This window comes from Telopea speciosissima, chromosome 7, assembly GCF_018873765.1.
Source record: "Telopea speciosissima isolate NSW1024214 ecotype Mountain lineage chromosome 7, Tspe_v1, whole genome shotgun sequence".
NCBI lineage: Eukaryota > Viridiplantae > Streptophyta > Magnoliopsida > Proteales > Proteaceae > Telopea > Telopea speciosissima.
Genome location: NC_057922.1, coordinates 39,295,218 through 39,367,306, shown reverse-complemented (window position 1 = coordinate 39,367,306; position 72,089 = coordinate 39,295,218). Strand labels below are relative to the sequence as shown.

Genomic DNA, 72,089 nt, shown 5'->3' with positions numbered 1-72,089 from the left:
AGAAATATCCTCCCTGCACTTGAGTGTCTATAGAAGGAGTGGTCACCACCACACCTAGATAGACCAAACTCCAAGACCACCTTAGTAAAACGACCAAACCATGCACGAGGGGACTGTTTCAGCCCATACAAAGACTTTCTTAATCAACAAACCATATCAGACTCCCCCTGAGCAACAAACCCGAGAGGTTGCTCCATATACACCTCTTCTTGCTACGTACCATGCAAAAAGGCATTCTTGACATCTAGTTGAAACAAAGGCCAATGATGGGAGGCAGCAAGAGATATCAAAATACGAACAGAAGCAAGCTTGGCAACAGGAGAGAAAGTGTCTAAATAATCAACACCACACACCTGAGCATAACCCTTGGCCACAAGCCTCGCTTTCAAACGAGCAAGAGAACCATCAGGATTAACTTTCACTGCATACACCCATCTACAACCAATAACCGTCTTACCCTACGGCCGTGGAACTAGTTCCCAAGTGTGATTCACATCTAAAGCCGATAATTCTTCCTCCATAGCTATCCTCCAGCCAGGACTAGATAATGCCTCCGCCACAGACTTGGGAAGGGGATGATACTCAACAGTAGATAAAAAGGAATAATATGGAGAAGACAACCCAGAGTAAGAAACAAAGTTAGAAATAGAATGTTGGGTACAGCTACGAGTACCTTTTCGTTGAGCAATGGGAAGATCAAGATCAGAAAACATAGGTACAACTGGAGAAGGACTATCATTAGGATCTGCAGTTGGAGGAGTTATGGCAGTGTCCGTGAGTACAGGGGGGCAGCAGCTACCTTCGGGTGTCGACTATAAACATTGATGACAGGAGGACGACGAACAGGAGCAGCTGGAGCAGAACCCTGAGGCAAAGAAGATTGAACAATATAGATAGGAAAACCATCATCCAACTCAGAAGCATTAACTGGTTCAACATGATAAGGGGTGGACTCAAAAAAAGACACATCACTCGTAACAAAATATTTACGCAAAACAGGGGAATAGCATCAATATCCACTCTGAGTACGAGAATAACCAAGAAAAACACATTTTATGGCTTTGGGATTCAGCTTGGATAAACCTAGCCGATGGTCACGAATATAACACATATACCCAAAAATACGAGGTAGTGAAAACAATGGCTCTGTAGGAAATAGCAAGGAATGAGGAATCCCCCCTTTCAAGATGGAGGAGGGCATACGATTGATAAGATAATTGGCAATCATAATAGCATCAGCCTAAAAGGTTTTAGGACCTTGCATCTCAAATAACATAGAACGAGTAACTTCCAACAAATGACGATTTTTCCTTTCTGCCACACCATTTTGTTGAGGTGTATTAGAACAGGCGGATTGATGAATCATACCCTACTGAACCATAGATGTAGAAAAGGGGGTAGAAAAATATTCTTTAGCATTGTCACTACGCAAAACTTTCACACACACACACCAAATTGAGTACGAATTTCAGAGACAAAAGCACAGAAAATAGAAAACAACTCAGAATGATTTTTCATTAAATATAACCAAGTGACCCTTGAATGGTCATCAACAAAAGTTACAAAATATTTGAATCCCAAGTTGGAAGTAACAGGACACGGACCCCATACATCAAAATGAACCAAAGAAAAAGGCAAAGCTGAACGCTTATGGACTCTAGGCGATAACTCACACAATGAAGTTTCCCAAACTGACACGACTCACATCCAAGACTAGAAAGAGAAACAAAACGAGGATATAATCTTTTAAGACTCTCCAATAAGGGATGGCCAAGCCGACAATGAATTTGATGATGGGAAGCAGTACCGGAGCAAGCAAGCAACCGAACCAGAACCAACTGAACCAGAACCTTCAAGTAAGTACAACCCCTGTCTCCTGTCCTCTACCAATCGTCCTCTTCGTAGCAAGATCTTGAAAGAGACAAGATTCAGGGTAAAATGTCACGGAACAATTTAAAGCTTTAGTCAATTTGCTAACAGACATAAGATTAAACGGAAAATTGGGAAGGTAAAGAACAGAAGGCAAGGATAGAGATGAACTAGGAACAACAGTACCAGTGCCTTTGATCTTGGCTAAAGATCCATCGGCTAAAGTAACACTGGAAGACGAAGGAGACAGAGAAGAAAAGATACCTGACATGCCAGAAATGTGATCAGATGCCCCTGAATTAATAATCCAGGGACGAGATATAGCTAAGAGACACGCGGTGGCATTACCTGTCTGAACCATAGTAGCAGTGGAAGAAGTGGGATGTGATATCTGGAACTGATTGTACCGGGCAAACTCCTCATCTGTCATGACAACTACCTTACCCTCAGATGGTTGAGACTGAGGGGCTGATTCCATAGTAGTAACTGAGTTAGCAAACTACTGCTTCTGGGTTGGTTTCACATGGAGTTTTCAACAAAATCTTTGAATATGTCCGGGTTGACCACAATAATGACAGGTCCGTACATTACCATCAGATGTAGTACAAGGCTGGCCAAAACCTTGCTGGTTTTGACCTCTTCCTGTGCCACGGCTACCTCCACGGCTACCTCCACGACTTCCACCTTCTCCACGACCAATACTACCAGCCCCTATTTGTGAGACCAGGGCTGAACACTCAACAACAATGGCAGCATCATGAGAGCTATCTCGAGATACCCTACGCAACCGAGAAAAAGTATCAGTGAGGAATGCAATAGTCTCACCCCCAAGAATTTGTGATCAAACCGAATCATATTCATGTCCAAGGCCTCCCAAAAAAGCCCATAACTGCCAATTGTTCCCTTTGGGTCTGCATCTGTTTCACATCAGAGGAGATAAGAAGGAGAGAATTCAACTCCTCATACATTCTCTTAAAATCAGCAAAGTACTGTGTAATAGATCTCCCCTTCCTCTCTGTCCAATAGAAGTCTTAAGAGAGCTCATAAATTCGAGACAGGTTATTCTGACCAGATACTCCCAAAGTTCCTTCACAATGTCGATGTAAGTAACCAAATCAACTATGTGGTTCTCCATCGAATTCAACATCTGGCCAAGGATTCGAGCATCAACAGTCTCCCAAGTTGTATCATCAGCAGGTTTAGTTCCTGTCAGATGTGCCTGCTGATCCCAACCTGTCAATACAAGGGTCACAATTTTCCTCCAATGTTGAAAATTTGTGACCCCTTCCAATTTCTTCTCCGTGATTCGATTGGAGGACAAGGAAACAACTTCTGCATCCATATTCTTCTTATTTTCATCAGCCATAGTTCCCCTTCTTAAAATTTCCACCAAAAACTCCAAAGAAAACTTCACAGGTTATCAAACACCTAATATGCAACTTGCTGCTACTCAACTTGATTCAAGAAAACAAGACTTACCAATCGAATCACCACACAATGATCACAACAATACTCTAAACTTCAAAAAACAGCAAGCAGATCTAACCATAAAAGTAAACTAATACCTTGCTGCAAGCACCACTACACACAGAATTGCAGAACCAGCAAGCTTCATTCAATCGAACTCCACAGAAAAAGGTTCAAGTCACTCGAACATCGCAGAAGAATAGCAGCCCAGAGTCCCCATTAAATCCTTCAAGACACCACCAAACATATCCTTCCAAAGTCTGCTTTGTTAATATGTAAAAGCAGATTTAATCCCATAATAGCAATTCCCAACACCGCAACCAACAAACCAGCAAAGAGAAGGGGTGAAAACACCCCTGTTCTTAGAATCGCAAACCTCTAGTTGGGAGAACCAGAATTTGCAGAAAAGTGAAAGGATAAAGGAGAAGAAAAGAAGAGAAAAGGAGAAGTTCACACGGCTGTACCAGTCCTAATAGACCTTCTCTGATACCATGATAATAATGAAGAAGAGGAGAATGGAAAAGAAGAGAAGAGAAGAGAATAAGAGACTGGAACAGCAGCCATAATATTTACTTATCTCTGAAAAGAATGAGATGCAAAGTATATACTAGCGATAGGAGCAAATAAGGAAAGAACCAAAAAGTAAATAGGGGCTCTTGGGATTAGCGCCTGACCCACTAATGGGACCCACACGATACTTCCAACAATATGCCTGCGCAGAATAAAACAGGGAGCATAAAGGAAAGTTCTATAGGACTGTTGTACGATCGACTATTATGGGCAGTTACGAAGTGCTATATTGAGAAGCTAAGTGTAGCAGAGATGAGGATGTTAAGATAGATGTGCAGAAAAACTAGGAAGGATAAAATAAGAAATTAGCGGATTAGAACTGACTTGGAGTTGCCCCGATCAATGACAAGCTCCAAGAGGGTCGTTTGAGGTAGTATGGTCATGTTCAACAAAGACCTAGGGACACCCCAGTAAGGAGTGATATGATCCTGATTGAAGGAGCTAAAAGAATGAGGGGCAGGCCTAAAATGACCATAGTAGGAGTTGTGAGGAAGAACACGCATAGTCTAGGTCTTGCACCAAGTATGACCTCGGATAGAGCCTATTGGAGGGCAAGGATCCATGTAATAGAACCCATTTAGCTGAGATTCTCTTGACTAGCTGGGCTATGCCTCTTTCCCATTACTTTTCTTTTTAGTTTCCATATTTCACTTGTCATTTTCCATTTTACATTCCTCATCTCATTTCCAACCCTTCTTTTCCTCATCCCCTCATTACCCCTTTTTTCGGTTTAGTCTTCCTTTTTCTTGTTTGTTTTGGATCCATGTAGCCGACCCCATTAAGTTGGGATTAGGCTGTGTTTGTTGTTGTTGTATTTCTGGGACAGAGAAGCTTCAAATTGGAGCTTCTTTTTTTCTATTTCTCAGCAACTTTTTTGTCCCAGTTCAGTCCCAGGAACAAAAAAATGAACCGGCAGTAACAACTAACAAACAGATTTCTATTCTTTTTTTGTTCCCAGGGGCAAAAAAAACAGAGAAATAGAGAAACAGGAGTGTAATCATGCAGGCCGAGTTTCTATTCACAGATAGACACCTAGAGTGATACCCCAGTCCACTGACGCACTCCTAGGAAACCATACCAGTATGATCTAACAATGCACTGATCTGATCGCAGATCAGGTCAGGTCTGTCATTCACTTAAAAAGTGATTGGGAACTTAAGCCTTTTAATACGGCCAGTGACTACTGTTCTTCGGACACCCAAAATGATTTTGGGAGTAGTGGCGAGAAGAGACATGGAGTAGGGTTGACCACAAATATGGCTCTGAATAGATTTGACTGGCTGTGTGGCTGATCCTATTTAGTTGGTATAAAGCTTAATTGAGTTTAGTTGAGTTGTACTACCACTCCTTGGACAAATAAATAAGAAGCGAAAAGGCGGCCTCACATCGAACGAAGTTATCATCTGATATGGAAGGCAGTACCTCTACCAAAATCTTACCAGCACTGGAATACGTTGATTGGCCGAGAATCTTTTACATCTTCTGCTACATCTTTCTTCAGAAGTAGAATGACAAAGGTAATACTATGAGTCTATGACTCACAGCTCAAGTACCTCATATAATTTCAAAAATAGTTACCAGGTTCTCCCTCATCAGTTATCAGCCTTCTAACATTTGCCCTGAAAAGGTTATCAAGAAACCCTCAAAGCCAGGAGCCTTGTCCCCATGCATAACACGATGTCAGTTTGATCTGTTTGAAGTTGCTTTCTTGGGTACACCCGTCCCCCATGGGACTCTTCTTTGTCAGTTTGTTGTATATTTTACTCTGGCATGAGACTGTCAATGAAACTGTTGTAATATGGGTATAAGGGTAGAATTGTCCTAGGGGCAGTACTGTACTTGTACATATTCTATTCTATTATAAATAAAGCCTAGGCCTCTGTCAATTGACAAGCCATCATTCTGCCAATCACAACATGGTATCAGAACTAGGATCCACCTTGGGATCTAAACCCTAATACAAAATCTGTGCAACTCCTAGCATCGGCCTCTCTCCCTCTCTCCCTCCGTCCCATTGAACTGAGAGAGAGATCCATCCCTCGGTGGTAGAGTTTCTTCCCACCCAGGGTCCTGTCCTTTGTGTATCCCTCCTACCTTTCTTACATATGGTTTGAGGGATCCTCTCTTTGATCATTTGTTCTTTATGGAGAATCTTTGATGCTGCAGTACTTTTTTCAGGCCATCCAAAGTTTGTTCAGTTTCTGCTCTCATTGTAGTATGCGTTGGAAGTTCTTCTCCTTCAAAGTTTTGATTGATTAGAGATCAGCAGCCATGTCTGATATTACAACCGCATCTATTGGAACTGATGGAATGGGTCGTAGTGACTTTCCTTCATTCCATGCTAGCTCTATCAAGTTGGATGGGAGCAATTACTTGATGTGGTCTCGATCCTGCTTCTTGTTTATCGACTCCCGTGGTTTTTCTGGGTATTTAACAGGTGAATCTAAGAAGTTTACTACTGCTGGTCCTTCTTTGAAAAAGTGGAGTTCTGATAATTCTCTGGTAATGTCATTCCTTGTCAATTCAATGCAACCTAATATTGCATGGGGTTACCTATTATAGGATACCAATGCAAAGATTTGGAAGGCTACTAAGGCCACATACTCTCAATTTGGGAACGATGCCCAGGTTTATGAACTAAGGAAGAAATACATGAAACCAAACAAAAAGAGATGTCATTATCCCAATACTACTCCGAGTTATGCGGTATATGGCAGGAGTTGGATTTCTGTGAAGACTTTCAAGCCACTTGTTCTGCAGATGCTACTAGTTCCAAGAAGTGCAAAGACAAACTTCACGTTTATGATTTGTTGGAAGGCCTCAATGTGGAGTACAATCAGATACGTGCTCATGTCCTCAGCCATGATCCTTTTCAGTCATTGGAGCAATCATATGCTATGGTTCAGTTAGAAGACAGCTGTGATACTGCCATGTTTGAACCCAAATCCCAGGAACGATCAGCTCTATTTTCAGGCTCTGGATCACCGTATCGAGGTGGTTTCACACGTTTTAGGGGTCTTTCTTCCACTAACAAGGAAGCTATGAAGTGTGCTTATTATGGTAAAGAGCGCCATACCAGGGAACATTGCTGGAAACTCCATGGTCATCCCACTAATTCTTCCCGTGGTCGTGGTAGGGGTCGATCCAACCAGTCCCATTCAAACCATACTGAGACATCTGATGCTGCCCCTGTGGGTGCCTCTTTATCACAGGACGAGTTGCAGCTTCTCAGGCGTTTGATGACCAAGTTAGAGCCCTCTTCCTCACCGTCACCATCTACTGCCATTGCTATTACTGTGCCAGACACATTCGACTCCAATTTTGCTCACTCAGGTATTTCTTCTAGTGGTCATTGTGCCTCAGTTGTATCCGTCCCTTGGATTATTGACTCAGGGGCCATTGATCGTATGATTGGATCTTCCAATCAATTTTCTTCCTACTCTCTGGGTTCAGGTAAAGACAGAGTTAGGGTTGCTGATGGTACTCCCTCCATTGTCTCTGGAAAGGGCTCCATCTAGTGCTCTTCTCTGTTATCCTTATCTTTTGTGTTTCATGTTCCCAATTTCTCTACTAATCTTCTTTCATTACTAGTATTACTTGTGATTTGAATTGTAAGGTAACATTTTCTCCTTCACAATGTGTCTTTCAGGACTTGAAGACGAGGAAAACGATTGGCAGTGGTAAAGTGCATGGTGGCTAATACTTGCTCGACAATGGTACTCCTTCCACTTCTATCATCAGCACACAGGATCATCAATCTGATTCCTCCTCCTCTGCTCTATTCGAGTTATATCTTTGGCATAGGCATCTTGGCCATCCTCCTCTTAGTACTTTAGTTAAAGTTTTCCCCAGTTTAGTTCAACGTTGTAATCAAAATAGTTTCATTAGTGATACTTGTGTTTTTGTCAAGCAAACTCGTCATGTTTACCCTATTCTGATAATAAAAGTTCTACTCCTTTTCATTTAATACATTCAGATGTGTAGGGCCCTGCCCCTTGTGTTTCTATCTTTGGTTATCGTTGGTTTGCCACTTTTATTAACTTTGTTAGATTATATGGACCAAAATACCGTGGGGGTATTCTGGACTTTTTCTCCTTTTTTATTATGTCTTGTATGTGTGGTTTAGTCCCACATTGCTTATGTAATTATCTACCATACCTCATTATGAATATAATAGATGTGCTTGGGATGATAATTAATCATCCAGGCATTTAGCCTAATTCTGATCTCTTAACATGGTATCAAAGCAGATCTCAAATTAGGGACCCCCCCTTCTCTTCCATTCTCGATTTCAGTTCCTTCTTTCCTTTTTTTCATTTTCGGTTTCTTCCTTCTCTTCTCTTGCTCTTCATTCTCCCACTAGGGCAGCACTAATGAGGTGATCTACAAGATCTAGTTGCTGGCCTCCATTACCTCTTTTCCATGGTGCAATTTTCTGCTCGATAGAGACACCACCACCTGTCTGCGATATTTGGAATCTTCAGTTTTTTGGGGGCTGCTTCCATCTCTGCTACAAGGGACCACTCGTCCTATTTGAAGACCAAGAACTGCAGCAGGCCATCTTCTTTACATCTGTTCCTATCTTCAGATCTGTTCAAGACCCCTAAGATCGATTTTTCACCAAAAAACAGGGTTTTTTCCAAAACCCTGACAACAATCGATCTAGGGGCTGGTGACTTCTATTGGTTCTGATTTTTTTAAGGCTGGCTCTCTACTTATAAAGGCACACTCGACCTTGATTGGGGTTGCAACACTTCAGTTTTTGGGCATCCTCTATCCTTCATCGATTTCAGCAATTCAGGGTTTTTTTCAAAACCCTGATCAATATCGATCTAGGGGTTGCATGTTTCTGTTGTGGCTGATATTTGGCAGGGTGATTCAGCATTACTAGAGGACCATTCGATCCTATTTTCAGCTCCATCTGCAGTGTTTTTGCTCTCCTTCTTCCCTACATCGATTTCAGCAATTTCAGGTTTTTTTTCAAAACCCTATAAAAATCGATCTCAGGGATTTCCTTGGCTGCTGTTGATGATTTTTGGAGACCATTATTCTACCATTACCAGAGGGCTCTCATCCAATTTTCAGCCCTTAACTTGAAGGATCTCTTAGGTTTCTCTTCACAACAGCCTCTCTCTGTGATTTGGGCTTCTTTACTGTTCTAATGGGTGACTCAATGGATTTGACTGCTACTTCTGTCGGTGATGGACACAGTAAAACAGATTATCATACCTTTCCTCCTAATCCAATCAAGTTGGGTGGCACTAATTACTTGCTTTGGTCTAGGTCTGCTTCCTTTGCCATTGCTGGCCGTGGCCTTACTGGTCATGTTACTGGCACCAGTGTTATGCCAACTGAGATTGGGGCTGCTCATGACAAGTCGCTGGCCAACAATGGAGTTCTCATGTCCTACCTCATTGGCTCTATGACTTCCAATCTGCCGCATAATTTTCTTCTCCTTGACACAGCCTCAGAGATTTGGGCTGCTTGCAAGGAGACCTACGGGCAGCTTGGCAATGATGCCCAGGTATATGAACTCAGGAAGAAGGTCCTTCACACTACTCAGGGAGATTTGACAATCTCCAAATATTATGCTACTTTGCGTAACCTTTGGCAGCAACTGGATCACTTTTCTGACTTTCACCCAAGTACAGTTGCTGATATTACCTCATACAAGAAACATGTGGACAAGATCAGGGTTTATGATTTTTTGGCTGGGTTGAATGTGGAGTATGATCAGATTCGGGTTCAAGTGTTGGGACACAAGCCTTTTCCCACACTTGAACAGTCCTATGCCCTAGTCTCCTCTGAAGAAAACCGTAGGGCTGCCATGTTGCACTCTCCTATTACTGACAGATCAGCTCTCAAGGCTGCTGCCCCGGCCCCTCCTGCACCTAGTGGCACTGCTTCTCTTGGTGATTCTACTACAAGGACTGTTGTTTGTGAACACTGTCACAAACCCTACCACACCAAAGAGAAGTGTTGGAAACTTCATGGGAAACCGGCTGATTTTGAAGCTAAAAGGGCTGCCAAGACAATGATAAAGACAAAGACCAAGGCCCATCAGACTGAGACTATTACTGCAGCCCCTGCTACTGACATTGGTCTATCCCAAGATGATCTACAGGCACTCCTACGTATGCTGAGGTCTTCCGCTGCTGCTGCCTCTACTACATCAGCTACTGCCAATTCTTCTGCTCCTTTAGGTTCACAGTTTGCCTAGTCAGGTATCCCTTTTGGAGGTCATTGTGCTTCTGTAGCTTCCCATCCTTGGATCATAGATTCTGGAGCTACAGATCACATGACCGGTTCCTCTAGTCTATTTCATAGATATTTTCCCACTTCTGGGAAAGACAAGATCAGAGTGGCTGATGGTTCCCTTTCTTCCATATCTGGAAAAGGAATCATCAACTGCACTTCATCTCTTCCCTTGTCTTCTGTTTTGCATATTCCTAATTTTACTACTAACCTTCTTTCCATTAGTAGTATCACTCGTGATCTTAACTGCAAAGTCACTTTTTTTCCTTCTCATTGTGTGTTTCAGGATTTGGAATCTAGGAAGACGATTGGATTGGGTAAAGTGCACGGTGGGCTGTACCTGCTTGATGACGGTCGCTTCTCTCCACCACCATTACCTTCTCCGCTACACCAGAGCTCTGTGGTCTCTTCTGAACTCTATCAGTGGCATTCTCGGTTAGGTCACCACTCTTTAGGAATTTTAGCTCATTTATTTCCTAGTTTGGTCACCCTACGTACTAAAGATGACTTTTTTTGTGAGGCTTATGTTCTGGCCAAACAGACACGTTCAACTTATCCACTTGCAAATAAAAGGAGTTCTTCTTGTTTTCAATTGGTGCATTCTGATGTTTGGGGTCCTAGTCGTAGTACTTCTCTTTCTGGTCATCGTTGGTTTGTATCTTTCATTGATTGTCATTCTAGGAACACCTGGGTGTATCTTTTGCGCACAAAAAATCAAGTTTTTTCATGTTTTTAGCATTTTCATAAAATGATCCAAACTCAGTTTCAGGCTACTCTCAAAATATTGAGAAGTGATAATGGAACCGAGTATATTGAATCCCAATTTCAAAAATATTTGGTTGATCATGGAATTATTCACCAAACTAGTTGTGTTGATACCCCTGCCCAGAATGGTGTGGCAGAAAGGAAAAATCGCCACTTATTGGAAATGGCCAGGGCTTTGATGTTTGCGCGGAATGTCCCATCTCAATATTGGGGGGATGCGATTCTAACTGCAGCCTATCTCATCAATAGGTTACCTTCTCGGGTTCTTAACTCCCGTAGCCCCTCTGATGTTTTACTGGGTCATTCCTCCTTTATTGTGCCTCCCAAAGTATTTGGGTGTGTGTGTTATGCTAGAGATACCAGATCTCCAGGCAAACTTGAACCTAGGGGGCTCTGCTATATTTTCTTGGGTTATTCTCCAGCCCAGAAAGATTATAAGTGTTACCATCCCCCTTCCCGTCGTACCTTGGTTAGTATGGATGTTGTTTTCCATGAGACCCTTTCTTATTATTCTTCACTACTTCTTCAGGGGGAGAGTTCTAGTGAAGATGTGTCTCTTGAGATTCCTCCACTAGAGGTTCCTCTGGCTGCTGCCCAACCTCTTTCACCATCACCCACGGCTACTGCCCAGCCTCCTTTGACTGCTGCCCAGCCACCTTTGGATGCTGCCCATCCTACTTTAATCAATGCCCAACCTCCTCTGGCTGTTCCTCCCTCACCTAACGGGAATCCTTTACAAGGGGAGACCATAGAAAATAGTGTAGTTAATGTTCCTATTCAGGGGGAGCTGACTCCAGTCCAGAAAACTATTGGTGAATTTAAGAAGAGAATTGACAACTCCAACATACTCACCTATAGAAGGGGCAGAACCAACAGAGGGCAGCTGCAATCCACTTTAGCACCAATACCCATCCATTGCCGGATCCAGATCCAGATTCTCCATCTCCTGGTAATCCCTCTTCTTCCGACCTACCTATTGCTCATCGCAAAGGTACTAGGACTTGCACTTTACATCCCATATCTCGTGTTGTTTCTTATAGTTCTCTTTCTCCCTCTTTTCGTGTTTTTGTATCTTCTCTTTCTTCTATTTCGATTCCTAAAAATTGGCAGGAAGCATCTACAGATGGAAAGTGGAAGGCAGCAATGTTGGAAGAAATGAGAGCACTACATAAAAATAATACATGGGATCTTGTGGCTCTTCCTCCAGGGAAAAAACCAGTTGGATGTAAATGGGTATTTATGGTCAAACAGAAGGCTGATGGTTCTGTGGATCGATATAAGGCATGTCTGGTTGCAAAGGGGTTCACTCAAACTTATGGAGTTGATTATCAGGAGACCTTTGCACCGTTGGCAAAGCTCAACACTGTCAGGGTGTTATTATCTTGTGTTGTAAATCTTGGGTGGGATCTTCAGCAGTTAGATGTAAAGAATGCCTTCCTCCATGGGAAGCTTGAGGAGGAGGTATATATGGACATTCCACCAAGCTTCTCTAATGACAAGACCAAGGGCAGGGTCTATAAATTGAAGCGTGCACTTTATGGGTTGAAGCAGTCACCTAGGGCCTGGTTTGGCAAATTTTACAAGGCTATGATTTCAGCAGGTTACAAGCAGAGCAATGCTGATCACACTTTGTTTATCAGACGAGTTGATGACAAGGTAACTCTTCTCATAGTCTATGTGGATGATATTGTAATCACTGGTAATGATGGTGATGCTATTAAGAATTTAAAGCTCTTCCTTGGCCGTGAGTTTGAAGCAAAAGATCTTGGCCCTCTAAAATATTTTCTAGGGATAGACGTTGCTCGATCTTCGAAGGGCGTCTTTCTTTCTCAAAGAAAATATATCCTTGATCTATTGACTGAGACTGGGCTGCTAGGTTGTCATCCTTCAGATACTCCTATGGAAACTACTACAAAACTTAAGGAGAAAGAAGGTAAACCTGTTGACAAGGGTTGTTATCAGCGATTAGTGGGCAAACTAATCTACCTCTCTCACACACGACCTGACATAGCTGTTGTTGCAAGTTTGGTGAGCCAGTTTATGCATGACCCCTATTCCTCACATATGGATGCAGTCCGTCGTATTTTGCGGTATTTAAAGTCTGCTTCAGGAAAGGGAATTCTTCTCAATGGTCACCTGAAGATTGAAACTTATGCTGATGCCGATTGGGCTGGTTCTACTGACAGAAAATCTATCTTTGGCTATTGTTCCTTTGTGGGTGGGAACCTTGTCACATGGCGTAGCAAAAAGCAGAATGTTGTGGCTAGGTCCAGTGCTGAAGCCGAGTTTCGTGCTATGGCCCAAGGAATTTGTGAACTTCTATGGCTTAGAGGATTATTGCAGGATATCGGTGTTGCTGTCCATCTTCCCATGTTGCCATTAGCATTGCTCATAACCCTGTCCAGCATGATCGTACTAAGCACGTGGAGGTTGACCGACATTTAATCAAGGAGAAGCTTGAAGCCGGACTTATTTGTGTTCCTTTTGTGAAGTCTACTGACCAACTGGCTAATGTGTTCACTAAGGGACTAAGTGGCAAGCTGTTTCTTCCTATCTTAGTCAAGTTGGGCATGCATGATATCTATGCTCCAACTTGAGGGGGAGTGTTAGATTATATGGGCCAGAATACCGTGGGGGTATTTTGGACTTTTTCTCCTTTTTTATTATGTCTTGTATGTGTGGTTTAGTCCCACATTGCTTATGTAATTATTTTCCATACCTCATTATGAATATAAATAGATGTGCTTGGGATGATAATTAATCATCCAAGCATTCAGCCAATTTTGATCTCTTAACAAACTTCCACACTCACACTCCTTGGGTCTATTTATTACACCATAAAAATGAAGTTTTTACTGTTTTCAGTTGTTTCATCGCATGGTTCAAATCCAATTTATTGCAAAGATTAAAATCCTTTGCACTGATAACGGCAAGGAATTTATGGAAGGTTCCTTCCAATCGTACCTTGCTGATCAGGGTATCCTTCATCAAACTAGCTTTGTTGATACCCCTATTTAGAATGGTATTGCCGACCACAAAAAACGACACTTGTTAGAAGTGGCTAGGTCCCTTATGTTTGTTATGAATGTACTTGCCCATTTTTGGACTGAAGAGGTTCTCACTGATACAGTGATGCCTATCTTATTAATAGGATGCCTACCCGCATTTTAGATTTTTGCTGTCCTCTTGATGTGCTTTTAGGCTCCTCCTCCTTCATTGTTCCTCCAAGAACCTTTGATTGTGTTTGTTTTGCCCGTAATCATCACCTTCATGGGAAACTTGATCCCCATGGTCTCCAGTGTGTTTTCATTGGCTATTCAGCTACACAGAAAGCTTATAAGTGTTACCATCCTGTCGTATTTTAGTATCCATGGATGTTGTTTTTCATGAGTTTGAAGCCTATTACTCTTTATCGGCACCTCTTCAGGGGGAGAGTGTTCTCTATGGGGAAGATGTGCCGCTTGTTGCTCCTCTTGATATTCCAATATTTCAGGCTGATGATATTGCTGCTGCTGAAAAAGATATTGTGGTTGAGAAGGAGGTCTTCCTGTTTAGGGGGAGACTAGACCTGTATGGGTGTATGTTCGTACACCTAGGAAGCAATTAGATACCACCACCATTATGTCATGCTAACTGGTCAACCTCTGTCCTAGGTTTTACTCCACCTTCTGGTAATCTCTTTTCTCCTAGTGATAGCGATTCTTCTCTTGATTTACCTATTGTTGTTCAAAAAGGAATCAGGTCTTGCACTCAACAACCTATTTCTAATGTTGTTTCATATAAATCTCTTCCGCCTTCCTATTATGCTTTTTTTTCTTCCTTGTCTTATGTTTCCCTTCCTCAGAATTGGCCAGAGGCATTAGCAGATTCTCGTTGGAAAAATGCTATGCTTGAAGAGATGAGGGCACTTGGGAGCTGGTTTCTCTTCCTCCAACAAAGAAACCTGTGGGGTGCAAGAGGGTATTTACAGTTAAGCAGAAAGTGGAAGGAACAGTGGGCAGATACAAAGCCAGACTGGTTGCCAAAGGCTTTACCCAAACTTATGGGATAGATTACCAGGAAACTTTTGCTCCTATTGCGAAGATGAATACTATCAGAGTTATCCTCTCTTGTGCAGTCAACTTTGAATGGGAACTGCAACAATTAGATGCGAAGAGGAGGAAGTCTATATGGAGATTCCTCCTGGTTTTTCTTCCAATGATACACAAGGAAAAGTTTGCAAATTGAAACGGACATTGTATGGACTGAAGCAATCTCCTAGGGCTTGGTTTGGTCGTTTCCACAAGGCTATGATTTCAGTTGGATACAGGCAAATTAATGATGATCATACTCTGTTCATAAAAAAAATCAAGTGACCATATTACTATTCTTATTGTATATGTTGATGATATTGTTGTCACTGGAAGTGATCCCACCGAAATATCTCATTTGAAGGCCTATTAGGGAAAGGAATTTGAGATTAAAGATCTGGGAAAACTTCGATATTTCCTTGGAATTGATGTTGCTTGCTCTACTCGCGATATCTTCTTGTCTCAAAAGAAGTATACCCTCGATCTTTTATCAGAGACTTGGATGTTAGATTGCAAACCTACAGATACACCTCTTGAGGCTAATGCTCATCTCAAGAGTAAAGATTGTGAGCCAATTGATAAAGGACGATATCAGAGATTGGTTGGCAGATTGATCTTTCCCATACTCGGCCAGACATTGCTTATGCTGTAAGCTTGGTCAGCCAATATATGCATAATCCCTATTCTACACATTTAGAAGCTGTGTTTCAGATCCTTCGTTATCTAAAGTCAGCTCCAGGGAAAGGTGTGCTTTTTTCTTCCCATGGTCACATGAGTGTAGAAGCTTTTACTAATGCTGATTGGGCTGGTTCTCCTGATGATCGATGGTCCACATCCGGTTACTGTACCTTTGTTGGTGGTAACCTTGTTACCTGGCGTAGCAAGAAGCAAGTTGTAGTTGCTCGATCTAGTGCTGAAGCAAAGTTTCGTGCCATAGCCCACGGTACTTGTGAGTTGCTGTGACTTCAGAGTCTTCTCTAGGATCTCGATGTTGTAGTTCACCTCCTATGATGTTATATTTGTGATAGCAAATCAAACATCAGTATAGCTCATAACCTTGTTCAACATGATCAGATGAAGCATGTAGAGATTGATCGTCATTTCATCAAAGAAAAGTTAGAGCCAGGTGCGTTATTTGCGTTCCTTTTGTTAAGTCTGGTGATCAGTTAGCCGATGTTTTTACTAAGGGTCTTAGTAGTAAGGTTTTTTCATCCAACTGTATGCAAGTTGGACATGTTTGGTATCTATGCACCAACTTGAGGGGGAGTATTGTAATACGGGTATAAGGGTAGAATTGTCATTGCTTTACACTTTACAGTCATATTTACAATTTTACATCTACATATTCAAAAGCACTAACAAGTTATATATGCCATTACCAACATAGTACCTCAATACCAAATATCAGTACAAGCATAATCTTGGACTTGAATCAGAACTACTAGTAGCAGTTGAAAATGTCATTGGGAAGTCGGAGCCAAATCCAACGATATAGGTTGACGCAAATAATGAGGTGAGAGTGTGAGACTTGGTAGTAAGAAAAGGAATGTATTTAGTAGTTACTTTATTGTACCATGTACTAATTACTAAATAGTAAATACTAATTCAAGGCATGTTTGAACTTTGAAATGAAAACAGATCCAATACTTCAGAGATGCTGCCTTGAGTTTCAGTCAAAAAGCTGTAGTGGAAGGTAGACAAAAGTCAGACCCCGATAGGTCCACTACTACCTACTGGCATTACATTTAAAAATTATAATTTTTTTCATATACCTATAAATATTCCTAATATTCTATATTAGTATTGCAGCAGACTGGTGGTTGCTATATGGCTCAAGTGCACCTAACCTGAGAAAAATAGCAATCAGGATGCTCTCACAGCCTTGTTCATCCTCCGGATGCAAGCACAACTGGAGTACATTTTCACTGATACACACAAAGAGGAGGAACCGATTAGGTCACAAACAACTAGAACAGCTGGTGTATCTGCACTATATTATGAGACTAAGGATGAAGCACATATGTGAAGAAATGGAAGAGAATTCTAAAGAACCAATCGAGCTTGCAAACATTTTCCAAGAGGACTCAGATGATGAAGAGGATCCCCTGTACCAATGGGTGAGGGATCGATGTGAACCAGAATTAGATCAGGCTGGGGGTAGGCCCGACCCAAACATAGCATGTTCGATGGGTACCGATGTGGATGACTATATGTCGGAAGAGGGGCATGTGCACGCAGAGTTGCCTCAACCTTTTCAGAATCCGGCTGGCCAGGTTGATGAGGACACGAGTCAGATGGGTTGCCATTTGATGATCGTGGTGGTAGTGATGGTGGTGGTGGTGGCATTGTAAATGGTGATTATTATGATGATCGTCATGAGGGGATGCGTAAGCAATACCCGTACGAGCTGGAGATAGAGCTGGAGCTGGTGCGTTTCACAGGTGAGTCAGTTTACTCATGCTACACAGAACCAGGACCATGGAGCCCCCGCTACATATAAGAGACGCCCACGTTGCACACAATGACAAGCACAGGATGAGGTCGAGGAGTTAAGGTCGATGAACATGACTATGAAGACCATGCTTGAAAGTTTCAGAAGCTTGAGTATAGATACTACTAGTGAGCGTGAGCCATGGCATGCATCTCAGCCTCAGTATGACTATGATTATGGCCACAAGAGCACTGGTTCCGAATATAGTAGCTATGGTCAGTTTCGGTAGCCGCAGTCGCAGTCGCAGTCGCAGTTGCAATTTGGTTATCCATCATCAGTAAACTCTACATCTCAGCTCTAATCTACCAAGGTTCTTCGACTTCAATATGGCCCTAATCAAATTCTCTGTTGCAGCCTAATTTCTAACCCCCAAAACTGCTGGCGGTACTCTGTTTTTGGGCTTTTGGCAGCATCGATTCTGCTCTTGAGTGGAGATTACTTCATCAGATTTTTCCTGCACTTTTGGGGTTTTCTTACCCTCCATTGAAGGTCCTTTGACCACAAGATTGGGTCCTTCTGACGATCACTTACACATGACATGGTTATACCTTCTGAAGGATCATTCTGAATTTGTGTCGGCCTTCAAACAATTTTATAATGAAATAAAAGTTCAATTTGGTATTTGTTTGAAAGTTTTACGCAATGATAATGCTCTTGAGCTTACCCAAAATGCCATTTCATCTTTTTGTTCTGACAATGGCATTATTCACTAGACCAGCTATTCTTATACACCTCAACAAAATGCAGTGGCCAAACGTAAAATCGTCATTTGTTAGACATTGCTAGGTCTTTAATGTTTCATATGAATCTACCAAAAATTTATTGGGGGGATGCTGTCTTAACCCCTTGTTATTTGATTAACCAGATGCCGTCTTCTATCCTTCATAATCAAATTCCCTTTTCTGTTGTTTCTCCCAACCGTCCCTTGTTTAGTTTACCTCATCGCATTTTTGGTTGTCAATATTTTGTTCATAATCTTCGTCTTGGCCTTGATAAACTATCTAATCGGGTTACTAAGTGTATTTTTTTAGGGTACTCTAGCACTCAAAAGGGCTGCCGGTGTTTTTACCGAATTACTAGTCAACAGTTTGTTAGTGGCTAGTGCCAATGTACCTTTTTTGAGAACATATCCTATTTTGGTGTTTCGATTTCTGATTTAGGTCCTGTTCCCCTAGTCCACCTCTTCCTCAACCTATTCCTCTTCAATTTTCTGAACCCACCACCTCAAGCCCCTCCTACCCAACCTCCAGGGGTGCCTTTACAGGTATACAAGCACCACCCAAAGCACCAAACGTTTGCTCCTGCCGTTCCTTCGCTCCCACCATCTGAATCTTTGCTTGGGGATCCTTCCAATGCCACCAATCATCCTTTTTCCCTTCGAAAAGGTACTTGTTCTTGTACTCAGAACTCCTTAATTGCCTATCCGATTGCTAATTATGATTTTACTCTCATCTCCATGCTTCTCTTCGTAATTTTGCTCTATCTCTCACATCTCACTCCATTCCTACTCATTACAAAACTGCTTTGTCTAATCCTGGGTGGAAAATTGCAATGGATGTGGAATTGATGCCTAACAATCTCTCAAGACTTGCACATTGGTTGACCTACCTCCCAATAAGGACCTTGTGCAGTGTCATTCGGTGTATACTATTAAGTATAATCCTGATGGTTCTGTAGGCGCTTGAAAGTTTGACTGGTGGCTAAGGGCTACACTCAAACCTATGGGGTTGACTACTTTGAGACTTTTTCCCCAGTAGCATGGTTAAATTCGGTGTGCATCCTAATTTCTTTGGCTGTTAGTCTTGTTGGCCACTCTATTAGTTGGACAACAAGAATGCCTTTTTGTATGGAGGCTTGCAGGAGGAAAATTTATATGGAGCAACCTCCTGGGTATGTTTTTTTTTTTTTTTTTAATCCCGAATAATATCTGGGACCCGGGCTGGCCCCTGGCAATTTATTAATAATCCAAAATTAAATTATCACGAATTACAAGGGCCACCTTACCCCAACCCGAGGATACAAAAGAATCTCACTCTCTCATTAAATAAAGAATCTGCACACTAAAAACCCTGTACCCACAAAAGAATACTATGTACGAATTACAGGTAAACCCATGGCGTCTTCCCAAGTAATTTTCCTTAGCTCTGGCAGAATATCCGCCCAAGCATTGAAAGTAGTGTTGGACACCGAATCACAAGCATAGTTGGCCAACCAGTCAGCTGCTCTATTTCCCTCTCTAAAGGTGAAAGTAACCATCGGCCGAAGGGCTTAAGTCAAAGTCAGGCTCTCATGGAACCAGTACCACCCCTTCCAAATGTTGCATCTCTTTGTGGAGACGCAATGCACAACTAAAGTTGAATCAAAATTTACAGAAAGTCTAAAAAGCCCATCTCTGCACAGAGCTTCAGACCATCCCTTTAGGCCCTGAATTCTGCAATTGAGTTGGTGCATGCTCTATAATATTTAGCGAAGGCAGACAGGACTTTTCCTTGTCAACCTCCTGGGTATGTTGCTTAGGGGAGGACACTAAGAAAGTTAGCAGACTGCAAAAGCCATTTATGGGTTGAAACAGTCCCCACAAACATGGTTTGATAAGTTTAACAAAGTATTTGCTGCATTTGGTTTTTCTCAGTGTTGTTCGACATCAAGACTCCAAAGTTATTATGCTGGTTGGTTATGTTGATGACATCATTGTTTCTAGTAATGACATATTTGGGATTGCACAGGTTGAGACCTACTTACAGCAACATTTTCAAATGAAGGATTTAGGTCCTCTCTGCTATTTTTTGGTATTGAGGTTGTTCGTAGCAAAAAGGGACTTAGTTTATCTCAAAAAGAATGTATGTTCTTGACCTTCTGAGTGAGACGGGAATGTAAAATTGTGGCCTATAGATACCCCTATGGATTTTCATGTCAAGTTTGAAGCGTCTGATGATAAGGAATTTGAAGATAAGCATCAGTATCAGCGACTTGTCGGTAAACTTATATATCTTACTATTACCCGACCTGACATTTCATTTGTTGTTGGTGTGGTTAGTCAGTTCATGCAAACACCTAAGAAAGTTCATTGGGAAGCAGTATGTCATATATTGAGATATCTTAAAGGTGCTCTAGGGAAGGACTTATTTATCGACGTTATGTCACACTAGTATTGTTGGTTATTCTAATGCTGATTGGGCTGGAGTTGATGGTGATCGACGATCAACTATAGAATATTGTACCTTCTTTGGAGGTAATCTTGTTACATGGAGGAGTAAGAAACAGACTAATTGTTGGAATAGGCTGCTTACACGATTGGGGTAAGCAGTCCTAGTTTGATTAGGATTAGTGCTACTAGTCCTAGCTGATTAGGATTAGTCCTAGTCATGTTAGGAGTAGTGCTAGTCAGATTAGATTCTTTTCTTTTATTTTATTTTTATTGTTTTACACTCAGCCGAGTCCTATTCTGGCATTCCTAGTTGTATTAGGAATTCCTAGTAGGACTAGGACTGAGGTGTTATTATTCCTATTTGTACTTTGATCAGATGTACTTCAAGTTAATATAAATAAAGGGGCTTGGGTGATCGATTCTAATCACTCAAGCATTCATTCCAAGGCTGTTAACATGGTATCAGAGCAGAATCTGATCTAAGAACAGATTTCTCGATTTCTGGTTCTCCCCTTCTCAGTTTTCTCTCTTTTTTTTTTTTTTTTTTTTTCTTTCTTTCATCCGATCTTCTTCACTTTTTTTTGGTTTCTTCTTCTGAATTAGGGCAGATCTAATGAGGTGATCTGTTGTTTAGATGCTGCCCTAATTAATCACCTCATCCCTTGATGCTTTAAGAAGCCTTTTTTGGATCGATAGCTGCTGCACCTTCCTCTGCGATTTTGATTGGAGTTCTCCCCACCTGCAGATCAGTCTCCTCTATCAATTTGAAACTGGTTTGATTATTGGGATCCATTCCTGCAGTTTCTATTGGACAGCTGCTATCACATCTACTTCATCAACAATCAGTACCATCAATGCAGATTTTTTCTCAGCCTTTGAAGACCTTATATCTGCAGATTTTTTTCTCAGCACTTGAAGACCCCTAAAACCAGATCGATTACCTTTCTTAGGGTTTTTTTTCTTAAACCCTGCTTCTCGGTTTTGGTTTAAGGGCAGTTGGTTACTGTATTCCAGCCTTTGTTTTTGTTACCACAGGGCAGCTCTGATTTTTTTTGCCTGGATGAATCATTGGTGACTCAGAGATGACTACTGCTACTTCTGGAGGAGATCAAACTAGGTCTGATTTTCTCCCTTATGCTGCTGCCATCAAGCTTGATGGTACAAACTACTTAATTTGGGCCAGATCATTATCCCTAACAGTGGCTGGAAGCGGACTCACTGGCCATCTTACTGGCACCACCAAATAACCTATTGAAGAAGGGGCTACTCGTACTAAATGGGCTGCCAATGATGCAATGGTAATGTCCTTTATTCTCAACTCTATGACCACTGACCTCTCTAGTCAGTATCTTCTCCTTGACACTGCTACACAGATATGGACAGCTGTCAAGGGCACTTATGGTCGTTCAAGTAGTGGTGCTCAGGTTTATGAAATCAGGAAGACACTCCAAACCACTACCCAGAAGGAGATGACTGTCACCAAATACTATGCTGCCCTCAAGTGTTTATGGCAGCAATTGGATCACTATGCTCCGTTCCAGCCGACTACTACTACTGATATTACTGCCTACCACACCTATGTAGACCAATTCCATGTCGATGATTTTCTGGTTGGCCTCAATGATGACTATGACCCTATTCGGGTGCAAGTCCTTGGACGGGTTCCTTTCCCTACACTAGAGGAGACTTTTTCTTATGTTCACAGTGAAGAGACACGAAGGGCTGCCATGATGATTACTCCCAAAGTTGAGAGATCAGCCTTACAGACTACTGGTTCCACTCCTGTTGCTTCTGCTGACAGTGTTGCTACTTCTACTACCAAAGAGCCTGTTAAGTGTGAGCATTGTCACAAACCATATCACACTAAGGCTCAGTGTTGGAAATTACATGGAAAGCCAGCTGATTTTGAGACCAAACGTGGTCGTGCTAAGTCTAAAAACAAAGCCAATCATACTGAAAGTGTAGCTCCAACTCGCACTGCTGACATTCGTTTCCCCCAGGAAGAACTCCAGGCTTTGCGTCGTATGTTGAACACATCAACTGCCTTTACTACGTCTGCTGCCAATTCAGGTTCCTTCTTTGCCCGTACAAGTATTTCTTTTGCTGGCCATTGTGTATCAGTAGTATCCACTCCATGGATCATAAACTCCGGTGCTACTGATCACATGACAGGTTCTTCTAGCCTTTTTAATACATATTCTCCTGCCTCTGGTAAGGATAAAGTCAAAATTGCTGATGGTTCCCTCTCCTCCATCTCAGGGAAAGGATCCATTGGTTGTTCTCCTTCCCTTACACTGTCATCTGTGTTGCATATTCCCAAATTTACAACTAACCTTCTTTCCATTAGCAGTATCACTAAATCCCTAAATTGTAAAGTGACCTTTTTTCCCACTCACTGTGTTTTTCAGGAACTGGACTCGGGGAAGACGAGTGGATCGGGTAAAGTGCATGGCGGATTGTACCTGCTTGATGGCGATCCTTCTCAGGCTTTACCTTCGGCATCTTTCTCTTCTGATTTACATAAATGGCACTCTAGACTAGGCCATCCCCCCTTAGGTACTTTACCAAATTTATTTCCAGTATTAGTTAAAGATTGTAATAAGGAAGAATTTTTTTGTGAGCCTTATGTGTTGGCTAAACAGACACGTTCAACTTATCCTATTTCTAATAAAAGATCCTCCTCCTTATTTCATATTGTTCATACTGATGTGTGGGGGCCTAGTAGGAAAGCTTCCCTAACTGGCCATCGGTGGTATGTCACTTTCATTGACTACTATTCTAGGTTCACCTGAGTATACCTTATGCACACAAAAAGTGAAGTTTTTTTATGTTTTCAACACTTTCATCACATGATTAAGACCCAGTTTAATGCCACTCGTCAAATTTTGAGGAGTGACAATGGGAAAGAGTATATGGAAGGTCAGTTCCACAAATACCTTGCTTCACATGAAATCCTCCATCAGACCAGCTGTGTCGTCACTCCAGCCCAAAATGGTGTGGCTGAGAGAAAAAACCGCCACCTCTTGGAGGTGGCTAGGGCCCTTATGTTTGCTCGAAATGTCCCTACCCTTTATTGGGGGGATGTTGTCCTTACTGCAGCCTATTTAATTAATAGGCTGCCTAGTCGGGTTCATATTTCAAAAGCCCCTATTGAGCTATTACTTGGCTCTCTTTCCTTTATAGTCCCACCTAAAGTGTTTGGCTACGTTTGTTATGCTAGGGATACTAGGTCCCCTGGTAAACTTGACCCACGTAGCCTCCGCTGCATTTTCTTGGGTTACTTTGCTACCCAAAAGGGGTACAAATGCTACTACCCTCCATCCCGCAGGACTTTTGTCAGCATGGATGTTATCTTTCATGAAAATATTTCCATATTTTGTGTCCCCACCTCTTCAGGGGGAGAGTGTTAGTGAAGATGTGCTAACTATTGACTCTCCACCTCCACTTCAGTCTGTTTACCATGAGTCTGAACCAGTTCAGCCTGCCCCTAGTACTCCCCCTGAGTCAGGGGGAGAGGTTCCTATACAGGGGGAGACCATTTCTATTCAGGGGGAGCAATCTACCCCGGTCCAGACTCCTATCCAGAGGACTATTAGTGAATTTCAGAGGAGGATTGATGCCAGTAATGTGAAGACCTATGCAAGGAAACATAAGCAGGTTCAATCAACTGTTGCTCCAGTACCCATCCAATTGCCGGACCCAAATCTAGAACCTGCCTCTCTACCTGGTAATGATCCTGACTTACCTATTGCTCTTCGCAAAGGTGTCAGAACTTGCACTCAACATCCCATATCTCATGTTGTTTCTTATGATTCCCTTTCCCCATCCTTTCGTGCCTTTGTTTCCTCTCTTTCTTCTGTTTGTATTCCTAACAATTGGCTAAAAGCTTTATCAGACGGAAAGTGGAAGGCAGCTATGATGGAAGAAATGGACGCCTTGAAGAAAAATAACACATGGGAGCTTGTGGTTCTTCCACCTGGGAAGAAAACCGTTGGATGTAAATGGGTGTTTGTGGTGAAACAGAAGGTGGATGGCACTGTTGATAGGTATAAGGCACGACTCGTGGCCAAGGGGTTCACTTAGACATACAGCAATGATTACCAAGAAACTTTTGCACCTGTTGCAAAGTTAAATACTGTTTGTGTGTTATTATCTTGTGCAATCAACCTTGGATGGGATTTGCAGCAGCTAGATGTAAAAAATGCCTTCCTAAATGGAACACTGGATGAGGAGGTGTATATGGACATTCCACCAGGGTTCTCTTATGACAGAAACCAAGGAAAAGTATGTAGACTGAAACGTGCAGTTTATGGGCTGAAGCAGTCACCTCGAGCATGGTTTAGCCAGTTCCACAAGGCCATGATTTCTGTGGGCTATAAGCAGAGTAATGCTGATCACACACTCTTTATAAAGAAGGTTGGTGAAAAACTCACTGTTCTTATAGTTTACGTTGATGATATAGTAGTTACTGGCAATGATGGTGATGAGATCAGACGGTTGAAGACCTTCCTTGGACAAGCATTTGAGATTAAAGATCTACGGAAACTACGATACTTTCTTGGGATTGAAGTAGCTAGATCTTCTAAAGGCATTTTTCTCTCCTAAAGGAAGTATGTCCTAGACTTATTGACTGAGACCAGTTGCTAGGCTGTCATCCTTCAAATACTCCTATGGACCCTACTGTTCAACTCAAGGAGAAAGAGGGTGAGCCTGTTGATAAAGGCCGGTACCAAAGACTTGTAGGGAAGTTGATTTATCTTTCACACACGCGTCCTGACATTACTGTCGCCGTGAGTACTGTGAGCCAGTTTATGCATGATCCCTACTCTTCTCATATGGAGGTTGTTCTTCGTATCTTACACTATTTGAAGTCAGCTCCTGGAAAAGGAATTCTTTTGTCTACGCATGGTCATCTACAGATAGAAGCATACACTGATGCTGATTGGGCTGGTTCTGCAGATCGGAAGTCTATTTCTGGGTATTGCTCCTTAATAGGTGGAAATCTTGTCACATGGCGTAGCAAGAAGCAAAATGTGGTTGCTCGTTCTAGTGCCGAAGCTGAGTTTCGAGCTATGGCACAAGGTATTTGTGAGTTACTATGGCTTAAAGGTTTGCTACAAGATCTTGGTGTTCCTATTCGTCTTCCTATGATGTCTTTCTTTGCGACAATAAGGTCGCCATCAAGATAGCACACAACCCAAGATCAGATGATCGTACCAAGCATGTTGAGGTAGATAGGCATCAAAGAGAAGTTAAAAGCTGGGTTGATTTGTATTCCCTTTGTGACATCTGCGGATCAACTTGCTAATATCTTCACCAAGGGATTGTCTGGAAAATTGTTCCATCCCAATCTAGTCAAGTTGGGCATGATCGACATCTCTGCTCCAACTTTAGGGGGAGTGTTGGAATAGGCTGCTTACAGGATTGGGGTAAGCAGTCCTAGTTTGATTAGGATTAGTGCTACTAGTCCTAGCTGATTAGGATTAGTCCTAGTCATGTTAGGAGTAGTGCTAGTCAGATTAGATTCTTTTATTTTATTTTATTTTTATTGTTTTACACTCAGCCGAGTCCTATTCTGGCATTCCTAGTTGTATTAGAAATTCCTAGTAGGACTAGGACTGAGGTGTTATTATTCCTATTTGTACTTTGATCAGATGTACTTCAAGTTAATATAAATAAAGGGGCTTGGGTGATCGATTCTAATCACTCAAGCATTCATTCCAAGGCTGTTAACACTAATGTTGCCCGTTTTATTGGTGAAGCTAAGTATCGAGCTATGGCTCACACTACAGCTGAAATGATGTGGCTCCGATCCTTTGTTCAAGAACTTGGTTATTCTACTGACAAGCCAAAGGAAATGTTTTGTGATAACCAAGCGGCCATTTCCATTGCTAATAATATTGTTTTTCATGAGAAGACGAAACAAATCGAAGTACATTGCCACTTTGTTCAGGATGCCTCGATGAAAAAATTGATCTCCACTCCATTCGTTAATTTTCACAATCAACTTGGGGATTTGTTCACCAAAGCCTTGTTTCGGAATTTTTTTCTACAAAGATGTTCCAAGCTGAGCATGGGTGATGTTTATGCTCCAACTTGAGGGGGATTGTCAAGTGTTTGTCTTTATATTAGGTTCACAGGCCCACAATTTCTTTGTTCAGCTTAGTTAATGATGGCACTATTGGTATTGTACTCTCTTTTTTTCTTGTGTCGGTTATGTATTGCATTACAACAACAACTCAGCCCTCCCAACTAAATGGGGTCGGATACATGGATCCTTGCCCTCTAATTAGCTCCATTCAAGGTCATACTTGATACAGGGCCTAAGCGATACATGTCTTTCCTCACCACTTCTCCTAATGTCATTTTAGGTCTGCTCTTGGCTCTTTTAGTTCCTTCAATCTGAATCAAATCACTCCTCCATACTGGAGAATCCAAAGGCCTCCGTTGAACATGGTCATGCCACCTCAACGACTTTCTCGTAGCTTATCATGTATTAGAGCTACTCCCAAATCAGCTCTAATATAATCATTCCTTACTTTATCCTTCCTAGTTTTTCCACTAATCCATTTCAACATCCTCATCTCCGCTACACTGAGTTCATCTATATGATGCTTCTTAACTGCCCAACATTCCGCACCATACATCATAGCCGGTCGTATGATTGTCCTATAAATTTTCCCATAAGTTTTAAAGGAATACTCGGAGATCAGCTTGTCTCCATTGGGCTCATCCCTTGATTGGTTGAAGTGCGTTAGCACAGTAGTTTGATTGCTGGGGCACGCTAGCGCACTCCAGCTTTCTTCGCATGTTGGGGCAAAGCATCCTAATGTGTAACGGCAAATAAATTACATCAGTCAATCAAAGAAAGAAGCAAACTGATTGATGAACACCAATCAGTCCACCAGGGTCCGCCAAAACACCTAACCTAGAGAATTCACTCCCTAGATGTAAGTCCGATCATAAAATACTCCGGACACACCTCTCCACTTCATCCATACTATTTTAATTCTCTACACAAAAAAAGCATCCTCTATATCACCTTTTTATTTATGATTGAGCCCATATACATATAATAATCACTTTGCAGAATGTCCCTCTCATCAATTTTCACCATCTCATTATCCGTCCTAGTGTAACCAAAGTTACATAATATACTCTGTATTCGTTCTACTTATCGTAAAACCTTTTGATTCCAAGGTTGATCTCCAAAACTCCAACTTGGCTTAATCCCTATTTTTGTCTCATCCACCAAAACAATATCATCAGCAAAAAGCATACACCAAGGAAGCTCATCTTAAATATCTCTGGTTAAATCATCCATGATAAGCGCAAACATATAAGGGCTTAAAGCTGATCCTTGATGTAATCTAATTGGCTGGGAATTCACTACCTTGGCCCACTACAATTGTACACTTGTCACCACACCATCTACATATCTTTAATTATGTCTACATATTTCCTTGAAATACTTCTGTTCTCTAGTATTTGCCAAATTTAACTCTCTAGGGACTCTGACATAAGTTTTTTCTAGGTCAATAAAGACCACATGGAGATCTTCTTACGATCTCTAAATCTTTTCATGAGTCTCCTAAGTAAATAGCTTATGCTGTGGATCTTCTTGGCATAAAACCAAATTGGTTCTCTGTAATCGTAGTTTCTTGTTTTAGGCGGGTTTCAATAACCCTCTCCCATAATTTAATAGTATGATTCATTAGTTTTATACCTCTTTAGTTGTTGCAACTCTGAATATCACCTTTATTTTTGTAAATTGGAACCACGATGCTTCTCCTCCATTCATCCAGCATTTTCCTTGTGCTTATAATCTTATTAAACAACTTTGTTAGCCAAGATAAAACACAGATTCCTAAGCTCTTCCACACTTCTATTGAGACCTCATCTAGGCCTTGTGCCTTGCCTACTTTCATCCTCCTTAAAGCATCTTTTGCTTCAAGCACCCTAATTTTTCATATATATATATATATACACGACATGTAGTGTCTTGATGGGTAATGCAATCTTCCGGAACACTTACTCGAAGTGCCTTCATTTAGTAGGTTGCAAAAATAATCTTCTCATCTCTTCTTAATGTCCTTATCCCTTATTAGTACTTCACCATTTTCACTTTTAATACGTCTAACATGGTCGAGATCTCTACTCTTCCTTTCCCTCACTTTACCTATCTTATACATAGTTTCTCTCCTTCCTTTGTGCTTAGATTCTTATATAGATCTTCATATTTATTCGCCCTTGCTTTTCCGACAATCTTGTTAGTTTCATTTCTAGCAAATTTATACCTTTGTAGATCCTCTACATCCACGGTCCTTTACCATGTCTTAAAACTAGCTTTCTTAATCTTAATGGCTGCTTAAACCTCATCATCCCACCACCAAGTTTCTCTAGAGGAATGATGTTTTCCTTTCAATTCGACTAGGATATCTTTAGCAACCTTCTTAACACAAGTAGTCATCTCATTCCACATCGTATTAGTGTCTCCCTCAAAGTCCCACTTTCCTTGTTTGACTACTTCATTAGTAAATGATTTCAAAGTATCTCCTTTTAAGCTCCACCACCTTATCCTAGGGCAAATAAGCTCACCTTTCTTACGATGTGTAGTAAGACACATATCCATGACCACTAATCTATGTTATGTGGTTAAGCTCTCCCCTAGTATAACCTTACAATCCTTACATAACAATCTATCGGACCTTCTAGTTAGGAAGAAATCTATTTGGCTATTATGATGTCCACTTTTGAAGGTAACTAAATGCTCATCCTCTTTTCAACGTAAGTGTTTACAATGGATAAATCATAAGCCACAGCAAAATCTAAAACTGAGATCCCCTCCTCATCCACTCTCCAAAACCACATCCCCCCTGTACACCTTCATAGCCTCTACGATTTGTCCCAACATGTCCATTTAGATCACCCCCTATAATAATCTTTTCTCCTTGACTAAAACCTTGCACTAATCCATCCATGTTTTCCCAAAATTGTATATTACTACTTTCATCCAATCCTACTTGAGGTGCGTAAGCACTAATTATATTGGCAACCTCTTTATCCAACACAAGCTTGATGGATATAATCCTATCTCTAAATCTTTCAGCATCCACCACATCATTCTTTAAATCTTTATCGACTATTATGCCTACTCCACTTCTATTACTTTTACCCCTGTATACCAAATTTTAAAGTTGTCCAACTCCTTAGCTTTTTTACCCTTCCATCTAGTCTTTTGAATACAGGCTATGTTTATCCTTCTTCTCCTTCTAACATCTATCAATTCTAGATTTTTACTTGTTAATTATAAATATAAGATGCTGCCCACAGTTTGGTCATTCTGTTCACCATACAAACCGTGGGCAGGTTTCCCTTCCTTTCTTCTCTTTGTCAATCTCTCTTCTTCTTCTTCTATATACTTGTTATACATCAAATGGATGTAAAGACTATTTTTGAATGGAGACTTGGAAGAAGAAATCTATATTAAGCAACTTGAAGGTTGTATTGTTCTTGGACAAGAGCATAAAGTGTGCAAACTTGTGAAATATGGCCTAAAGCAAGCACCTAAATAGTGGCATGAAAAGTTAGATAATAGTTTTTGTCTAATGGTTTCCTTGTAAATGATGGTGATAAGTGTGCATATAATAAGTTCCATGATAATAAAGGTGTAATAATTGTGTTACGTGTTGATTACATGTTGATAATAGGTACTAGCCTTGAGATAGTGAAACCCACTAAGAACAATCTGTTGAAATAGGCTGCTTATCGGGTAAGCAGTCCTAGTTCCACTAGGATTGGTCCTACCTGTCCTAGCTTACTAGGATTAGTCCTAGTCGAGTTAGGGTGGTTAGTCCCACTTTATTTATGTTTCTTTTTCTTTATTTTTTATTCCTTTTATTGTTTTTCCCCAGCCAAGTCCTAGTTTGGGATTCCTAGTTGTAAAAGTTTGGGATTCCTAGTTGTATTAGGAATTCCTAGTAGGACTAGGACTGAGTTAAGTTTCTATTTTCAGTTTTAATTCTGTTCTTTATATACACAGGGCCTGAATGATCGATTTATTCATTCAAGCATTCTCTACATCTCTCTTTAACGTGGTATCAGAGCTAGTCTCTCAGATCTAGCCTGGTTCCTAGCCCCCCACCCTCCTTCCATTATCACTCGATCTCCATCTTCCCCCCCCCCCCCCAACTCAACTCTCTTCACTTTTTCTGGTTTTTTCTCCACTTAGGGCAGATCTAATGAGGTGATTTGTAGATGCTGCCCTAATTTTTCACCTCAACAATTGATGATTTAAGAAGTTCTTTGATCGATAGCTGCTGCCCACACTTCTGCAAATTTTTTTTGGAGTTCTCCCTTATTGAAGATCAGATTCTCTTACAATTACAGGCTGGTTTTCTTGGGATCCAACACTGCAGGTTTTTCTGGACAGCTGCTGTCTCTGTTTCTCTTCCTACCATTGAGGCATATATCCATATCACTCTCCAGGTTTTTTGAACAAATATTCAAGACCTGCTGCTTCTCGATCTGGTTTATTTCTCCTCTCTGTGTGGGCAGTTTTGTTGCACAGATCTGCATCAACTTTGAAGACAGATTCTGCAATTTTTTTTACGACTTGAAGACCCCTGAATCTCAATCGACTTCTCTTCTAGGGTTTCCTCAAAACCCTACCTATCGATTTTTTATTTAGGACTGGTTCTTGTTGCTACAGAAGGGACTCATCTTTCAGTTTTTTATACTGTTTTGTCTGCAATATGGGGGACTCAGATGTAACCACGGCCAACTCTGGAGTTGATTCTCAGCCGCGGACAGAATTTCTCCCTTATGCTGCAGCTATTAAACTTGAGGGATCAAATTACCTCATCTGGGCCAGATCTATCTCCTTGACTGTGGCTGGTAGGGGACTCACTGGCCATCTTACTGGCACCACCACACAGCCTCATCAAGAAGGTGCTGCCCGTACTAATCGGGCTGCCAATGATGCTATGGTGATGTCCTTTATTACAAATTCTATGACCACGACCTCTCCAATATATCTACTCCTTGACACGCTACCCGATCCGGACTGTTGTCAAGGGAACTTATGGCCGTTCGTAATGATGCTCAGGTGTATGACATCAAGAAGACACTCCAACATACCACTCAGCAGGAGCTGTCTGTCACTAAATACTATGCTGCCCTCAAGTGTTTATGGTAGCAATTGGATCACTATGCTAGGTTTTCACCTACTACTACTACTGACATCACTGCCTATCATTCCTATGTTGATAAGTTTCGGGTCTATGATTTCCTGGCTGGCCTCAATGATGATTATGATCCTATCCGGGTACAAGTCCTTGGTCGGATTCCTTTCCCCACTTCAGAGGAAACTTTTTCTTATGTTCACAGTGAAGAGACAAGAAGGGCTGCCATGATGATTACTCCCAAAGTTGAGAGATCAGCATTACTGACTGCTGCCTCCACTCCTGTTACTTCTTTTGACAGTGTTGGTGCTACCACTACTAAAGAGCCTGTGAAATGTAGCATTGTCACAAACCACATCACACGAAGGCTCAGTGTTGCATGGCAAGCCTGCTGATTTTGAGGCCAAACGAGGACGTGCTAAGTTTAAAAGCAAAGCCAATCACACTGAAAGTGTAGCCCCAACTCCTACTGCTGACATCGGTTTCTCCCAGGAAACTCCAGGCTCTCCGTCGTATGTTGAACACATCCACTGCTTCTACTACGTCTGCTGCCAATTCAGGTTCCTTCTTTGCCCGTAGAGGTATTGCTTTTGCTGGTCATTGTGCATCGGTAGTATCCACTCCATTGATCATAGACTCCGGTGCTACTGATCACATGACAGGTTCTTCTAGCCTTTTTTATACATATTCTCCTGCTTCTGGCAAGGATAAAGTCAAAATTGCTAATGGGTCCCTCTCCTCCATCTCAGGGAAAGGATCCATTGGTTATTCTCCTTCCCTTACCCTGTCATCTGTGTTGCATATTCCCAAATTTACAACTAACCTTCTTTCCATTAGCAATATCACTAAATCCCTAGATTGTAAAGTGACCTTTTTTCCAACTCACTGTGTTTTTCAGGAGCTGGACTCGGGGAAGACGATTGGATCAGGTAAAGTGCATGGCGGATTGTACCTGCTTGACGGAGATCCTACACCTACTCAGTTTTTACCTTCGGCATCTTTCTCCTCTGAAATACATAAATGGCACTCTAGACTAGGCCATCCCCCCTTAGGAACTTTATCAAATTTATTTCCAGCATTAGTTAAGGATTGTAATAAGGAAGATTTTTTTTGTGAACCTTGTGTCTTGGCTAAACAGACACGTTCAACTTATCCTACTTCTAATAAGAGATCATCTTCCTTATTTCATACTGTTCATACTGATGTATGGGGGCCTAGTAGGAAAGCTTCCCTGACTGGCCATCGGTGGTATGTCACTTTCATTGACTGCTATTCTAGGTTCACTTGGGTATACCTTATGCACACAAAAAATGAAGTTTTTTCTTGCTTTCAGCACTTTCATCAATTAATTAAGACCCAATTTACTGCCACTCTTAAAATTTTGAGGAGTGACAATGGGAAAGAGTACGGAAGGTCAATTCCAAAAATACCTTACTGCCCATGGAATCCTCTATCAGACCAACTGTGTCGACACTCCAGCCCAAAATGGTGTGGCTGAGAGGAAAAATCGCTACCTCTTAGAGGTGGCTAGAGCTCTTATGTTTGCTCGCAATGTCCCTTCCTTTTATTGGGGAGATGCAGTTCTTACTGCAGCCTATTTAATTAATAGGCTGCCTTGTCGGGTTTTTCTTTCTAAGGCCCCTATTGAGCTATTACTTGGCTCTTCTTCCTTCGTAGTCCCACCTAAGGTGTTTGGCTGCGTTTGTTATGCCAGGGATACAAGGTCCCCTGGTAAACTTGACCCACGTAGTCTCCGCTGTATTTTCTTGGGTTACTCTGCTACCCAGAAGGGGTACAGGTGTTATTACCCTCCTTCCCGCCGGACTTTTGTTAGCATGGATGTTGTTTTTCATGAACATGTCTCATATTATGTGTCCCCACCTCTTCAAGGGGAGAGTGTTAGTGAAGATGTGCTGACTATTGACTCTCTACCTCCACTTCAGTTTGTTTACCACGAGTCTGAACCAGTTCGGCCTGTCCCCAGTACTTCCCCTGACTCAGGGGGAGAGGTTCCTATACAGGAGGAGACTATCTCTATTCAAGAGGAGCAACTTACTCCCGTCCAGACTCCTATCCAGAGGACTATTAGTGAATTTCAGAGGAGGATTGATGACCGTACTGTGATGACCTATGGAAGGAAACATAAGCAGGTTCAATCAACTGTTGCTCAAGTACCCATCCAATTGCCGAACCCGGATCCAGAACCTGCCTCTCCACCTGGTAATATTCCTTCTCCCGAATTACCTATTGCTCTTCGCAAAGGTGTCAGGACTTGCACTCAGCATCCCATATCTCATGTTGTTTCTTATAACTCACTTTCCCCATCCTTTCATGCTTTTGTTTCCTCTCTTTCTTCTGTTCGTATTCCTAACCATTGGCAGGAAGCTCTATCAAACGGAAAGTGGAAGGCAGCTATGATGGAAGAAATGGAGGCCTTGAAGAAAAATAACACATAGGAGCTTGTGGTTCTTCCACCTGGGAAGAAAACCGTTGGATGCAAAGTGGTGTTTGTGGTAAAACAGAAGGTTGATGGCACTGTGTATAGGGATAAGGCACGGCTCGTGGCCAAGGGGTTTACTCAGACATACGGCATTGATTACCAGGAAACTTTTGCACCTGTTGCAAAGTTGAATATTGTTCGTGTGATATTATCTTGTGCAGTCAACCTTGGATGGGATTTGCAGCAACTAGATGTAAAAAATGCCTTCCTAAATGGAGCATTGGATGAGGAGGTGTATATGGACGTCCCACCAGGGTTCTCTTGTGACAGAAACCAAGGAAAAGTGTGTAAACTGAAGCGTGCACTTTATGGGCTGAAGCAGTCACCTCGAGCATGGTTTGGCCGGTTCCACAAAGCTATGATTTCTGTGGGCTATAAGCAGAGTAATGCTGATCACACACTCTTTATAAAGAGGACTGGTGAAAAACTCGCTGTTCTTATAGTCTACGTCGATGATATAGTAGTTACTGGTAATGATGGTGATGAGATCAAACGACTGAAGACCTTCCTTGGACAAGAATTTGAGATTAAAGATCTAGGGAAATTACGACACTTTCTTGGGATTGAAGTGGCCAGATCTTCTAAAGGCATTTTTCTCTCCCAAAGGAAGTATGTCCTAGACTTATTAGTTGAAACCGGGTTGCTAGGCTGCCATCCTTCAGATACTCTTATAGACCCTACTGTTTGACTCAAGGAGAAAGAAGGGGAGCCTGTTGATAAAGGCCGGTACCAAAGACTTGTAGGGAAGTTGATTTATCTCTCACACACTCGTCCTAACATTGCTGTCACCGTGAGTACTGTAAGCCAGTTTATGCATGATCCCTATTCTTCTCATATGGAGGTTGTTCTTCGTATCTTACACTATTTGAAGTCAGCTCCTGGAAAAGGAATTCTTTTGTCTACGCATGGTCATCTACGGATAGAAGCATACACTGATTCTGATTGGGCTAGTTCTGCAGATCGCAAGTCTATTTCTGGGTATTGCTCCTTTGTAGGTGGAAATCTTGTCACGTGGCATAGCAAGAAGCAAAATGTTGTTGCCCGTTCTAGTGCCGAAGCTGAGTTTCGAGCTATGGCACAGGGTATTTGTGAGTTACTCTGGCTTAAGGGTTGTTACAAGATCTTGGTATTCCTATGATGTTGTACTGCGACAACAAGGCTGCAATCAGTATAGCACACATTCCTGTACAGCATGATCGTACCAAGCATGTTGAGGTGGATAGGCATTTCATCAAAGAGAAGTTAGAAGATGGGCTGATTTTTATTCCTTTTGTGACATCTGCGGATCAATTTGCTGATATCTTCACCAAGGGATTGTCTGGAAAATTGTTTCATCCCACTTTAGTCAAGTTGGGCATGATCAACATCTTTGCTCCAACTTGAGGGGGAGTGTTTAAATAGGCTGCTTACTGCTTACCCGATTGGGGTAAGCAGTCCTAGTTCCACTAGGATTGGTCCTACCTGTCCTAGCTTACTAGGATTAGTCCTAGTCGAGTTAGGGTGGTTAGTCCCACTTTATTTATGTTTCTTTTTCTTTATTTTTTATTCCTTTTATTGTTTTTCCCCAGCCGAGTCCTAGTTTGGGATTCCTAGTTGTATTAGGAATTCCTAGTAGGACTAGGACTGAGTTAAGTTTCTATATTCAGTTGTAATTCTGTTCTTTATATAAACAGGGCCTGAATGATCGATTTATTCATTCAAGCATTCTCTACATCTCTCTTTTAACGTTATGTCGAAAATTTTGATACAAAAAGACATGGGAGAAGCTAATGTGATTCTAGGAATCAAAATCATCAGAAACCAAAATGAGATCATATTATCTCAGACTCACTATATAGAAAAAATGCTTAAAAAGTATGATTATTTTGATTACCCATCGGAAAAGACACCTTTAGTTATTGGAAGCCACTTGTAAAGACATGTGGGTGAACCAATCTCCTAAAAGGGGTATTCACAAATCATTGGTTCAGTTTCATATTTATGAACTGCACTAGGCTGGACATTGCTTTGGCTGTCGGAAAATTAAGCCAACATACTCATAATCCAAGTACGGAATATTGGCATGCAATAATTAGACTCTTGAGATATTTGAAGGGTACTATGAACTATAGTTTGCATTATAATAGTAACCTTGTAATGCTTGAAAGATATTGCAATGCCAATTGGATTTTTGATACTTTACCCAAGGATTTAAGTCTCGAACCGTATCGTATCGTCTCGGCCGATACGTCTCGGTATCGGTCGTGGTCAATACGATACAGGCCGAGACGTATCTTTTTTTTTTTTAAATGCAAATGTCTCGACTGTATCGAGACGTATCGACCGAGACGTACCGATATGATACGATACGATCGATACGTATCGATACAGCCGAGAGTTTTTAAAAATGTTATTTTATTATATTTAAAAAAACGATACGTATCGAGTCGTCTTGATATGTATCGATATGTATTGACCGATACATATCGAGACGACTCGATACATCTCGATACGTATCGTTACTTAAAACCCACATGTCCATTTCATATTTGAAAACCAGAAAGTCGAACTTTGAGCAGGCTGGCGGAAAAACCCTCTTTCCAGCTTTGAGAAACCCTTCAAAAAACACATTTAAACTTGGTTTTTGGGTAAGATTTGTTGAGGGCTTTCAATCCTTTGCCAAAAACGACCCTAAAACTGGTGAAATCACATCATTTGGTGCATCTAACAGCCCACATTTGAAATCAAAAGCTGTTCTTGAAGGGAAAGGTAAGTTTTTTGAAAAAAACTTGATTCTTTTGCTTAAATCTTTGATTTTTGGTATGAATCAAAGGGAATATGTTAAACTAACATAGAAATTGCATTCTTTGTATGCATTTACAAAGATTTGACTTCAAATCCATGTTTCTTTGGCATTTTTTACCCAAAACCGAAAATTCCTTCTTTAAAATGATTTTTTTTTTTTTTTTCTTAAATTTAAAACAAATGCTAATATATATAGTATATGTAGTACATTATGTATAGATCTATGACATCTCAACAAGAATACAAGATTATACATTTACCCTCAAATCTTTATTTTTTTTTTATTTTTTGGGTATTTTCTGAATTTATAAAATACTTAAACAAAATGTCAAAAATCATGATTTTTCCATCTATACTCTTTCATTATAGTTTGATAAAATGTATAATTGGCTGAAATAGAAGAGAAGAGTTAGATTCATATATGTAGTACATTGTCATTTTTTTTTCATTATTTGAAAAATTAAATAATGTGTAACTAATTGTAGAAAATATAAAAATGTATAAATATTGTTTAGGGCAACTTTGCTAGGTAAAAAATACATGAAAATGATGCAATTTCTATGTTAGTTTAATCTTTTATAATAATTTCAAAGTACCGCACTTGTCTGGTTATTGATTATTCACAATTCTTAGTATATATGCATGATATATGACACAAATTGCTTGTTTATATTGTTTTTTGTGTCCAAAAATGTATTTTCATGTGTATTTTGATTATTTTCATGCATTTCTGCACCGATCGATACGTATCTTCGATACGATACGATACATATCTCCGATACGATACAATACGATACGATACGTCTCTTAAAATCGCCTGACCGATACGATACCCGATACCGGTACTTAAATCCTTGACTTTACCAAAAAAAAAAATTGGATTTTTTATACAAGGGAATCATTGACTACTATTAGATATGTGTTTACACTAGGTGGTGGAGCGATTTCTTGAAAATTGGTTAAATAAACTTGTGGTACAAGTTCCACCATAGAGGCAAAATTTGTAGATTTAGAGAAAACCGGTACCAAATCTGAATGGCAAAGGAATTTAATGGTGGATATTCCCTCATGGCATAAGCCGATGCCTCTTATATCATTTCATTGTGATAGTCAAGCTACTATTGTTAAGGCAAAGAGCAAGATATACAATGGAAAGAGAAGGCCAATACACCTTAGACATAACCTTGTGAGGCAATATATAAGTGAAGGAATGACAGCTATCGACTTTTTAAGTTCGGAAACAAAACGAGTGAATATCTTCAGAAATCCTCAAACCACTAAGGTTATTTATGAAGCATCTAATGACCTTAAGGCCTGTGACATAAGTCGTGCGATGGACACCCAAACTATGTAATAGGAGATCCCTGGAATTATGTTCAAAGAATAAAAATGAAGTCACCAAATGACTTAACCAGTACTAGTGTACTACTATATTTTGGCTCATTCTGGTTAGATGGGAAAATAGTACTCACCACAATGAAAGGAGAATGAGTTATAAACTCTAAATCAGCTATAGCTTACAAATGTGGGGGTGTGCCAACTGTCATGTACACTATAAGCTGACCTAAGTGGATGTAGGAAGTGAGGTCGCTTCCGATAAGAGTTTTAAGGGCGAACTCTTTAAACATTCATGATTTTAAGATGGGGACAAGGTTAGAATGTCCAAATTATCGAAAGGGACACTAGTAGGGTTGGATGGTAAGTTAGTCGGCTACAACAATGAGGAAAGGTTCTAGAAATCTAACTTCACTTGTACTCTGTAGCGTAGTTTATCAAACCTGGTATAGAATCAAGTCCAAAAGACATCTACAATAAGGTGTCCTATCATTCAAATATGTTCAATTACTCCATTTTGTTTAGTTGGCACTTTGGAACTTGTAAGGGGATTGTTGTATTTATTACAAATGAAGTTTCAAAATACCTCTATGCCATTTTCAAAAGGTTTTTTGCTTGTGTGTCTCCCACGAGGTTTGAACTTATTACCTCCCCGATGCTGCTTTTTGTATAGCAAAGGAGTGGGAATTCTTTGGAAAAAAGGCTCCCTATGCTTTCTTGTCTCTGCAGAGTTCGGGGTTTATTTCGCACGCACGCGAGCGCTCCTAGCCGAGCCAAGTCAGGTTGGGTCGTAGAGAGGCGAGGCAAGGCCTTGGTGTATGTGAAGTTTCTTTTTGCTCCTAATCGAACTTAAATCTGGATTTCCTTTAGCTAAAGTCAGATAGGGATTTTCCGACATCGGTTGCGGTTTACCGATGTTGATGGCTTGTCGTTAGACATCGGCCAGAGAGTGCTCAAAGTCAAGGTTTGTCAGGAATCTTACCAACATACACTACTCTCTATCCGACGTTGAACGTGGTTTTTCTAGCGTTGTCTGACACCCTTCGGTGCGTCACTGGCGTCGACGATTCTTCGTTGCGTGTCATCCATAATGCTTTGGACGCTAGTAACAGCTAGTTTTCTATGTCTTCTCTCTTCGAGAGACGCATCATTTGGGATCCTTTGCACAGGTGTGCCCAAGAGGCAGCTCTCCTCTATAAATAGAGGACGTCTTGGGCACTCTAGATAAGAATTCTAAGTGTTCTAAACTTTCTCTTTCTCACCTACTCTCTCAAACTCCTACTCTGTTTTGCCTCTAGTTTTTTACTGTTTTGAGAAAGTGTTCTTATTCTCTTGTCCTTGATGATTGAGCATAACCCGAGTATGTCCTGACGTGGCCCTGTAAGTGAGTGCAATAACTACTAGAAAGGCCTGTTGGGGCTGTTTCATCTTGGAGGCTTATTCGCATTACCCGGATTGCACCATAGGGGGCAACTACAATCTACAGTTATGCAGTTAAGAGTGTCTAATCGGGCCAATTAGGCCTTAGAAATTATTTTGACCTATGGTTCGATTCTTTGGGCCTTAGGTCTTTTATTTTTTGGTTTATCAATGTAATGGGCATCTTTTATAAGCCCAAAAGTTAGGCTTTATTAGGTGGGTACACGGGAGTAAGTATATAGAAAAGATTGTGTTGGTCCCTGATGCAGTCCAAGACCCAGATTGAGCCATTGAGGCATTCAATTGCGTTCTAAGGCAGGCCAATACTTGTCCAACATTATGGGGTTAGGCCCATATTCAAGCCATTGATCCAGCATGTACCTAGCCCATATCCATGGTTTATTGGTTTATTCATGCCCATATCGAGCAAATCGAATTCTGTCATATCGACCAGCAGTTTAGTTGGGAAAGTTATTAGCCATTGACCAGCTCTTTTAGGAGATTATTTTCCAGATTTTCTTTTGACTTGCTGATTAACTCCAGATTACGTAGGTCTAGAGCCAGCTGTAAGAAGACCAAGTTTGAAGACTAGTTTCCCGTTGCATGGACTCTTGCTTTCCAAGGAAATATTGAGCAGCTTATGGAAGGGATTATTTCCAGACTTCTAGAAGATCCCAATGGCCAATATGTTGAGGAGGATATGGACGAGAATTGACAGCTTCATTAGTCCGAGATTTTTGGGAATTTTTAAGCTATTGCTTGGAGGACTTGTTAGGATTAGTTTTAGATAGATATTTGTTTCTATTAAGGTCTAAATGTCTAATTTCCATTATTTGATGTAATTAGATTTAGAGACAATTTAGGAATTAGTTTCCAATTAATATTTGGAGTTTTATTTGTATCCAGAAATTGCTTAGGATATAATCGATTGGTTTATAAATAAGAGGTTAGGCTCAAACAAGCCATGTCAAGTTTGAGAATTATGAGATTGGTTCAGTTTGAAACCATTGTAAGGGCTGTGAGATTCAGTTGAGAGGTAAGATACCTATGCTATGAGAGGGTGAGAACCACAAGGGAGAAAGTAAGAGGCTCAATCTGAATTATCCTATCCTTCTCTATCTTCTCTACTTTCTGTTTTATTTTTCAATCGATCTCTGCATGGAAATCTGTTGGTGATCTGAAGATTATTCAAAGGAGTAAATCTGCTGCTGAACAAGGTGATCGATCTTCTATTCTGTCCAGCAATTGAATATCAAATTGGGGATCAATTATACACCTAAGGAAGGCTACTTGATTGGAAAATCTGAGCCATCGAAGAACCTTAAAGTCTATTCTGGAATTATGATTGATTGCTGTGATTTGTTACTTGAATCTAAGATTTATTGATCGTGCTTACGATCCTGCCTAGGGTTAGGTCATTCATGATCCAACTCTACATTATTTGGTATTAGAGCCTACCATGGCCAGCAATGACTTAAGTCCCGAGGATCGTGATTATATTTTTAGGACGTTGATGCAACTGAATCAACGAATGGCACAAATGGATGAACGATTGGCTGGAATGCAGCGACGTTTTGGTGTGCTGGAATCATTAATAGCACCTCTACGGGAAATGACAAGACCTCCTATCACAGCAAAAGAACCAGAAGTCAAGATCATTGTTTCAACAATCCCCGCACCATGTGACACCAAGGAAGATCAAGTTCCTACCATTTAAACTAACATTGAAGAGGTGGTTGAAGCACCAATTGAGCTGATTGAGAATCACCAAGACGAAGACTATGTGGAAACGGTGGTCCAATACAAATCTGATATCAAAGTTGATCATGTGGAATTCGTTATGCCACCAGAATTTTTCAAAGAACGAAAACCTCAACTACAAGATTTCATTCCTCACGCCAAGGAACTGCCGGGATTCTACTTCGATTTGAAGATGGGCGTGCACAACAAAAAAATTTATTCCCAGCCTTATCAAAACTTGAGTCGAGTTTTTTCTGAGTGGAGGGAGGAATTGATGCAGTCCAAGACCTCAGATTGGGCTTTCGAGTGGGTTCCAAGGCAGGCCAATACTTGGCCAACATTATGGGGTTGTTTTTAGGACCAAATTCATTCCATCGTTCCATCATCTACCTGGCCATATCCAGAGTTTATTCAGGCACATATCGAGCCAATTGAATTCTGCCCCATATCAACCAGCAGTTTAGTTGAGAAAGTTATTAGCCATCAACCAGCTCTTTTAGGATATTATTTTCCATATTTTCTTTTGAATTGCTAATTTGTAGGAAGATTGACTCCAGATTTCGTGGTCTAGTGCCAGCTGTATGAAGACCAAGTTTGAAGACTAGTTTGCCGCTGCATGTACTCTTGTTTTCCAAGGAGATATTGAGCAGCGTATGGGAGGGATTATTTTCAGACTTCTAGAAGATCCCAATGTCCAATACTTGGAGAAGGATATGGACGAGAATTGATGGCTTCATTAGTCCTAGATTTTAGGCAGTTTTTAAGCTATTGTGTGGAGCACTTTTTAGGATTAGTTTTAGATAGATATTTGTTTCTATTTAGGTCTAATTTCAGTTATTTGATGTAATTAGAGTTAGACACAATTTAGGAATTAGTTTCCAATTAATATTTGGAGTTTTATTTGTTTCTAGAAATTGCTTAGGATGTAATCAATTGGTTAATAAATAAGAGGAAAGGCTCAAACAAGCCATGTCGGGTTTGAGAATTATGAGATTGGTTCAGTTTGAAACCATTGTAATGGCTGTGAGATTCAGTTGATGGTGAGATGCCTATGCTATGAGAGGGTGAGAGACCCAAGAGAGAGAGTGAGAGGCTCAATCCGATTTATTCTATCCTTTTCTATCTTCTCTATTTTCTGTTTTATTTTTCATTCGATCTCTACATGGAAATCTGTTGGTGATCTGAAGTTTATTCAAAGGAGTAAATCTGTTGCTGAACAAGGTGATCGATCTCCTATGCTGTCCAGCAATTGAATATCAAATTTTTGGGATCAATTCCACACCTAAGGAAGGCTACTTGATTGGAAGATCTGAACCATCGAAGCACCTTAAAGTCTATTCTGGAATTCTGAGATTTTAACATATTTTCTGCCATATCAGATTTGGTTATGATTGGTTGCTTTGATTTGTTACTTGAACGTGAGATTTATTGATCGTATTTAAGATCCTGCCTGGGGTTAGGTTATTCGTGATCCAATTTTACATTAGTATCATGTGCTGTCAAGTAAGTTAATTTAGTCTAGTAAGAGTTCTTATTAGTTAAGAATTTTGTGTCTTAATGTTTAGGTCAGTTTCCTTTTTGTTAGCATCCTTTTTTTGATTTGTTTCTTTTCTAATTTTAGTTTTCTACAAGATTTAGATTAGATTGGGTCCATTTTGAGTACTAATTTGGATTGTTTCTTGTTTTTTTTTTGGGTGAATAAGAAATTCATTACCAAAGAGAGAAAAAATTACAGGGCCTCCGAAGAGGAGCAACAAAACAAAAAATAGAGGCTAAGGCCTCAGCTATGAGAAACAAGAGATACAGAGGAGAGACCCCAGGAGACAACAATGAGTCTGTTCCTTGGGGTGTCAGGGGAAGAGGAGGGAGGAGCAAACGATAATTTCGCCTTAATTTCAAACGAAATGGAATCCCAAATTTGCTGATAAGACCTAGATTTGGAGGTCCATTGCCTGCTATTACACTCCATCCAAATATGGTTGAGAGTTACACAAAAAGCTAGCTTTCCAACTGTATCACAAATAGGGGAGGCGGCGAAGGTCATATCAATCCAAATCCATTCCCGAGAGAAAGGGAGAATTCTTCGAGGAGCTGGCCAGCACTTGAAAAGGATGCCTTTCCAAATAGCTGCTGCAGTAGGGCATTCAAAGAAGAGATGGCCAGTGTCTTCCACATTGTTCCAGCAGAGATAGCAAGATGGGGTCACAGCATATTGGCGATGACGAAGGAATGCCTGAGTTGGAAGGCAATTAGTGAAGATCCTCCAAGCCGTGAAGCAGTGCCTAGGAATGTGATGCTTGAACCAAAGAAGTTTTCTCCAAGGGACCAAAGGACCTTTGAAACGGACAAGCTCCCAAGCAGATTTTGATGAGAAGGTGCTTGAATTGCCAACTTTCCAAGTAACACAGTCGCCTCTTCTCAAAAGACTTCTTGGGAAAGAAGAAAGATCATTCCAAATGAGGTTAAGCTCCGGAGAGGAGGTAACAAGAGGGGTCCACCATTCGGATCTAATATGTCCGCCACCAAGGAGAGTCTGTGGAGGCCCAAAGCATAAATGGTTCGGGGGGTAACCGAGTAGAGGAGAATCCCCTTTGGGTGCCAGTGGTCCAACCAAAGGAAGAGAGGCCATTCCCAAATAATAGAATCAATGGCATGAAGCACCAGGTGATGGGATGCTAGGATCTTGCGCCAAACCCAAGAAGAATCGGCTGATGCTGAAGCCGTCCAGATGGAATCCTGACGAAGAAGGCCCGAGTAGATCCAATCCACCCAGATGCTTTTCTTTTTAGAAACAATCTTCCAGATGAGCTTAATGATACCAGCCGAGTTCACTTCCCTGATTCTTCTAATGCCCAAGCCGCCTTCCTTCGTAGGTAGACACACAGCTGCCCAGCTAAGAGGATGTAGAAATCTTGAAGAATTACCCTTCCAAAGAAAGGAAGCCAATAGGGATTCCAAAGATTTGATAGTAGCTTGAGGCAAACCATAAATCCCAGACCAATAGATATAAGAGGATTTTAAAATTGATCTGATAAGCACCAACCTGCCAGCATAAGAAAGAAGCTTTCCTTTCCATAACTGGAGCCGCTTCTTAATGAGATCAAGCATCGGGGTACAGTGATGGGCAGAGAGCCTAGCAGGAATCAAAGGGAGCCCTAAGTACTTGACAGGAAAGGATCCCTCTTGGAAACCAGATGTGTCAAGGAAAGCAATTTTGTCTAGCTTCGAAACACCAGCAAAGAATATAAGAGACTTTGCAGGATTGATGCGAAGGCCGGAGAGCTCATGGAAGTGCTGAAGACAGTACATAGTAGCCTCGAGAGAGGAAATGGAAGCCTTAGAGAAAATCATCAGATCATCAGTAAAAGCCAAGTGAGTTAGCTTGAGGGCTTTACACTTTGGCAAGGGGGCAATGAGCTGCTGATCAGTGCAAATTTGAATTTTCCTTAAGAGGACTTCCAAGGCCAAAGTGAACAAGTAGGGGGAAAGGGGGCACCCTTGCCGAATTCCCACAGTAGCTCCAAAGTAACCTGCCGGGTTGCCATTAACTAGCACTAAAAACTTTAGGGAAGAGATGCAGGCCTGAATCCAGTTGACAAAAATCAAGGGGAAACCCATCTTGATCATCACTTGGCCAATAAAATCCCACCTTATAGAATCAAAAGCCTTGTTGATGTCAATCTTGAGGAGGACAGCAGGAGAATGATTTTTCCTCTCAAACCCACTAACTACGTCATTACAGAGAATAATGATGTCAGCAATATTTCTTCCAGGAATGAAGGCCGATTGGTTATCACTAACAAGCTGATCCACAACACTTTTAAGCCTTCGAGCCAGGATCTTGGCAATGAACTTGTACAACAGATTACAAAGAGGAATGGGTTTGAAGTCATTCATGGCAGAAGCACCCTCCTTTTTGGGAATGAGGCAAAGAAAAGTGTGATTGATACCTTTGACTTGATTGGGATTGTAGAAGAAGCTTACAATGGCAGCAACAAGATCTAGCTTGATGATGTCCCAAGCAGCTAAAAAGAAGCCCATACTAAATCCATCCGGACCAGGAGCACCAGACACCTTGAGAGAATGGATGGCAGCCACGATCTCATCTTCTTTAGGAATAGAGCTCAAAGAATCATAAAACACCGAGGGGATGAACTTGTTAAGTAAGCCATTCGGGAGAGGAGAGGAGACCACCTGAGAGCAGCTGAAGATGCCTTTGAAGTGCTGAACAGCCAAGTCTTTACTATCCTTTACTGTTGAGGCAATAGAGCCATCCTGGGCTGTGAGCTGAACAATGGAGTTGGCATTGACTCGGGCTTTCAATGAGCGGTGGAAGTAAGCTGAATTGGAGTCCCCCAGGTCTAACCACTTGATTCTAGATTTTTGCTTCAAGAAACTTTCCTCAAGGGCAAGCAAAGAGGTGAGCTCAAGAGAGGTCACTTTCTCGTCTTCAGCTAAAGCACTGTTCAAATTGTCCAACTGCAGCCGGACTTGAATAGATCCAAGCCTATCCTTATAATCCAAAACCTGGTGGGAAATGTTGCCAAAGGTTATGTTGTTCCAATCTTTGAGGGCAATCTTGACATTACGGAGCTTTTTGGAGAAAGCAATGAGAGGGGTAGAGAAAGCAAAGACAGGTTTGTCCCAAGCTTCTTGCACTGTGGGAAGAAAAGAGGGATGGGAGGACCACATGTCAAAATATTTGAAGGGTTTAGGGCCAAAGGAAGTGAGGAGCTGAATAACAAGGTGGATGGGGGAGTGGTCAGAAATGTCCGGGTTGGCAAAGGAAGCATGAGAAGAAGGAAGAGCTGAAAGCCATTCTTCATTGACCAAAACCCTATCAAGCTTACAAGAGATGCGGTGAATTCCAGCCCTTTTGTTGCTCCAAGTTAGGGGGAGACCAGACCATCTAAGGTCATTCACACCAATATCCTCAATACACTCACTGAAGGAGTTTAAAGCTTCCAAATCCAAGAGGTCTCCTCCTTGCTTTTCAAAGCTGTATCTAATGACATTAAAATCACCACCCAAGCCCCAAGGGTTGGACCCAATTTGACTAGCAATGGAATGGAGATCAGCCCAGAGGGGGGACCTAAGAGAAGGGGTGTCGAGAGCATAGACTACAGTGAAAACAGAAAAAGGATGCCCCAGACAGTCTGAAAAAGAAAGGTGAATGAATTGGGAAGATGAGGACAAGAGAGAGATGGAAAATTTGGAAGGATCCCAAAGAATCCAAATTCGGCCATTAGGATGATGGGTACAATTGGAGAGAAAGGACCAGCCAGGGGCAATAGAGCTTAGAATTTTTCCAGAGTTAGGATCTTTTATGTGGGTTTCTAAGAGACAGCAAAAGTTTGCTCGAGAGGAGCGAAGCCTAGATCGAACAGCCGCATGCTTGGAGGGGGAATTCAGGCCCCTTACATTCCAAATGAAGCCTTGGATCATTTGGGGAGAGGGGGAAGGGGCAGCAAAGGCTCATTAATAAGCCTGGACATAACCGACCTGGAACGAAATTCACTGCGGTGGCGATGACGATAAGAGCAGCTACGAGGGGAAGTACTGGTTTGCAACTGTGGAGCAATGCGGGAGATGGAAGAGTGAACATTGGAGATGTCGTGTGAAGGAGAAGGGTAAGAAGCCGGGTTAAGAGAGATGGGCGGGTTAGAGACCCGATGACCCGAGGCTAAAGGGGGAGGTGGTTTAAGAGTGGAGGGGTCCAACCCAGGTTTGGGAGTGGCTAAAGTAGTCGTTTCCAGTGGAGAACCAGGAGAACAGCAAGAGTCAAAAGTGGTAGGGCCCACATCTAAAGTAGATAAAGCAGGCAGAGCCAAGGCCAAAGCTGTCGCAGGCGAAACCAGAGGATCAAGACTCACAGACAGAGCCAGAGGAGCGATCAAAAGTGCAGAAGAAGCCAAGGAGCTGGTTCCAAAGGAGATAAGCGGCAGCGAAGTATCAGCAGAAGCATCTTCGTCAGTAGAGCCAAGAATGGAAGGGGCTTCAGAAGGGTTCACTGACATCCTCGACCTGCTACGAGGAATGGCACCAAACAGTAGCTTTTCGGGGCACGAGTAAAGGACAGAGTCATCGTCGTCCAAAGCAGAGCTCAGCAGACTGAACCTATTCTGATCAGAGAGAGAAGGTTGCCCAGCAAATTGATTCAATGTCTCATCGACCTTCCGGTGCTGGAACCTGGTTCGAAGCCTTCCCCTTGAAACAGAGTTGGGGAGCCGAGAGGAAACGACTTCACCGGCAGGGGGATCAGGGCCAGAGCTAACATGGGCCGCAGGGGTACAAAGCTGGAATCCATGGCCAAAAGTTTTACAAAACTCACAGTGAGGAGGCTTCAACTCGTAATGGACCTCCTGCTCAAAGGAGAAATTATCACCCTCTTTCACCGTAATAAAGGAAGGCAGAGGGTCACTAAAACCTCGAAGCAGATCCTCGCATAAGCCAGCCTATCTTTCCTCTTAGTTCTCACATCAGAAAAGAGGGGGGTACCCAGGACAGACCCAACGGTACAAAGACCATCAGTGCACCAGTAGTGGAGAGCCAAACCAGGGAGAGTGACCCAGAGAGGGATGGAGGAAGGGTCCACTCGCCGGAGCTGCAGGTGACGGTGCCATTGGCGCAAGAAGATGGGTTTCTTTCCAACTAACCAGGGGCCTCGTTCGAGAGCACGGACCTTGTCTAAATCAGAGGAAAACTTGAAAATGAAAAAGCTATTATCCAAGTGGAAGGTGTCCAATGTACCTTGAGTTCTCCATTGCTTGGAGAGAGAAAGCTTGATAGTATGGAAGGGAGGCCTGGAGCCAAGAAAATGGCCAACAAGACAATTTTCCCAAAGTTTGGCTTTGGAATCAAGGAAGTCAGGGGGGCAAAGAGCCACCTTAGAAGAGCCGACAGAGGCAGGGGCAACGAAATGGAGAGAAAGGCCTTCAGGGTGGGTACCAGCCTCAGGCGCAAGAAGAGAAGACCAGGATGATGCCTGACCAGACGGAGGGAGGAGGAGGAGGAGAAGGGGCAGAAGCAGGAGCCTGCATGGTTCAATCATCAAATGAAGAGAATGACAACCGGAGATTGTTTCTTGTTAACAGGAAAAATTAGGAATTAATGCTTGGATGATTTAATGATCACCCCAAGCCTCTTATTTATAATGAATGAAAGAAAGTGCACAAGACAGAAATACCCCTACTATAGCCGACTCAATTAATAGAGTCGGCTGTACATAAAATAAGCCCTAAAAGGACCAGAATACCCACTGGTGAACAAAATTCAACACTCCCCTTCAAGTTGGAGCGTAGATGTCAAACATGCCCAACTTGATTAAAACAGGATGAAGCAATCTGCCAGCCAGTCCCTTAGTGAAAACATCAGCTAGCTGGTCACCAGACTTCATAAAAGGAACACAAACCAGCCCTTCCAACTTCTCCTTGATAAAATACCTATCAATCTCAATATGCTTAGTACGATCATGTTGTACCGGATTATGAGCAATGTTGATCGCTGCCTTGTTCTCACAATATAGCATCATAGGAAGACGAACAGGAACACCAAGGTCTTGTAGTAAAATCCTGAGCCACAACAACTCACAAATACCTTGTGCCATAGCACGGAATTTAGCTTCAGCACTAGAACGAGCTACCACATTCCGCTTCTTGCTACGCCAAGTGACAAGATTCCCACCTAAAAAGGTACAATACCCAAAGAGACTTTCTGTCGGGAGAACCAACCCAATCCGCATCCGTATAGGCCTCTATCCGCAGGTGATCATGAGGAGACAGATGAATCCCTTTCCCTAGTGACTTCAAGTAACGAAGAATACGACGAACAGCCTCCATATGAGAAGAGTAAGGGTCATGCATAAACTGACTCACAAGACTCGCCACTATAGCAATGTCAGGACGCGTATGCGAAAGATAAATCAACTTCCCCACCAAACGCTGATACCAGCCCTTGTCAACAGGTTCACCCTCCTTCTCCTAGACCCGCATATTAACATCCATAGGTGTATCAGAAGGATGACAACTTAACAATCAAGTCTCAGACATAGTTATCAAGGCGTCGCCATGGCGTCCAAGCTACTTAGTCACCTCGGGTGCCATGGCGGGCGCCTTGCTGCCATGGTGGTGTCGCCTTGATTTTTTACCCTCTAAAACGTCATGGTCGCCTTCCCACCTTGATACATATGGTCTCAGACAATAAATCCAGGGCATACTTCCTTTAAGAGAGAAAGAATCCTTCGAAGATCTGGCAACATAAATCCCAAGAAAGTACCTTAGTTTTCCCAGATCCTTAATTTTGAACACCTGTCCAAGAAAGCTCTTTAGCCGACTAACTTCCGGTTACCACAATGTCATCAACATAGATTATGAGAATGGTGATTTTATCATCAACCCTTTTTATAAACAGAGTATGGTCAGCATTACTCTGCTTAAATAACCCACATAAATCATAGCCTTGTGAAACCTGTCAAACCATGCTCGAGGTGACTACTTCAACACATAAAGTGCATGCTTCAATTTATAAAATTTGCCTTGGATTTTGTCAAATTAAAAACCTGATGGAATATTCATGTATACCTTCTCATCAAGCTCTCCATGGAAGAAGGCATTCTTCACATCCAACTATTGCAGATCCCATCCAAGATTTACAACACAAGACAACAACACTCTTACAGTGTTCAATTTTGCAACTGGTGCAAAGGTCTCCTGATAATCAATCCCATATGTCTGAGTGAACCCCTTTGCCAGAAGTCATGCCTTATATCTATCCACAGTACCATCCACTTTTTGTTTTACCACAAACACCCACTTACATCCAACTGGTCTTTTCCCTGGAGGAAGAACCACAAAATCCCATGTATCATTTTTTTGTAAAGCTTTCATTTCTTCCATCATTGTTGCCTTCCACTTTCCATCTGCCAAAGCGTCCTGCCAATTCTGAGGAATACAAACAGAAGAAAGAGAAGAAACAAATGCACGAAAAAATGGAGAAAGAGAGTTATAAGAGCCAATATGAGATATGGGGTGTTAAGAGCCTTAGTACCTTTGCGAAGAGCAACAGATAACTCAGGAGAAGGGGTCTTACCAGATGGAGAAGTAGGCTCTGGATCCAGGGTTGGCAACTGGATGGGTATTGGTGCTACAGTGCATTGAAGCTACTTGCTTCCAATATAGCTTCGCTGATAGACTGTAAAATTAAAATCACCAATTTTCCTCTAAAACTTACCAATGGTTTTCTAAACTAAAGTAAGCTCCCCTTGAACGAGAACTTCATCAACACCATTATCCATAGTCTCCCCCTGTATAGGATCCCCTAAACCCGAGGTAGAGGGAGGGGCAGGAGCAGGCGAAGTAGACTCAAGCTGGGCATACTGAAGAGGGACCTCAAGAGTCAACACATCTTCACTGAAACTTTTCCCCCAAAGAGATGGTGATGAATAATATGAAAGGGTTTCATGGAAAATAACTTCAGTCAAAAACAGAATATATGATGTGTAACTTCAATTAAACCAGGAGAAGTGATGAAGTAGTGAAACTTGAGGAGCAAGAGATACCACCAAGTAAATACTTTAGATGTCTAGGGTCAACCATTAACAAAGAGGGTGACATAGAGGATGATGTTTCCCACAGAATTAAAGTAGGATGGATGAAGTAGAGAGGTGCATCAGGGGTTTTATGTGACAAACGCATGCCTATTAAGCTTAAGGGGATATTCTACAGGAAAGTTATAAAACCAGCGATAATATATGGGATGGAATGTTGAGCCGTTAAGAAGAGCAATATAGATAAGATGAGTGTAGCGGAGATGAGGATGTTGAGTATGTGCGACAAGATCAGGAGAGATAAAGTAAGGAATGATTATATTAGAACCGAATTTGGAGTTGCACCGAATTTGGAGTTGCACCAATCCAGGACAACCTCCGAGAGAGCTGCTTGAGGTGGTATGGTCATGTCCAACGGAAACCCATGGATGCACCAGTAAGGAGTAACCAGATTCAATTTGAAGGAGCTAAAAGAGGTAGGGGAAGGCCTAAAATGACTAGTGGAGAAGTGGTAAGAAAGGATATGCATGTGGTAGGGCTCAATCCTAGTATGACCATGGATAGAGTTGTTTGGAGGACAAGGACACATGTAGCCGACTCCTTATAGGGGGTGTTCCTAGGATGCTGCTATGATTACTGCTTAGACTTTTTCCTTTAGTAACTTTTTTTTATCTTTTTTTTACTTCCTTTTATTCCTTTTTACTTTTTTATTCCCTTCTACTTCTCTTATTTCTATTATGCCTCTTCAGATCCATGTTGCCAACCCCATTTAGTTGGGATAAGGTTATGGTTGTTGTTGTTGGTTTCATGAAATAACATCCATACTCACCATAGTACGTCTGGTGGGTAGATAGTAACACTCGTATCCTTTTTGGGTTGCAGAGTAACCCAAAAAGATGCAATAAAGCCTACGGGGCTCAAGCTTACCAGGGGATCGAGTATCCCTAGCATAACAGACACAGCCAAATGCCTTAGGGGGAACCACAAAGGAGGAGGAACCATGTAAAACCTTAATGGGGGTACGAGAGTCAAGGACTTAAGTAGGCATCCTATTATTGAGGTAGGCTGCAGTGAGAATAGCATTCCCCCAATATTGGGCTGGAACATGGCTAGCAAACATAAGGGCTCTAGCCACGTCTAATAAGTGGTGGTTTTTCCTTTCTGCCACTCCATTCTGGGTTGGGGTATTGACACAACTTCTCTAGTGTATAATCCCATTGTCAGCTAGGTATTTTTGGAACTGACCTTCCAAATATTCTTTGCCATTGTCACTCCTCAAGATTTTGAGGGTGGCATTGAACTGGGTCTAAACGATTTTATGAAAATGCTGAAAACAGGAGAAAACCTCACTTTTAGTATGCATTATGTACACCCATGCATTCGTAGAGTGACAATCAATAAAGGAGACAAACCAACAATGGCCAAAAAGAGAAGTTTTGGAACTAGGACCCCACACATCAAAGAACAATATGAAAAAGAGCAAGACTTCTATTATTTAAAACTGATAAGTTGAACTAGTCTGTTTGGCAAGAACACAAGCCTCACAAAAGAATCATCCTTATTACATTGCTTAACTAATGTTGGAAATAAATGAGATAAAGTTCCTAAAGGGGGTGATCTAACCGACAATGTCATTGCTGTAATTCAGAGGAGACCGAGGAGTTCTGATATAGTTGAGAAGGTAATGCAGTCGGAGGACGACAACCATCATCAAGTAGGTAAAATCCACAATGTACTCTACCACATCCAATCGTCTTCTCCATTACCAGATCCTAAAAAACATAATGGGACGGAAAAGGTTACTTTGCAATTCAAATCTTTAGTAAGACTACTAATGGAAAGAAGAATAGTAGTAAAGTTAGGAATGTGCAAAACTGAAGATAAAGTAATAGAAGGGGAGCAACTGATGGAGCTCTTTCCAGAAACAGATGAGAGGGAACCATCAGCTACTTTGACTTTTTCTTTGCCAGAAGTAGGAGAATATCTGTGGAATAGGCTGGAGGAGACAGTCATATGATCAATGGAACCGGAGTCTATAATCCATGGACTTGAGACTACTGATGCTCAGTGACCTGCAAACAATATACCTGAACGGGCAATATTGGAACCTGATAAGGCAGAAGAATTGGCAGGAGTCGATGTAGTAGATGCACCAGAAGCCTTTTACATACGATGAAAAGCCTGTAGTTCTTCCTGATAGAGACCAAATTCAGTAGTGGGAGTTGTGGCAACAGATTCAGTGCGATTAGCCTTGTTTTTAGATTCACCACGACCACGTTTAGCCTCAAAATCAGCGGGTTTTCCATGAATTTTCCAGCAGGTAACTTCGGTATGATATGATTTGTGGCAATATTCACATTTCACAATCTCCTTAGCAGAATCAGCAACAACGCGGGAAGACCCATCAGACATGGGAGTTGAACCAGAACCAGTTTGGAGGGGAGATCTCTCAGTAGGGGAATGTAACATAGCAGCTCTGCGGCTTTCTTCAGTGTGAGCCAAGGCATAGGACTGCTCCAGGGTTGGGAAAGGGGACTTGCTAAGCACTTGAACACGAATCTGATCATATTCAACATTCAAACCAGCAAGGAAATCATACACCCGTATTTTGTCCACATGTTTGCGATAGGCAGCAATATCAGAAGCACTAGTAGGGCAATAATCTGCGTAGTGGTCTAGTTCCTATCACAAACTTTGGAGTTCAGCGTAGTACTGGGACTCTGGGAGATAGTAAGATCCTTCTGAGTGATGTCATGAACCTTCTTCATATCTCATACAACTGTGCATCGTTTCCCATCTGGCCATAGGGGCTGCAGTCCATATCTGAGTGGCAATATCCAATAACAAGTATCCCTTGGCAATGTTAGGTTGCACTGAATTTTTCAGGAAGGACATTACCAAGGAGTCATTGGATAACCATCGATCTTGTGCAGTACCAGCCTCAGAAGGCTTTGTTGTAGAACCTGTAATGTGTCCCGTGAGCTCAGGACCAGCAATGGTTAGTTCTGTGGATTGAGACCAAATCAGATAATCGGTTCCATCAAACTTAAAGGTAATGGCAGACATGGGGAGGTAATCATTCTGAGGTTGTCCATCAGGTCCAGAAGATGCTGTACTTGCCTCAGACATGGTTGAAGTAGAGATGAAGCAGAAAACAAAAACCCAAATTGATGCAAAGAGAGAGATTTCACAAAACCTCACCAACCGGCCGTCAGAATGGCCCCAAATTTGGATCGAGTTCTGTTCTAGTATAGTCCAAATAGTCCTAAAAATCCAGCCCTATCTGACCAATATAGGCTGTCAATTGTGGCTGAAACTGGGGTCGATTGCTCCTCTAGGGTAGGCCAAACAATCCTCCAAATATCAGCAAAAGCAGACAACAGGAACCCCTTAATTGATAATGTCAGGGTTTTTTGAAAAACCTGAATTTAGTAATATCGATATAGGTAGAAGGTCTTCAAATTGTTGATGTAGATAGAGGTTTGACCAAGGAATCACTGCTGTTCTTGATATTCTAAGAAGGGAGAATTGATTCTCAATGTTGAAGTCTTCAAATATTGGCAGGTGGTAGAGGCACAACTTCTATCGATCGTGATCAATTAATGCATTAATTCATGAGGTAATGTAGGGCAGCAACTAGATCCATGGATCACCTCATTAGTGTTGCCCATTGAAAAGAAAGAAAGAAAAAAAAAACAAAAAGAAGAAAAGAAGATCGAAGGAAGAAGAGAGGAAGAGCGGGAGGCGATAACAGTAGGGGGTGTTTGTGGGACCCTAATTCAAACCTACTCTGATACCATGTTAACAAGAAAAATTAGGACTTAATGCTTGGATGATTTAATGACCTCCCCAAGCCTCTTATTTATAATGAATGAAAGAAAGTGACAGAAATACCCCTACTATGGCTGACTCTCTAATAGAGTCGCTTGTACATAAAATAAGCCCTAAAAGGACCAGAATACCCCCACAGTTTTCTGGTGAACATAATTCAACATTTCTATTATGTTAAAGGACTGCTCAATCTGGTTTTAGAAACTCCTAATTTTTAGAAATTTCTATTTTCAGATTCCTTGGTTCTCAAGTTTAAATATTTAGGAATGTCTCTAACATGTGAATTGTGTTAAGAATAGAAAGTTGAGGGGTAAGTTAATCTATAAATTAGTGGTCTGATATGCTATGTAATGCAATGATTTGATAATGGAATGAATGAAGGTTTAGTTTTATTTTGAAGTGGAGGTAGTGCCTCTATTTTCTCTCCCTTCTCTCCTCTTTCCTCTCTTTTTCTGCTAGAATCACTATTCATGTTAGTGTTCACAGCCACGAAACAACCCTTTATCTTCTCTTATTCTCTCTCTTAAACCCACCACAGCAGATCTTTCTTTTGATCTGCATTATACAGTTTTAAAGAGAGTGACCGATGGCATGCCTCAGCACCACCATTTTCTCCTAACATCTTCAAGTTTGTTTGTTGCAGTAGATGAATTCGTGAATGTTCATGAAGCATCAGCACAAAAGAAATGATTTCAGTTGGTTGCCATTGGTGAAAGAATTTGTTTTTTAATTTGTAAACAGCCTTGAATTTGAATGCTTGAATGATCAAAATCAATCAACCAGCCCCTTTATTTATAATAATCAGAATTACAACTAATCACAATGAAAGCAGGAATGCCACCCTTGCCTATTCCTATTAGGAATTCCTATTCCAACAAAGAATTCCAAATAGAGATCGGCTGAGGGGGGAAAATACAGAAAAAGAAATAAAACTAAAGGACTAAATTACCCCTATCGGGTAAAGTAGCCTATTTTAACACTCCCCCTCAAGTTGGAGCATAAATATCAACCATGCCCAACTTGACAAGAATAGGATGAAAAACCTTCCCACTTAAGCCTTTAGTAAACACATCAGCGAGCTGGTCAGCAGATTGCACAAAAGGAACACACACCAGCCCTCCTTCCAACTTCTCTTTAATAAAATGTCTGTCAACCTCCACATGCTTGGTACGATCGTGCTGAACAGGGTTGTAAGCAATGCTAATAGCAGCCTTGTTGTCACAATATAACATCATGGGAAGATGAACAGGATTACCAATATCTTGTAATAAACCTTTGAGCCATAACATCTCACAAATACCTTGTGCCATAGCACGAAACTCAGCTTCAACACTAGACCTTGCCACTACGATCTGCTTTTTACTACGCCATGTAACAAGGTTGCCACCAATAAATGAGCAATAGCCAGAAATAGACTTTCTATCAGAGAAACCAGCCCAATCTGCATCAGTATATGCTTCAACACGAAGATGACCATTCGGAGACAAAAGAATTCCTTGTCCCGGTGCTGACTTTAAATACCAAAGGATCAGAATAACAACATCCATGTAAGAGGAATGCGGATCATGCATGAACTGACTGACCATACTTACAGATACTGCTATGTCAGGTCTTGTATGAGACAGATAAATGAGCTTACCAACCAATCTTTGATAGCGACCTTTATCGATCGGTGTTCCCTCCTTTTCTTTAAGTCTGGTAGTAGCATCCATAGGTGTATCAGAAAGATGATACCCTAGCATCCCAGTCTCGGTCAATAAATCTAGGATGTACTTCCTCTGAGAAAGAAATATGCCTTTAGAAGACCAAGCAACTTCTATCCCTAGAAAGTACTTTAGGTTTCCCAGATCCTATATTTCAAATTCTTGCCCAAGGTAAGTCTTCAACTGGGTGATCTCATGATTGTCATTCCCGATTACCGTAATATCATCCACATAAACTATGAGGATGGTTACCTTTTCACCATTCTTCTTGATAAACAAGGTATGATCAACATTGCTCTACTTATAACCCGCAAAGACCATTGCCTTGTGAAATCATCCAAACCAAGCATGGGAGGACTGTTTTAGCCCATATAAAGCACGCTTCAATTTACAAACTTTCCCGCTGGTTTTATCACAAGAGAAACCTGGTGGAATGTCCATATATACTTCCTCGTCAAGCTCTCCATGGAGGAAGGCATTCTTCACATCTAATTGTTGTAATTCCCAGCCCAGATTCACTGCACAAGAAAGTAGCACTCTGACGGTGTTTAGCTTTGCAACTTGTGCAAAAGTCTCCTGATAATCGATCCCATAAGTCTGAGTAAATCCCTTTGCAACCAAACATGCTTTGTATTGATCCACAGTGCCATCTACCTTCTGTTTCACCACAAACACCCACTTACATCCCACTGGTTTCTTTCCTAGAGGAAGAACCACAAGCTCCCATGTATCATTCTTTTTTAAGGCTTGCATTTCTTCCATCATTGCTGCTTTCCAATTTCCATCTATAAAAACTTCCTACCAATTTTGGGGAATACTAACAGAAGAAAGAGAAGAGACAAATGTACGAAAGGATGGAGAAAGGGAGTCATAAGAGACTACATGAGAAATAGGATGCTGGGTACAAGCCCGAATACCTTTACGATGAGCAATAGGTAAATCAGGAGAAGGAGAAGATATGTTACCTGGAGATTGATCTGGTTCCAGGGCCGACAACTGTGGTGGTGCTGGTGCTACAGTGGATGGGAGCTGCTTGTATTTGGAATGCCCCCTGTGATAGGTTTTGAGATTAGAGTCATTAATTTTCTTCTGAAATTCCCTAATGATTTGTTGGACTGGAGTCATCTCCCCCTGAAGGGAATTGTCACCAATAGGATTTTCAGCATCGTCTAAGTTCTCCCCTTGGGGAAAATCCTGTTGGGCACCAACAGAGGGAAGAGGGGTGGAAGCAATAGTCGAGGGGTGGGATCAATAGGTGGATGGACCCGGGTCTGGGTTTGTACCAGAAGGTCAACCATCACATCTTCACTGAAAGTCTCCCCCTGAAGAGGTGTGGATTGATACTAGGAGAGAGTTTCATGAAAGACAACATCCATACTGGTGAAGGTACGACATGTAGGAGGATGGTAACACTTATATCCCTTTTGGGATGGAGAATATCCCAAGAAATACAACGGACCCCACGGGGTTTGAGCTTGCCAAGAGAGCGAGTATCCCGAACATAATAGACATAACCAAAAACTTTAGGTGGGACGACAAAGGAGGAAGAACCCTGCAGTAAAGAAGCAGGGGTGTCAGAGTCATGGACTCGGGTAGGGAGCCTACTGATGAGATAGGCAGCAGTCAGGACAGCATCTCCCAAATATTGGGAAGGGACAGAATGGGCAAACATAAGAGCCTGAGTCACCTCAAGGAGGTGGCGATTTTTCCTTTCAGCCACACCATTTTGAGCTGGGGTATCGACACAACTGGTTTGATGGAGTATACTATGGGCAGCAAGGTAGTGTTGGAACTGACCATCCATGTATTCTTTACCATTGTCACTCCTCAATATCTTGAGAGTGGCATTGTATTGGGTTTGAATCATCTTATGAAAATTTTAAAAACAAAAAAAAACTTCACTTTTGTTATGCATTAAATAGACCCACGTACTCCTAGAATAACAATCAATAAAAGAAACAAACCAACGATGGCCTTTGAGAGCTGGTTTCCTGCTAGGACCCCAAACATCAGAATGAATAAGACCAAAAGGAGAAGTACTTTTACTAGCTATGGAATAAGTAGAACGATGTTGTTTAGCCAAAACACAGGCTTCACAAAAAAAATTCGTTTCTATGACATTCTTTAGCTAATGCTGGAAATAAAAGGATAATGTTCCTAAAGGGGGTGACCTAGTCTGTTATGCCATTGCTGAAGTTCAGAAGAAACTAACGAGCTTTGATGTATAGGAGAAGCCAAAGATGGTGGTGAAGTAGGACTCCCATTATCAAGCAAGTACAATCCACCATGCATCTTACCACATCCAATCATTGCCCCCGTTGCTAGATCCTAAAACATAATGAGAAGGAAAAAAAGTTACTTTGCAATTTAAATCACGGGTAAGACTACTAATGGAAAGTAGTGGTAAATTTAGGAATATATAAAACAGAGGATAAAGGTAAGGAAGGAGTGCAACTGATAGAGCCCTTCCCAAAGATAGAAGAGAGGGATCCATCAGCCACCCGTACTTTATCTTTACTAAATGTAGGAGAGTAACGAGTAAAGAGGCTGGAGGATCCAATCATATGATCAATGGCACCGGAGTCTATGATCCAGGGAGAGGAGACTACCGATGCACAATGACCAGCAAAAGAAATACCTGAGTGGGCTAAATGTGAACCTGGAGGAGTGGAAGAACTGGCAGGTGTTGATGTAGTAGAAGCAGCAGAAGCCTGTAACATACGACGGAAAACCTGAAGTTCATCCTTAGACAGTCCAGTGTTAGTAGGAGGAGCAGGAGTGACAGCCTTAGTATGATTAGCTTTGTTTTTCGATTTTCGAGCAGCACATTTAGCATCAAAGTCGGCTAGTTTGCCATGTATCTTCCAACAAGTGGTCTTAGTGTGCCATAATTTGCCACAATGCTCACATTTAACTGTTGTTTTCTCAGATTTAGAAATGTCAGCAACCGAAGAAGTAGAACCAGCCCCAGTGTGCAAGGCTGATCGATTAGGAAGTGTAGTGTTAAGCATAGTAGTTCTTCGGCGATCTTCACTATTAACCAAAGCATAGGACTGTTCCAGTATAGGGAAAGGATCCTTGCCTAGAATCTGAACCCTAATTGGGTCGTATTCCACATTAAGGCCAGCCAAAAAGTCATAAACCCTAATTTTATCGACATGCTTTCTGCAGGCAGCAATGTCAGTGGCATTAGTGGGTTGATAAATCAGAGTAATGATCAATTTCTTGCCAGCACTTGTGGAGTTTAGCATAGTATTGAGAGATGGATAAATCATTCTGCTTGGTGTCATGGATTTTTTTCCTCAATTCATATACCTGAGCATCATCCCCTACCTATGAATAGTTATCTTTGGCAGCCTTCCATATCTGGGCAGCAGTGTCTAGGAGAAGGTAGTCTGGTGCAATTAAAGGATGCATAGAATGAATAAGATATGACATGACCATGGAGTCAGTAGATAAAAATTTAGTCAAAGCAGCTCCTTCTTCAGCAGGGATGGGAGTAGTGCCTGTAAGGTGTCCTGTGTAGCCACGGCCAGCAATCATAACGTAAGTGGATCTTGACCACATTAGATAATTTGCCCCATCTAGTTTGGTGGGAGAAGGAAGATACTCTGATCGAGAAGATCCATCAGAGTCAGCTGAAGTGATGTCAAACATCATGTAAGTGTAGAAGACACGGGTTTTTAAATTCCCAAAAATTTAGCCGTCAGAAATAGCTCAAACTAGGATCGAATTCCCTGCAGGTGGTAGGGAATAAGCCCTCAAAAAAATAGAAACTTCTGATGATGGAATAAGAAACCCTAAATTTGAAAAAATTTAGGAATAGCTGAATGCAAAGCAATTGCAGGTTTGAATCTGATGTAGTTTGGATTCAAAGCTGCAATCTGAAGTAAGTAAGGTGTAAATCAATAAGGGCAGGGATCAATCTCCAAAAAATAACACAGAAATCCAGCTTGAAAAGGCAGCAGCTCGATCTCCAAGGTTGGAGGAAACCTGCGACAGATTCTGATCACACCCAAGTTTGTATAATCCTCAGTGAGGTGTCATTGAGGGCAGCAGCTAAATCTTCATTAGATCACCTCAAAGTTGCTGCCCTGAATGAGATAGAGAGTCTAAGAGTGGTTGAGAAGAAGGAAACCAGAAGCCGAGAGAGTGTTGGAGAAGAAAAACCAAAAAAATTCGAGGGGGCTGCTCTTTAGATCAAAGGTGCCCCTAATACCATGTAAATAGCCTTGAATTTGAATGCTTGAATGATCAAAATCGATCACCCAGCCCCTTTATTTATAATAATCAGAATTACAACTAATCACAATGAAAGTAGAAATGCCACCCTTGCCTATTCCTATTAGAAATTCCTATTCCAACTAGGAATTCCAAATAGAGATCGGTGAGGGGGAAAAATACAGAAAAAGAAATAAAACTAAAAGAGATAAAACTGATAAAACTAAAGGACTAAATTACCCCTATCGGGTAAAGTAGCCTATTTTAACATTATTTATTGCAAGATGAAAAAATAATTATTAAAAAAATCAGGAGAAAAACTCCGACTCGATGAAAAAGATAAGTCTATCTCTCATATCATTGCTCTATTCTATAACAGAAGTAGAATTACCAAATAAGCGATTTGTTTCCATTATAGAGATAATAGGCCTGGGGATAAAAGGGGCAATTGGTCATGTGCATATGAATATTGAATATTTATTAAATTAAATAAATATAGATCTTTTCGTATCTCAATTAATTGGCTATTGTAAGATTATGAACTAGTGAAAAACCATTCTGATTTTAGTGTCCGATTGCTCCTCAATTCAAGTAACTGCAACAATAACATACTTGTTTATGTTGAAGTGACATAATTTATTGCATCTTAGTTAAAGTAATTATTCAAATCCTTCAAATACAGAGGGAGGGAGGGGGGGGACACAGAGGTGATGGATTTTACCAAAATTACGACCGACGATACAATGCCAGGTAGGTCCGTGCTTCTTATCGAATTCTTTCTTGATGTACTCTGCAATATCCTTCTCCACGTTGTGTTGGCAGCAAGGGCTGGGGTGAGTGTGTGAGTGTGTGACCGTGTGTAGGGGCAGCAAGGGCTGGGGTGAGTGTGTATAGGGGCAGCAAGGGGTGGGGGTGAGTGTGTGGGTTCATAAATACCCCCCCTAAAGATGATTAACAGACTCGGTACACAATGTGTACTTGATTAGCAGAGAGTACAATGTGTACTTGATCAGCAAGGGGTCTGCATTATATGTGCTTGTGATGTCTTTTAAGGAAAAGAGGTCTGCATTATATGTGCTTGAGATTAGGAAGTAAAGGTGAGTGAATAGGGGGTGGGTTTGGGAGTTGGGAAATAGATCATAGATGGGGTCAGAGACTTTACAAAGGAAATAAAAGCAATTCTGTCCTCCACTCTTCTTCACAGAGTTTCTAGGTTATTTAACTTGTAACTCAGTTACAAGATCCAAGAAGCTATATATTAGACTGGGAGCCTGGTCCAAGTTAAGTGATTTTGCAAGTCAAATCCATTTCATGGGTTAGCATGCTTTATCGCCCACACCCTTGCTGTTGAAGGTGGACACCTCCATATTAATCTCTTGTGTATGATTTTATTTCCAAAGGACCCATCTAGTTCAACTTGTATTTCCCCCTCTCTCACTGAGTCACTGCAGCTTGCCCTCTTAAATTTTCAAAGAAGAAAACAAAGGCCCTTATAACCTCAGCAATGTTTGAACAGTCATCACAAAGGCTACAGTTATTTTTGTACAGTTTCATACTATAGCCTTCACAAGAGGACACAAGTCACACAACCAATGCATTTACTGAACCTGTGATAGTGAAAAATCTTTCAAAGGGACCAATGAAGTTAGAGAGAGAGAGAGAGGCCTGAGTTCCTGACTTAACCTTTAATAAGCCTGCTCTAGCACCAGAAAGAGTTAAGAAGGACAGTGAATGAGGTAAGGTATAGACTAGAAGAGAATATCAAATTTGTCTGGCCAGGGTACACAGCATTCAACCCTTGCACTTGTCCCATTATTTTAATTAACTCTTCTTCTCTCTCTCCTTCTTCTACAGTAATACTGAGCATGGAAGTCAAAAGTAGGTGAAATTTTTGAAGTGATTGAACACCAATATATGGTTGACAAGTTTGTGCCCTTTTCCTTGACAATGATCTACTTTATAAGGACTCTTAAAGAGTCATAACAATTCTCCAAAACATTTATATTTGACAAAAGACAACCTTTAAGGGAAAGGAATTTTCTGCAATTGAACAAACTTGGATGATGACTTGACAACATGGACCATGATTATTTGTTGAGGTTCCAAACATGTTAGAGGTAGTCCTAAGCAAGTTCAAGAATGCAGAAGGATGGGTTCCTTGTAGATTCCAAATTGAAGTGGCAAAGAAGAATCAAAATATGTGATAGGGTGGTAATGAAGAAAAGTGGAATTTTATAGTAGTACCAAAAAAAAAATAAAAAAATTCAAAACTATAACTTGTAAACACTTTTTCTTTTTTCTCCCTTTTAGGGCTTGCAGATTACCACGAAGCAAGGGAGAAGAGCTCTAGGGCTGAGTAAGTATAGCTCCTCAATATTTGAATAAAGACCAACTTGTCCTGCCAATGAATCAAACCCTGTTTGCCCTGGTAGTCCTTGGATGTTCTCCAAAGGCTTATGTACCCTCCCTGCAATCACTCTACAGAAACCCAACCTGATGAAGTTCCAACTTTTGGATGGGGTCAGAGACTTTAGAAAGGAAATAAAAGCAATTTTGTCCTCCACTCTTCTTCACAGAGTTTCTAGGTTATTTAACTTGTAACTCAGTTACAAGATCCAAGAAGCTATATTAGACTGGGAGCCTAGTCCAAGTTAATTGATTTTGCAAGTCAAATCCATTTCATGGGTTGGCATGCTCTATCGCCACACCCTTGCTGTTGAAGGTGGACACCTCTATATTAATCTCTTGTGTATGATTTTATTGCCGAAGGACCCATCTAGTTCAACTTGTATTCCCCCTCTCTCTCACTATGGGATTTTATCATATTCCACATGGTATATTGGAAATTGATCTTTGTTATCCTCACCTTCCCCTCTATTATTTTCCTCCCAACTCATAATTTGGGTGGGCAATTTGTCCATCTGATGTTGTGGCACAATAGAGTTTGGAAACCAAAGCCCAAGAGATTGTAATAACGGGTTTAGGAGTTTATATAGTCTAGTTGAATTCTTGTTTCTGCTTTTATATAAAGATATGTACCCCCCAATCGATAGCTTAGTTGGAATACATTATTTTATTTTGAGATTGTGTGGTGTGAATAATTGTCTCCTCTCCCTCTTTCAATCTCTTTTCTCTCTCCTCTTTCTCCATTGTAGCTACTTACTTGCTTCTTATATCTTCCCTTTTACTCTATCTCTCTCCCTTCCATAATTGAATGGTGAAGTTCAAGGGGCTTTGACTTGTTCTCTGTAGTTTGTTTTGGTACCAAATCTATGTCTGAGCAATTGTCTGGTGTTTTGATCTGGCTCTTTGGTTGTTTAATTCTTTGATCAATGCACTTGTGTCTAGCTTTCTATTTGTGATCTCATCGCTGAACTTTTGTCTTGACCATATTATTTCTTCATGTTAGTGGATGACAAGGAGATATGCAAAATGACATTTAATATTAAGGATTTTTTCTTTTTAGCAGTTACACGTGGAAACTATACCTAGGAGTTGGATTGGAAGTTCAAGGGATGCATCTTTCAAGTTGTCTTCACAATATAGACTTGAGGTCATCAAATTTATAGAATATGCATTTTCTAATGCATCCATAGGGGATCAGATCTTATGCCCATGTGTAAAGTGTGTAAATCAACTATGGACTAGGGTTACTCCTTGATAAAGGAACGAGTCTGGCGTTAAACCAAGGGTAGGTAGTCTAACTCTAGGTTGTTTGGATATTAACTAGTTTGGTATTCCAACAAGACTAAGGGCCTACATTCAGAAAGAAACATATACTCTTCTCTCTTTTTCGTGGGTACTGTCATGTCTTTCTCTACTGGCCTTGCCAACAATATCAGCCTAAATCATAACAGGTAAGATACTGAAGAAACATATACTCTTCTATTTCCTCTACTGATTTTTTCTTTTTCTGTTCCTTAATTATTTCTTTCCTACTGCTGTGTAGTGTTGGTTTCTAACAAATGGCTATATCTCAGGTTAACTTCAACAAGAGAAAGAAAAGGAAGCTGGATTGGAGGAGTCTAAGTCAAGCATAAATAAATCTGGGACTATGAGGGTCAATCCTTCCATTTATAAAACAGGCATGGATTCAAAAGCACTGAGACACGCAAGGCTATCCTTGCTGCTGCAGGTGGCAAACTTGCATTCAGCTTGAAATAGAAATCTAAACTTGAGGCAGCCCCGTTAAGTTGGGTGCTGATGAGGATGAAGATGAAGGGGATGCGAAAATGGGTCAAGAGATGGACCGCCAAAGCGGCAGAGTTGGATCAACCAAATGCATCCTGCTCCATTGCCATGTAAAGGGGATGTTGGTAATAACCGCTTGAATACATACCTTTATCTTCTTTGAGTGCATTTTGGTTCTTTCTCCATTGTGCTCTCCCTATTGTGCTTTCTCTCTATTGCAAAAGTAAAGAATTGTTTAGATTCCAAATTTACTAAAGGGCGTACCTAGTGCATGAGGCTCCCGCCATTGCTGGGTTTGGGGATGGTCATAATGTACACAGCCTTACACCCGCTTTGCAGATAGGCTATTTCTGGACTTGAACCCGTGACCACAAGGTTGCAATGGAGCAACCTTATTTACTGTTGGATAAAAAATTCCATTCCTCTGAGCGTCTAACTAGGTTGGCTTTCGTTATCCAATAGACATCCTTCTTTTCATGCATAATGATTGATGTTGCTTCTGTACTAGGTATGTATCCACTAATTATAATGAAATGCATGGGCAAGTCAGCCCTATATGTTTATATTTCTGGAAGCTTCTTCTATAGTAATGAGGTTGTTGTGCTATTTAGCTCTGGATAATAGATTTTATATGTAATATATTTTGCATTCAGATGACCTACTTGCAAGTCCGTCTGAAGTTCAATTTTATCTTCTTGCAAACTTGCATTGAAGCTCTTAGGAGTTCATTCTAGTATACAGTTTTCTGATAATTCTATTAATGTTTTTCGTTTTCCCTTGGTGAGTGATCTTTGCTTATCTCTCATTATTTGCATGCACTGTGTTTGCTCGTGTGTGTTACAAAGTGGTTTTTAATCTCTGCATTATGTTTGTCTCAGTTACAAAATGTTCATGAAACTGTGATTTATTTTAAGAAAATTTTAATGTTGTCAATGCTAGTCAATTTATTAAACAGCAACCCATGTTTGATTCATAGTTATTGGTTGCATGGGAAATCAAGTAAGAAGCAAAGCTTGTCTTTCTAATGGTTAAAACTTTTCCAAGAAGCACCTCCAAGATGGGATCAAGAGAGGCTTTGAAGGGTTTCCTAAGAAATTTATGAAGACTAATCCCGATCCAGGGAAAATCCAGTGGGAGATTAGCCCAATCGTAGGAAATAGTAACTAGGACTAGAATTTTAGAAACTCTAATTACTTCTGCAGAATAGATCTGACGTGCTTGAAACAGTAATCGAACGGTCACTCCAACAGGGAGAAGTCTTCAAATTTTGATCCAATTCTGATAGTTGGATCCTGAGTTATAGAACTACCGTCACTGGGAAAGTTTAAACACTGAAGTTTGCTTGAATGATAGAACAGTGATAGAAAGATAAAACAGTTTAGGAATCCACATAACAGGCTATGAGCCCACCAAAGCCTACAAAGAGAATCCACTATTCCACTAAGAAATCGACATCAGTCTTCACTTGGAAACCACCAAGTAACACCACAATCCACAGGCATAAGTACTGATTCCATAGAGCCAAAATTTTGAGAAACTGAAACCTTTATTTCATTAATTTGTGTGCCTGAAGGGCTGGCTATATATAGATATATATATAGAGTGTGTGTGTGTGTGTAGACTCTTAAGTCTTAAAATATGACTCCTAACATGACTAAAAATTTCCTAAACCAACTAGTAATAAAATAGCTACTTAATTGACTAATAAAAGACTTAACAACTCCTATAAATTAAATCCCGAATTCCTAAGTCCTACCCTTATTTTAGTTCCTTAAAGTGGCTATTACATTGACAACCCATTGAAACAAAAGCCCAATGTATAGGTACCCAACCCAAGGCATATTTCCACCAACATAATGCCATCTTTTCTCATATATCTACATCAGGAGACATGAATATATATTTTCATTTCCTGCTATTATCTTATTTAGGTTGTGGTCTGCTGTGGGGTGGAGTGCTTTAGGAAGGTGTCAGAACGATTGTTCAGGTGGTTGTAACTTGGGATGTGTTTGGTTTTCATGGAAGTGGAGTGATTCTTGTGAAAGCGCATGGGTAAAAACTGAGGTAAAATGTTCAGTGGTTAGTATGCAAGTACCTCTTTATAGACTGGTGAGATGAAAAAGTAGGAAGGGGGGCTTTCTGCTTTGCATGAACCCCTCTGCCTGCCACTCAGCTAAACAAAACCTCAGTGGCTATGGCTAGTCCTGACTCCAAGCTTGATGATCGTAGACATCTATATTAGAATATAAGGGGCATATGATACATAGTTTTTATAATTTTGGGCTATTTTATGTTAGCACAAGAATGTTTACCCTCATTATATTTTTTTTCGCATTGAGACTACCTTTTCACCTTGGAAAGTGTTTTCGTCAATCCAGGTGGGAATTTATGCCTTCTCTGTTCATAAAGTGATGAATGGTGAAAACAGAACATTCTTGAACATTTCTTGTCTCATGAATGCAGCTTATGTCTTAAGTCTCTATCGACCTTGGTGGAAAGAGATGTTGAATGAAAGAATTGGAAAATGTGGCACACCCTGCTACAAGAGTAATTTGCATTCCCCTGTTCATGCTCTTGGTATTAATCAGTTCTTTAAGTGACATGCAGCACCACCTTCCCCAAGCGATCCTGGAGTGAAGAAAGTTGCAGACAAATTAGCAAGTTTTGTAGCCAAAAATGGAAGGCAGTTTGAGCACATTATCTTGAATGCTACAAGATAATTCTTCTATTGCTACTCTAATCATCTACCTTACTTGTATTTTTAAATGGTCATTGTGTAAAATCTCCTTGTTGTTTGTATTGGAAATTGTGCTTGAACTTACTGTATTTGTGCTTGTCACTATATGCCGCATGGTTCTATAACTTCATCTAGCAATTTTATCCATGATAAACTTAGAGAGAATCGTTTGAGATGGTATGGCCATGTCCAACAGAGGCCTTCCGGGGCTCCAGTCCGGAGGGGAGCGACATGATCTTGATTGAGGGAACCAAAAGAACTAGAGGTAGGCCTAAGATAACCTTAGGAGAAGTGGTGAAGAAAGACATGCTTAGCTTAGGCCTTGCCTCGAGTATGACCTCTAATAGAGCTGATTGGAGATCAAAGATCCATGCGGTCAGTTGGTCTTTGTTGTGTGTTGTCGTTGTTTGTATCCACCCCTCTTCGAGACCTAGTGCAGAGTGTTGGGAAGTTAAGAAGTGGTACGTAGTTAAGAAGGGTTGATACCTTAGAGATTTGTGTCGATGTTGTTTGCACCCCCCCTCTCCTTTTTTACTTCTTTTTACCTTTTTTTCTCTTATAGGATCCATGTAGCCGACCCTATTAAGTTGGGATAATGCTTGGATGTTGTTGTTGTTCCTTTTGCAATTATTGCGTCTTCAGTACCATCTTTAATTGCTTTTGATTTCTAAAGAGTCACTGTTGAAGGAAATGCCTTGCTGAGGACTTGATTCTTCTGTTACTTGTGGTTAACTGGTCATTTCCAAATAGATGTGAAAGTGAACAAAATGCTTAATTTTACGAAGTTTAAGAGTCCTGTATATTACAGGTGCATTTGGAAAAGAGCTTAGCAATATCCACAGTAGTAGTTGTAGAAATTAGTTGAATACATAAAGCAGTTGGGCTATGATGCCCTCAAGATGGGTAGTTAATGGCTCTGATTACATCATATGTTTGTTCAAAACTGGCTTCTTCTGTGTTTCTTCTTTCCTTTTTCTTCTCTTTTTTTTTTTTAGTTGGAATGGTTGAGGTGGGATATTCAGCTTGCTTATGAAAGCAAAGTTAATCCTTGATCCTTCTATTTGTAAGTAGTCGGATACTTGGGAGTGGTTTTTGTCATTGGTGCAGAGTTAGTTGGAATGTTGGCAGCCAAACTTGTCTTGGATGGAAATGGATCGATTTTGAAGTGGATATGCTAATATCTGGAATTAGCATATCCAATATTTGAATTTGTCTTGTATCTGATGTATATTTACGTCAAGTATACGGATTTGATTCTGGATATTCAAATCCTAATGTGCTACTCTCTGTTTTCTTGTTTGCGAATATAAGTTGTTTGGTAGAAATATATGAAGTAATGAAGGCTAGCGTGACAGAATAAGAGACAGATGAATCTGAGTGCACTTGGGAGCAGCACCAGCAAGTCAAAAGATGATGGAAGCCAGAAGGTCAATTGGATGCTTTTGTTAGTGAACAAAGACAACTTATGGTAACTTTAAATAATTGATATAGCTAAAGTTGGTAATGGTAGGTGTACAAGGGAAGAGCTGGAAAAGAATTGGGTTGACTTGTGAGGAAACATTAGTAATTATGAGTTAACTTGAGATATAGAATGGAAAAGTGGAATTGCAAGACATTGTCTTGCTAAGAGCTTACATTCAAAATTATGTCATCTTCCAAGTTCAATTGGATAAGCCATCATATATTGGATTTTACTATTTTCATATTTTGATTCATCCTAGCTGTCTTATGTAGTTACATTGAATAAGCTATCATTGGATCTTTTACTGTTTTTCATCTTTTGATTCATCCTTGCTGTCCTATGGTAGGTACATTGGATAAGGTATCATTGGATCTTTTACTGTTTTCATCTTTTGATATGATTTTGAATCATATTACCCATTAGATCTTTTGCACACAAGTCAATGACAAGGAGGCTGCTTGTTGAGTTGTAATGAATTTGTAGTATCAAGACTAGTCTAAGCTATAAGAGATTAAAGCTAGTCATACAAAGCTTTCATTTTTCAGTGCAGATAGATAGATGAAGCTTTCCCATTTTATTCTGAAATTTAGTTTTAATGGTACACTGACTCTTAATTGGTACAGTGATACGATCAGATTGGCTTAGAACTGAAGATGGATTTCTCATATTGATGGGTTCCCACACCAGAGATTGCTATGCCCAAACCTTTCTTGGATGGCCGGTCTAGGAGATCTCGAGAGTTGATTCCCAAGCTGGTGATGCTGTCTTGAAACTACTGTACGTGGCACCATTTTGATCCATTGAATGAGTTTTGCAAGATAAACCCAGCTGATGTCTGATGAGGAGTGCAAAGTCTATGAAGGTAATACAGTGTAATTAGAGTCATGAGTTCTTTTAATTATGATTGTATTACTTTTTTGAAGTGAAGTGTAAGAAATGTATTCTTATTTGGATGTATGGTTAATTTTATTTTTTTTCATATGGACCAGTATATTAATGTAATTACAGGAAATACACTGATTTTAAATTTTTTTTTTTTTTGTTATCTCAGTTTTTGCAACAGTTTTTTTTATACCGTTGCCAAAAAGCCTAACCATATCGCCCTTAGCGACGGTTTTTTTTTTTTTTAACAACGGTTAATATCGTTGTTAAAAATATGGTTTTCTGCAACGGTATGTTTTATTTTGTCGCCATACTATTATCTTCGGCCACGGTTTATTATTAACCGTTGCTAAAGAATGGTTTAGGGCAACGGTATTATTTTAACCGTCGCCAATTACATTTTTCCCAACGGAACCCCTTATTCCGTCGCCTAATTTTGGCTGCGCCATTTATGCCAATGGTGATTGCAACGGCTCAGAAAACCGTCGCCAACATATTTAGCAACGGATTTGGATTTTTGGCAACGGAAAAAAACCGTCGGCAAAAATGAGTTTTCTTGTAGTGTTATATGTTCAAGTTTGAACAGCATCACTCAATCATGGTTTGTACACATGTATATAAGCACATAATATTAAATATTAAAATATAAATTATTATTATGTATATTTTTTAAATTAAGCCATTTAAATAAAAGAGAAAAGTTTATTTCCTTTAGCCTCTTATTCTTACTGTATTAGTTTATTCCTATGTGATAATCCTATTATTGCTTTATTTGTCTAATAATATTTATCATTATTTAATCATTTATATTATTTCATTATATATTTTTTTATTCAATTAATTATTTAAGTGATGTATTTATGTTCATTATGCTGCTTTTGGGTGGAAATAATAAGTCCATAAACAATTACATAAAAAATTGCTGAAATTCCTTTCTCTAGGCGATTCTCTGGGCGTTAGGCCCCATCGCCCAGTGCATGCCCAGAGAATCGAGGCCCAGCCTATTTTAGTCCGAGAAGTGTCATTTTCACTTCATTTTCTAACTTCGGCCTTCTAAACTCCTAAGGCAGAGCTCCAAGGGCTTCTTTGACTTCTTCCACACCAAATCCATGTGTTTGCACGAGTCCCTCGCACACCCACGCAAGTCAAGGGTAAGTTCTTGTAATTTTTCTTCTATTTTGGGCTGTTGTCCATAGATTTTAGTGTCCCAACCTTGTTTTTACTCTTTCTTCTTGCAGCACCATGTCTACAAGACATAGTATGGCGAGGAAAACAGTGACACGCAAGCAGCTGTGGTTAGATCCCGCACCTTCTTCACCATCTTCGGTACCCCCATGCTACCCGAACCTGGTTCGGTATTTTTACTGCAACCTTGTGCCATCTGGGGCGCAAGAATTTGGCCTGGAGAGTAGGGTGAAGGGGGTTGATGTTAGACTTACCACTGCCATCCTAGCAGAGATCTTGGGACTGCCTAACACAGGCGAGAGATGCTACTACAAGCCTAGGATAGATATTTCCGACATGTTCTCTTTGGAGACTAGGAGGACAATCTTCAAGGCATTGACCAGATCAGAAGGGGTTCCGAAATCTGAGGCTGACTACAAGCCTAGTGCTAGCTTCATTAGCAGATGCATCTCCTACAACATATACCCAAAGGGCGGTAACTGGGGTAGTATTTCTATGCTCTGGGCCTATATTAGCAGATGAGAAGGGGTTCCGAAATCCGAGGCTGACTGCAAGCCTAGTGCTAGGAGCATTAGCAGATGTTTGAGTTAAAATAATACCACAAGCGTATGGGTCAATCGTAGCTATGTGTCGAACACAAGGAGATATATGCCACTCTATTTAACTAACTTAAGAGTAATGCAAAGTGAACCAAATTAATGTGTTAAATTAAACTAATTAAACTAATAAAAATTAAC

At 40.9% G+C, this 72,089-nt stretch overlaps 3 long non-coding RNA genes across 3 annotated transcripts; 1 reads left to right on the top strand and 2 right to left on the bottom strand.

Moving 5' to 3' along the window:
* Nucleotides 1–26,691: 26,691 nt before the first annotated feature.
* LOC122669885 lies at nt 26,692–43,093 on the bottom strand. The gene is made up of 3 exons (XR_006334093.1): nt 42,912–43,093; nt 32,087–32,092; nt 26,692–26,702 (listed from the first exon to the last, which is right to left on the bottom strand). It is a non-coding gene; the product is annotated as an uncharacterized LOC122669885 (long non-coding RNA).
* LOC122669883 lies at nt 34,995–41,456 on the bottom strand. The gene is made up of 4 exons (XR_006334092.1): nt 41,293–41,456; nt 35,765–35,779; nt 35,252–35,271; nt 34,995–35,006 (listed from the first exon to the last, which is right to left on the bottom strand). It is a non-coding gene; the product is annotated as an uncharacterized LOC122669883 (long non-coding RNA).
* A 21,796-nt stretch (nt 43,094–64,889) lies between the features above and the next one.
* On the top strand, nt 64,890–67,757 carry LOC122669882. Its single transcript, XR_006334091.1, has 2 exons — nt 64,890–65,211; nt 67,694–67,757. It is a non-coding gene; the product is annotated as an uncharacterized LOC122669882 (long non-coding RNA).
* The last annotated feature ends 4,332 nt before the right edge of the window (nt 67,758–72,089 follow it).